Source organism: Typopeltis vanoorti, chromosome 7 (assembly GCF_054136105.1).
Source record: "Typopeltis vanoorti isolate ZY-2024b chromosome 7, IOZ_Tvanoo_1.0, whole genome shotgun sequence".
Lineage (NCBI taxonomy): Eukaryota > Metazoa > Arthropoda > Arachnida > Uropygi > Thelyphonidae > Typopeltis > Typopeltis vanoorti.
In genome coordinates this window covers 144,040,333-144,112,421 of record NC_143555.1, presented here as the reverse complement: position 1 = coordinate 144,112,421, position 72,089 = coordinate 144,040,333, and positions in this window count along the sequence as shown.

Genomic DNA, 72,089 nt, shown 5'->3' with positions numbered 1-72,089 from the left:
GGACGGTAGCTTTGCGGGAGTTGCGGATTGTTTCCTGGCTTTTTTATTGGTATGATGTCTGCTGTTTTCCATGTAGAGGGGAAGTGTTGTATCCTCAATATTGCATTGGTTATGTTAACCAGGTGCATAATAGCCTCTCTAGGAAGTAATTTAATGATTCTGTTAGTAATTCCATCTGGCCCTGGAGCTTTTTTGTTGTTTAGATGCTTTATGATGTTGGTTATTTCAACTGGAGTAGTGGGGGTGATACTGGTTGGTTTGTCTTCGGACTGATTTAAGGTACGCTTGACCTGCTGGTGGACTTTATATATGTGGGTGATGTTTATATTATCATATGACGGGCTGCATTGTTTTTCTAGGTTTTCTGCTATTGCTTCTGCTTTTTCTTTATCAATGTGCGCCGTTCCTTGAGCAGTTTGCATGGGCGGTAGGGGATTGTGTTTAGTGCGCAGAATCTTTAGAAATTTCCATATTGTGTGATCTTCTGGGTTGAGTGATGAAAGTTTATTGTCCCAATCCTGATTTCTGTGGATTTGAAGTGCTTTTCTGACTTGGTTGTTCAACTTGTTCAGAGTTTTCTTGTCCTGCGGGGCTCTTGTGTTGTGGTATCTTTTCCTGGCTTTGTTTTTTGTTCTGATGAGGTCCATTATGTTTTCTGGGAGCCAACTGGATGGGTGGTTGGTTGTGGTTTTGGTGACTGCTTCTAGTGCTTTTTTAATTTGGCTTGTTAAATTGCTTATTGCTTCATCTATGTCTTCTTTTTTGTGGATGATTGGTACAGGACCAATGTATTCTGGTAGGATTTTAGCTAGCCTATCCCACGATATGAAGATGTGCTGGTGGGCCAGTTGATCTTGTGTGCCAAGTTTGATCAGGATTGGGTTGTGATCGGATGATAGTTCATTGAGCGTCTCTAGTTTGTATTGATAACTGATGTTTCTAAGGATAGCTATGTCAAGTACATCTGATCTGCCATGAGGGCTGTAATGAGTGTGCTCAGTGGGTCCTGCTACCACAACTGAGTTAAGTGTTGAATAGTTGTGTAGTATGCGACCACTTCTGTTGTTGGTGGTGCTGAACCATGCTGTGTGTTTGGCGTTCAAGTCACCTACTAAGATGGTGGGGTCTGTGGTGCCGAGGACTGCATCCAGGTCTGTTGTCAGTAGAGGATTGCTTGGTGAGTTGTAGGCAGCAAATATCTTGAGGCTTCCAGCATTGTTTGTGTGGACTTGTATTCCTGTGGTTTCCTGTTTTGTAGTCTGTGGGTTGGATATGACATTGTGGTGGAGGTATGGTTTGATGTAGATGGCAGTGCCTCCCCCTCTGGAGCTGAGTCTATCCGTTCCGTATATTGTGTATCCTCTCACTTTTGGGTTGTTAGCAGGTCTTAGGTGGGTCTCGTTGATTAGCATTATGTCCGGGTTGTGTCTTTGTGCGAATTCCTGTAGTTCTAATGTTTTGTTGGTGAGGCCATTGGCATTCCAGGCTGCAATTAGAAGCGAGTTAGGTTTTACTTTTGTTTTGTTCATAGTTGAGTGCTGTGAGTATGGAATGGGTTCCTTGCAGGAATCTCTTTGTGGAGGATGGAGTTGGGTTTGTTCTGCTGAATTCCTGGAGCATAGTGGCTAGCGAAGCAGCCAGTATTGCTGTGATGTTGGAGCCTATTTGATTGCTTTGTATTGTGTCCTTTGGGCGGGCTGCTTCAGCATAGGTCTTGGTGGAAGGTTGAGCCCTTTCCTGACTTTTATGGCTTGGGTTTTGATGGTTTGATGACTGTGCAGCAGAGATGCTTTGATTGGTGGTCCAGATTGGGGGAGGTTGGACGGGTCTTGTAGTTCCGTGATTTCTGGGATGGTGGCTGCATCCTTTGTAGTTTGCTGGGTGGGGACCTCCACAGTTGGCACATTTGGCTGGTGTGGTTCTTGCTTTTGTGCATGTAATGGTTTGATGCTTCTCGCCACACTTCAGGCATCTGAACTCGGCTTTACAGAGTCTTTGGGCATGGCCAAACTTTTGGCAACGATGGCATTGCCCTGCTGATGCCCTTTTCCTGAGTGGCTCTGTTGATATTTTAAGTCCACAGACCGCAGTTATGTCATAAATTTGTCTTTGAGTGTTCTGTATCTCAACCAATACTAATGGCATTGGTTGTTTATCGGATCTGTACATCCGGCTGACTTTGATAGGTGTTAGGCCCTGCTGGGTAAGGTCAGCCGCGATCTCCTCGGAGGTAATGCCTTCGGTGACACCTCGCAGTACAACCTTTAGATTTCTTTCGCTGCTTAGTGCGAAGGTGTGGTACTGTAGTTTGTTGTTATCCATCATTTTTGTTATTCCTCTATAATCTGTCACTGTTGTTGGTTGAATTTTTACACCTTCGTCGGTGTTTTTGGCCCAGGAGTATCCAATTTGATGTTCTCTTAGGTTTCTTGCAACTGTGGTCCATTTTTCCTTTTCACGGAGAATTACCGGGGGGACCTTTTCCCTTTTTTCCGGGACTGTTTGTGAGGGAGTTTCGTTTTCCACATGATCATCCTCGATTCTACGTCTCTTGCCCGTCTGTTCTCCTGTGAAGACCGTCTGACTGAGGCTCTCGGGCCGGGAGATGGATGTGTCATTGATCTCTTCCACTTCGCCGTCCATATCATCGGATTCTTCCGGCTGTGTGTACAGGTTTAGGAAATCTGGCCATTCAGTATCAAATTTTTTAAGCAGTAATTTAAACAATTTTAATGCTTGTTCTTTGTTTAGATGCTCTAGCAGATCAGTAATATTATCCATGTCTGTTTTATTTGTTGTTATATCTAGTAGGTAGTGATTGGAAAATTGCTTATGATCGCAATTAGAAATCCCGCAGGTCTTGAGACCTGCCAGCAGAAATTTTGTAGAGGATATTGCAGATGAAAAGGATTGCCAGCAATATCGAGCGATTAGCTAAATGCACAAATCAATATCATATGAAATTTCAGAAAATGAAGAACGCTTATATCATTTATTTATTTATCATTTCATTCAAAACTATCGCACTGAACTAATACGCGAGCCGCCATTTGCATTCAATTCATTCGATTTCCTCACTCCTCACACTAAAATTACGAAAGTGCACGAATATATATATACATACAGGACGCAGATAGGCAATGCTGATGACCGCCCATTTACAAACCTTATTTCCGAGTGTTTATATCAAGGAAATATATATAAATTATAAAAGGGTGTATTAGATTTGTCTGATAGATTTTTAGAAAATTTTGAAAAAGAATAAATTTATTCTTTTAATGAATTTTTTATTTAATTGCTAATTTTTATTAGAAAAGAAAATAGCAACCTATCTATAACTTGGAACTATTTAAATTTTAGTAGTGTTCTCCATTATTCATTCAGTCTGACAAATTTATAAATGATGTCCGCTTTATTAATGAATATTAATTTACACTTTTGATGTCTAACATTGGCAAAATGAAAAAACGTAAAACATCATTTCATACAATTTATTCTTCCCTTTGATTTCAATTTTTGCGCTACCTACCAACCATAAAATTATTTACACATAAATAAACTTTCTTTACGTGCAATATACAGGCCAAAAGACAAAATCCTGAATGTTTAACTTTCTTTTTTTTCTTGAGTTATTAACGTTATTTTTGCACAAAGATTATTAACTTAACACAAGGTAAGGTTTCCCCTGCTTGCTCTCGACACGTGACTATTTTGACTGATTCATTCTATCTAATCCAGTTTTTTTTTTTTTTTATTATTATTTGATGGGCGAACCAAGAATGCTATAACATATTTCCCGTTATCTGTAGAGGACAACGTGAGGATAGGGGTGTTATTGAGCTATGAGCTCTGATCATGGCAAGAGGGTAACAGCAATAGCCGAGCCTCAGTTAAAACTTTCTTGGCTACAGCACTGATATTCGGGTAATGGATATCAATGCTGTAGCCAATAAAGTTTTGATTGATATCCATTACCCAGCCCAGCATTAATATCCATTAAACCGATATCAATGCTAGCCCGGATACCCGGACCACTCCTCATGAGTGGCCCAAAGATCGTCCAACTCAGCATTGCTTCCACTCAGTGACGCCCCCCCCACTACTGAGCAGTACCGCTCATATTCCAGGGAAAAGCATCCACCGACAAGGCCTCTCACCGGCTACGCCAGAGAGCACCCTACCCCTGAGAATCAAAATGCTCCCTCTCAGCGCAAACCCCCCGAAATTTAAGACCCCCCCTCAACGGGAACAAAATTCCGGAAGAAACCTAAGAGAGCGAAACTCGAAACTCAGCGTCCCATTTTAGTAGCCTCTTACAACATGCATGGGCGATAATTATGTAAAACCAACTAAAAAAAATAGTTAGGACGATCCCTACACCACTTCATAGTGGCTGAAAGACCGTCCAATTCAGCCTTGGCTCCACTCAGTGACAGGCTCCCCCACCATCGAGCAGAACCGCTCATATTCCAGGGAAAGGCATCCACCGACAAAGCCCATCAGCTGGCCGTGCCGTAGAACACCCTCCCCGGAGACTCAAACCTCCCGAAATCTGAGTCCTCCCCCCCCCTCACAGGTAGCGAAATACCTGAAGAAACCTGAGAGAACAAAACTCTCGAAACGCAGCTCCCATTTAGTTGCCAGAAATCATGCCAAAACAAGATAATATAGAGAAAACTTGTAACATCGTGCAACATAATGACAATATGAATAATAATAATAATAATAATAATAATAATATAGTGAAAATATTGTCTAACTTATTTCATTACTTCATTTCTCACTCAGCTGACATCATATAAACTCACATTCCTACCTAAGTAACATTTATGATCTCGAAAAAAAAAACAGTAATAATAATAAAATAAAATAAAAAATAAAACAATATCCCCAATAATAAAGGAGGTACAATCTGGTTTTACAGCAGAAATATCTTGCATGGATAATATACTGTATTTTCTTTACGACAAACATCCCACAAAATGGCTGCCAACAATGAAGAACTTCGTTTGATTTTTGCAGTTCTGGAGAAATTTATGATATTGTCCCAAGGAAGGCTGGAATAGATTAAGGAAAGAGATCGTGCAGAGGGTGCGGTAGGGATCTACTATAAAGATTGACAACGAACTTTCGCAGGCAGGAATTTACTACTAGCGAGGGACTCAAGTGGGGATGTTTTGTGTCGCCAACATTGGTTATGATCTTATTAATTATATGAAGAGCCAAAGGCTTCAATTCGGCGACATAAACTTATTTAAGTTAAAAGATGTAACATCCCATATTGTTTTATAGCCGAATAAGAAACTCAAAGAGTTTCATGCCGAATATAGTAACCATATAAAGTTCGGAGAGTCCAAGCGTAAGCAAATACCTGGATAGTGTTACATGTGATCTATTTGGGAGTGCAACACTGAGGCAACTCATAGTAAGGGTGGAGCAAGCTCCGATCACTATTCTTGCTATTAATCCATAATGTGAAACCCAGCTCCTAGGAGCTGTATTACTGTTCTACATTATGAGTGAGAGAAGGTCACTACCCAGACCGGTTTCAACCTTTGGTATAGGTGAAGCGGGCTCTAAAAATAAGACGATCCCGAAAGATCGCCCAACTCAGCGTTGTTCCACTCGATGACAGGCTCACCCCGTCACCGAGAACAACTTCTCAGCATTGGCTCTACGCAGTGGCAGGCTCACCCCACCACCAAGCAGAGCCATAATCTCAGCGGTGGCCCCACTCAGAGACAGGCAAAAATATCTACCTCCAAGCGGAGCCTTTCAAAGCCAGATCCTCCACGCACCGGTTTCCACCCTCATTGGGGTCTCATCAGTGAGTAGGTAGAATGGGAGTTCATGTCTTTCATCATCGGCCTTTGGAGTATAAAGAGTGCTGAGGGTCAGCAGGTAGTAATAGGGGAAGTTAAAGAAAGGTAGAGTATGATAGTAAGAGATAATAAAGAGGTCTCAGTCAACCTGTTTAGCTATGTAACCGAGAGGTTATGGCTAAACAGTCCGTACATGTCATCTCTTCTCACCTGTTCTGAAAAAAAAAAATTTAAACGTGCTTTACTTTACCCCATAGCTTAAACTAGATTAAACCTGGTGTCTGAAGATGTCATCTCCTAACACCTATTGCTCTATATATAAAATAAATAAAAAAATAAAAAACGTTACTTAAGTTAAATTAAACCAGGTCGACTTCTCTTGTTCCTACAAGAAAGAGAAACGGAAAACAATTTAAACTTAAATTATATAGGATTGAATTTTGGAACTTGACTAATTAGCTTAGTGCCGAATTATCATCATCATCAAATTCCTGCCATGTACCCTCAAGGGATGTACAGGGTATGATAGTACTACATGAAAAAATTACATCATTACTAACTTCCTATCTACAATTTTCCTCCAAATCAGTCTGTTACTTGTCAAGACTACAACATTATCAGATCTTATATTTCTATCGTCTAAGGCACTTTGTACCGTTTCAGTCCACCTATATCTTGGTCTTCCTCTGGGTCGTTTTCCTACCAACCTGGCAGAGAACACTTGTTTTGCTAATCTTTCCTCTCCCATTCTATTGAAGTGAAGTGATCATACCACCTGAGATTACCTCTGCTAATGCATTCCTGGATGCTGACAATGTCAAGTTCTTTCCTAATATCCTCGTTTTTAATATGATATTGCCATTGATGCCATCTGTTCACGCCTCTAATCTTTCTCAGGACTCACATATCTGCGGTCTCTAGTCTTTGGTCAAGTGTTTTACTTCTGACCCAGCTCTGAGATCCATAAGTTAAAACTGGTTTGAACACTGTCTTGTATACAGCTAATTTAGGGTTCAGACTAATTTCTCTCTTATTCCGTATGAATTTATTCAATTGACTTCCCACCATACCAGCTTTGCTGATTCTGTTGTCGATTTCCATATTTAATTTACCATCTTCAGTAAAAATTGTGCCTAAATAGCTGAAATGTTTTACTTGTTCCACAGGTTCTCCATTCACAACACAGTTGATATTTTCAAAGATTCTGCCTATTTTCATTGTCTTTGTCTTTTTATTGCTGACCTTCATAGCATATCTATTACAACAGCTATTCAATTTAGTCAGAGAATCTTGCAGACTTGTAGCGGATTTATTTAGAAGTATAACATCATCCGCATAAAGCAAAGAGCTGACATTAACATCTACAATTTTGTTATCAGGTTTAATACCACTTTTCTTAATAATGTGATCCATATAGATAATGAATAACAGAGGGGATAATGTACATCCTTGTCTCACACCAGATTTAACATTAAACCATCTTCCTGTACTCCTTTCAATTCTAACTGCTAACTTACAACTCAAATAAAGACTAAGTATTGCTTGATATAATGCCCCATTGACACCATATAACTGCAGCGTATTGAATAGCTTCTCTCTTGGCACCTTGTCATATGCCTTTTCCAAATCGACAAAACTTAAATACAGATCTTTGTTATATTCCCATGCTTTCTCGACTATTTGTCGTAAAGTGAAGATTTGATCCTGCCAGCCTCTATTTGGCCTGAATCCAGCTTGTTCTTCACAAAGCTTTTCTTCCACAATTCTTCTCAACCATTTCTTAAGTATACTTGCATAGATCTTGCCAGGAGCACTCAGTAGGGAAATACCTCTGTAATTCTCACATTCAGTTTTATTTCCCTTTTTATATATGGGTACTATGAGAGCTCTACTCCAATCATCGGGAATTCGTCCCTCTGTCCAGGCTTTCTGAACTATGCAGTGCAGCCACTGTAAGACTTTTATACCACCATACTTCAGCATTTCTGGTCGAATATCATCTACCCCTGCTGCCTTTCCACATTTCAAGCCTTTGATGGCTTTTTATACTTCAAGTATGGATATGTATTCCTGACTGCATGCCTCGTCAGTGTTTTTTACCACTGTGCTGCCATCACTGCTTGTTTCATTTAGCAGTTTTTCAAAGTAATTACTCCATACTTCAAGGATATCTTTTTCTCCCGTTTTCACGTCACCTTTATCATCTCTAACTCCTTTTACAGCACTCCTTCCTCCATTCCTAAGCTTCTTTAACAACCTCCAGAATATTTTGCCACCTTCTTGATATTTATTTTCTATATTCTTGCCAAAGTCCTCCCATGACTTTTGTTTAGCTAGTTTTACACAGTGTTTAGCATTCTTGCATTTGTCTCTATATTCTCTAAGAGCACAGGCTGACTTATTTGACAGGAACTTTTGATATGCTTTCTTCTTTTCCTTCACTGCCTCTTTAATTTCCTGTGTCCACCAGGGATTTCTGATTTTTTTATCCTTGCACACAACCTCACCACATGCCTCTCTGGCAGAATCAATCAATGTTTTCTTCAGAATTTGTCACTGAATCTCCAAGGTTTGATTGCTGTTCTCAAACTCTTTTATTTTATTTTCAATAATCTTTCTGTATTTTAGTCTACAGTTCACATTTGAGAGCTGCTCAACTTTTATTCGCTTTAAGACTTCCTTACATGTTATTCTTTTCAAAGTGAAATTCAATTTTATCCTGCTCAAGACTAAAAAGTGATCACTTCCAATTTCAAATCCTCTGTACACTCTGGTGTCCTGCACCAGGGAAAAAACATCACTGTCAACAATAACATAGTCAATGAGACTTTTCTTATTCCTTGCCTCTTCTCTCCATGTGAATTTGTGCACATTTTTATGTTGGAACATGGTGTTAGTAATAACCAGTCCATGTCCTGAGCGGAAATCCAACAGATATTTGCCATTATTATTAGCTTTGCTCTTTTCTCCAAATTTTCCCAAAATATTTTTGTATGTCTCACAATCATTTCCTACTGTGCTATTTAGATCCCCAACAAGGACCAACTTTTCCTTTTTTTGTGTGTCAGTTGCTTTTTCTAAATCTAAAGCGTCAAAAAATTCCTCCACTTCTACCTTACTAGAACCTTCTGTGGGACCATAGGCACAAATAAGTCTCATTGTCAAGTTCCCCATTCTCATATTTGCCCACATTACTCTACTTGAGACTGACTGCCATTCAAGAAGATGAGCCTCGTATTTTGTGTTGAATACTATGGCTACTCCTTCTTTTCCTTGATTGTCATTGCCTGAATATAACATTTTGTATTTATATTTATTGCTCAGAAAGACCTCACCAGTTTTGGTCTTTTTTGTTTCAGTCACTCCTATTATGTCGTACTTATCTGGTACTTATCTAATTCCGCAACTAGCTCCATTTCTTTGCCATTCAGGCTTCTTACGTTGATAGTACCGATCTTTAAGTCTGGTGATGTTGAGTTGGGGTTTGTTTTCAGATTTGTTCCAGGAGCTGACTTTTCGCTGTTTGCCCTGGTTCCCTGGCGAAAACAACGGGGGCCTTGTTTAACCGGGCGACCCCCCAGCCGGCATGAAATGTTGTCATGTTGTACCATCATTTTGTATTTTGGTTTAACCAATAAGAATACAATTTGGTCGGCTAAATCCCAAATTGCCAGCCCATCCTCGTTCGTTCAGTATCAAAGTAGATACCCAACAGGGTGCACCACGAGAAGGTGAGGATTGGACATTAGGTCAGAAGCCCTGGTCGGTTCTCCGCATTCCTTTAAAGGCTATGTGGAGGTCTCCTCTCAGTTATACAGCTTTGACCCTTAAGCACCCCTTAGTGCCGAATTAAAGCGATCCATTGTTTTTGAAGGGCGACTGAGGGGAGAAAATCTCCTGACGTCTGTTCGTTAAAGTTTACACTGTAACATATCTGAAATAAAACTTTAAAAAAAGGAAAAGGAAAGAAAAAAAAAGTATTAATTAATTCTGGAGTTGGTCTGAGAAAAAGAAACCTGATATGACTTTGAAAGAAATCAATGGAACTTCAAACAAAACTCCCAAAATAAAAAGGGATTGGCAGAATGGACCTGGCCCGAGTGATGGCCTACAGCAGAGCTGCACCGCCTCGATGTAAGCCTTCGCAGCTCGGGTTCTCAGGTCTACCCCTTCCTTTGTGGGGTAGACAAAAAAAAAAAAAAAAAAAAAATATATATATATATATATTTTTTTTTTTTTTTTTTTCCCCTCCGCGTGAACTAACGCAACTTTCCTAGCTGTCGTAACCTTTGGAAGTATTTACGTCCCAACCACCCAGTGTCCTCTTTGATCTCTGACTGTTAACTTTCTCAAAGTTCTGCAGAAGTACTTACTCTCGACCTCTGTCAGGTCCAGATGACCCGTTACCCGATTGGCCACAGCCGTGCCCAATCGGGTAACGGGTCATCTGGACCTGACATAGATCGAGGACATAGATATCCTTCCATTTCATACTTATAATTCCTTTCCGAAGGAGGAACGTTGGCCCATCTTCTCTGTACATTGTTAAGAACACACTGTCTGCGGATTCGATGGGTCCTCTCCATTTCTTTATTATTGAAATCCCATTGTTAAACATATTTTCACCCATAACTAGTTTGATTTCTTCTACAGAAAATTCTTCAGCCTCTTCCTGTATTGTTGTTTTGGTCTCCATTTCATCAGCTTCTGATTCTTCCGATGAGGTTGAGTTACCTGGTTTTGGTTTTTTAATGTTCCCTTCTTCAGGGCTTCGTGACCGCTTTTGTGTACCTCCTTCTTTAGTAGTTTCCATTTCTTCCTCCGTTTCGCATTCTTCCTCTGCTTCGTTTTCCTTCTCTGTATCTAAAGTGGTAGTTTCTTGTTGGTTGTTTTCCTTTATTTCTTCCATTGAGGTTTCTGGTGTGGTGGCTTGATCCTTGGCTATTTCTTGGTCCTCTGTTCTTTCTTTGCTGGTCGTTTCTACATTCTTGGTTACGGGCGCTTCCTTCTTATGGCGTTTATGATTCCCTGTTGCTATCGTGCTGTGTGCAGCCTTCAGGATTGGGAAGCATTCCCGTTCTGTGTCATTAATATTTACTGCTGGTGTTACTGTGGCTGGCGTGATAGCACTTCCCATCCTTTCTGCCTGGTTTCTGGATGGGCAGGTGTCTACTTTGTGATCCATGGTGCCACATCTAATAAGGCAAGGTGCCTCACACTGGGCTAGGGCATGTCCTGCGGCTATGCAGTTCCTGCATTTCTTCTTGGGGCAGCCTTTACCTAGATGCTCCAGAGAACCGCACTTATAACACTGTTTCTTAACTCCAGGGTAGTTAACTACTACCCTGGCAGAGCCTAGAAAGACAAAATTGGGGACTTCGTCCTTCATTTCCATACGGAAAGTTACCTCGTCAGTCTTCCAGTCGGGGAAGTCTGTATCGTTAGCGATTTTTACGTCGCGTACGACTCCCCATTTCGAAAACACTTTGTTGATTATTTCTGTTCCCCCCCCTCAAGATATTCTACAGGGAACCTCTCTATCCTTATTGTCTTGAAAACACTCCCTACTACAAAGGGAAAATAATTTTTTCCTTGACATTCTAGTCCTTTGGTTAACTTGTTCCTGGTTTCCACATTCTTTACTACTATCTGGAACCTGCCTGCGCCATAAGGGGTAAAGCCAACTGTATTTTCCGCCCCTACTGCTTCGCTAAGAGCTTTTGCCAACGTCTTCTTCGGTATGTCGGCGTCCGCTTCGATGCCAAGAGTCCTGACTCACGGTGAAAAAGAAATCATGATTTAGAGAAAAAAAAACAAAGTCCCAGAAAGGAAGGACCTGCAGAACCAGGACCGAGCGTTCCCTGTTTGCCGAAATCTCCTGCTAGACTAACTAGAGGCGGATGACTGTAAAACAGGCACAATGCAAAATTAGACAAAGTAGAAAAAATATATTGCAAACGATCTTACCACTAGGATTAGGATTCTGGAACATGGAGCTCTCCCTCAGGTCGCTGGAAATAGGAACTTCTGGCAATTAGTGAGTAGACATCAGTGAGTAGGACCTGGAATATTACATCCCATAACTTAAATAAGTTCATGTCGCCGAATTGAAGCCTTTGGCTCTTCATATAATTAATAATATATTAGGACACCTTCTTGGCTATTCTCATAGTAGGGTATGTGTAAGTTCTGTTCGTTACAAACTTGGTATTATCTAGGTCTACCAACTCACTGATGAGACCTCAATAAAGGTTGAAACCAGTCTGGGTAGTGACCTTCTCTCATAATGTAGAACAGTAATACAGCTCCTAGGAGCTGGATTTCGCATTATGGATAAATATCAAGAATAATGATTGGAGCTTGCTCCACCCTTACTATGAGTTGCCTCAGTGTTGCACTCCCAAAAGGATCAGATGTAACACTATCCAGGTATTTACTTACGCTTGGACTCGCCGGACTTTATATAGTTACTATATTCGGCATGAAACAATATGGGATGTAATATCCCTTAACTTAAATTGGTTAAGATCTACTGGGATGTCGCCTTGGAGGATGTACTCATAGGAGAAGTTGTACGGTCTTTTTTTTTTTTTTTTTTTTTTTTTTTCGCTAACGATTCTCGCACAAGACAAGAAGGATGTAGAACACCGGACGAGAAAATTGTTAGATACGTATGAAAGTTTGGGATCGAAAGTTAATCTGTTAAAAACCAAGTACCTAGTAGTTGGAGGTGATAGTGCAACAGATCTGGAGTTAGAGGTTCGAACCATAATACCAGTGGATGCCTTCACATACCTTGGCTCCATGACAGATAAGTGGACAAAGATTTTCGAACATAATAGGCACGAGCGGCTATTGGAACCACGAATGATGTTCTTTGGAGTCATAAGGGCTGAATGAAAACTAAGATGCTGCATCATCTGATTATAAAGAGTGTAATGACCAATAGATGTGAGTGATTTGCACTCACTAACAGTCAGAGAAAAGAAGCAGAAAATGTGGAAATGGATTACTTGATACGAAGTATGGGAGTTACGCGTATAGATCGTCTGAGGAATGCACATAACGATGAATATTGAACAGCCAGATACTGAGAGCATAGAGGCAAGTGCTTTGAAATGATATGAACACGACCAGAGAATGAGAAAAGAAAGATGGCCATTAAGAATTATGAACTGGGAACTTCTCTTCCCCCTCCCCTTGGAAGGAGAAAAAGAGGAAGACCAAGAGCTAAGTGGAAAGGGACCATTGTGAGAACGAGTTTACGAGGGATCTGAGAACAGACAGATGATGACAAGTGGAGAAACTTGCAATAAGAAAGAATTTATGATCATCACATTCAGTGCATCGGAAATTAAAGAAAAATACACCCTTTGTCCAAAAAGAAACCGAACTTTTCGAAAATAGAAGAAATTAGTGGCGTCACCTGTTTTATTTTTTTGTTGTCGAAAGCAGCAACCTTCTTTAGTGGTGTGTCAACTGTTTATGACATTTGTTTCATTAGAATTAGAAGTCGAGTTATAGCGCCATGAGTGACAGTGTGTTTCAACGAATGGTCGGTCGTCACGATATTCATGCCGTAAGCGACGAATTCTCGCTACCAATCGCTTTAAAACTTCGAGATCATAAAACTCACCATTGACCGTTTGGCAGGCGGAACGAATTCTTTGTGGATAATGCCCTTGGAATCATAGAAACAAATCAGCATTGTCTTTACTTTTGACTTCTCCAAGCGACTTTTTTCTGATACCCTTTTCTGGTGGTCTCCACTCAGCACTCTGGCGCTTTGTTTCGGGCTCATACTAAACACCACGTTTCGTCACCAGTAACGATCGTTTCAAAGAAGTTTGAGTCCTTACGAGCGGTTTTAATGAGGTCCTTGCAGTGTTCAATTCGATACATTTTTTGGTCGTCGGTTAGCTTGTGGTGAACAAATCGCGAATTCAATTTACGAAGGCCAAACTCTCGGTCAAAATGTTGTGCACAGTTGATTTTGGATTCCCAATTCATCTTCAATCAATCTCACAGACGGTTTCGGGTTTTCTTTGATGAAATCACGCACTTTTTGGATGTAAACTTTTCCCTCAGTCCAGTTTTTGGATGGCCCGGCTTTTCGTCGTCTTCAAGTGTCTCACGACCACTTTGAAATCGCTTAAACCACTCGTAAACTTGAGTACGGGATAAGCATTCATCACCGTATGCTTTTTGAAACATTTAATGAAACGTTTACCAAGTTTAACACAAAAGTCAATCGCAGTTCTCTGTTGAAACTCATTTTCTCACCGTTCGTCAAAACAAAGTTACTCTTGGCATTATAACTCGGCTTCTAATGAAACAAATGTCATAAACAGTTGACACAACACTAACGAAGGAAGATTGCCGCTTTCGACAACAAAAAGATACGACAGGTGGCGCCACTAGTTTCTTCTATTTTCAAAAAGTTCTGTTTCATTTTGGACATTGGGTGTATAACAACTAAACATCAACTTAAAGGCATTTGTCCAATGTCTAGAAACGAAGAGTGTGTTCTCTTCATGCTGATTGGAAAGAACTCATTTTGAATTTCATTCCATAGTATATACTGTACATTATAATAGTTCATTGCAAGAATCTGTCTAAATCGTTTCATCCAGTTAGTTCCACTTTCTTTGTCCCTTGTTCTTCTAGTCAACGATCTTTTACTGGCAGATTTTTTGTCGCAGAGTTCTTTTTTTTTTTTTTTTTTTTGCGTTTTATTTTTCTCATATTATAATTAAAAGTACTTCAGCGATTTTTTAATAAAGTAATTTTAAATGAAGTTTATGATTTCAGTTGTAACTAGACGCTTTTGCATCGAAACTATTATTTTATATAATATTATTTCTGTTATATAATATAATACAATTGATATAGTTGTCATCACTTCCTTAATGTGTTGGGCTCAACGTTCTGTGGACTCCACTGACAAGTGACCCCACCAGGAATATTCCGGATTCAATTTCTAATTAATTATCCATTACTTTTTTCTATAACAGTAATTAGATTATAAAGAAATCCTCTAATTGCTTTTATTCCCCCATGGAAGTAGGCGGACCTCCTTTGGCACTAAATAACATTTTGAAGACAGGCTGGCAGCCAGTTTCCATCCTCCAGCCTTCACTGATGGCTGAAGCTATCAATAAAACAAGGCATTCTGTAGAGAGAATACGACAGACAATTTACAATCTCGTGCCCACAGATCGCAACACATGGTTTGTTTCTTTATGGGATCACAGTGGAAAATAACACACCAATAACAGAGGAGTTTTGTTTATTTTAGTTTATTGATTTATTTTGATATTTAAATAAATACCCCTCAATTCACTTATCAACAAAGGTTTGTTCATTTTACACCAAAGTGCATAGCTAAGTGCAGATTTATGCACATTCAATTCAAGTCTCATATCATACTTTGAAAGCTGGAATTCGATCGGGTGAAGGATTTACATATATTAATCATAAATTCGCTGTTACACATTGGTGAACGTAGAGCTAATTAACGCTACCATGATAAGAAATTATAATTTTCAAAATAAAGGACTTTAACTTTTACTTAGAAAAAAAAATATTCATAAAAATATCTATCTAACTAAAAGTGCAAATAGAATTTTAAACAGTTACTTAAATTATTTAAAGATGTTTAATATTAATTAATATACAATAAAAACACCCTTTTACTTTTCATATATTTTTATCTAAGTAATTTTTAAATGATTAATAATAGAGATAATAATAGAGATTTGAAGGCAGGCTACGATCATGAATGAATTGGGATCACATATCTCTATTATTAATCATTTAAAAATTACTTAGATAAAAATATATGAAAAGTAAAAGGGTGTTTTTATTGTATATTAATTAATATTAAACATCTTTAAATAATTTAAGTAACTGTTTAAAATTCTATTTGCACTTTTAGTTAGATAGATATTTTTATGAATATTTTTTTTTTTTAAATGATTAATAATAGAGATATCCAGGGTAACAAATGGCAATGTCGTAGCCAATGAAGTTTTAACTGAGGCTCAGCAATTGCCGTTACCCAGCCATGACTAGAGCCTCTTAGCTCGAGACTAGAGCCTCTTAACACTCCATCCACACAGATTCTCTTCATTCAGATGACGGGATAAAGAGTCAAGGACTCAGTCCATCGCCCAGTTCTTTTGAGAACTTTAAGAATTTAAGAATAATAGAGATTTAAAATAGTGATTTTTTTTTCTCGTAACAATGGAATGCATTTCTAATACGTGGAAGGAGAACAATATAATAAGGAAAACAATATAATTCAATTTTATTCCATTATAATTCCATTAAGTAAGGGTGTGTGCTAAGATTGATGCAACGATTTATTTATAGACCATTAGTATTTTTGGTGTGGACATTAAATTATTAGAAAGTGTGATTACGAATCACATCCAAAGGTTGGTAAACGAGGATCCAATCAGCACAGTCTTCTTAAAAGTAGGTCTTGCTTTAGAAATTTGTTCATATTCTATAATAAAGTGAGCAGAGTTGACTAATGCAAATGGATATACGTGATGCTTTTGGATTTTGCTGTTATATAAACTCAAAGCTTGCAAAATAAATTGCTGGCATGGATTGGAAGAGTGGGTGGCGAAAGGTATGTATGGTGGTGGTGCTGAATCTACAAGGAAGGAGAGTGTCGAGGATTCTGTATTTGGACAATTGTTGTTTAACTTATATATTATTCATATTGGAGAGGTTCCCGAGTGTGATATCCTATCAGTTTCTGTTGATGCAAAGTTAGGGAAAGCGAAAATAGATGATTAGGAATCTCTGCAAGCTAATCTGAGTACATTGGACTGAAATGGTGAATATCAGTTCCGTGTTGTAGTATGAGGTTATGCATTTTAGATAGAGGGCATTACAGGTAGAGATGTCGTGAGTGCATCCAAGTGTCTAAATTGGCTCTCCCTCAATACGTTTTTTGATTCTTTGGGAACATTATTGTTAATAATAATAATAATTATTAATATTTTTGCCTTTGTAGTTCAGCTGAGATGGCATGTGCCTTTCACAGCGCTAAATCGCCCGAAGAGAGAGTCGTAAGTTCGATTCTAGTTGCCGACTAGAGGAACTTTTACTAACCCTTTTTTCTATTGGTTCCAGAGTTAGTCGATTCTGACATGACCAAGCGGGTTTTTTCTCCCGAAAACTCGGATTCTTCATCCCTTAAACTTAAGAAAATGTACCATGGAACCCACACCATTTTCAGACAGTAAACATAGTATTAGGATTAGAGACCACAAGGTGACGGCACTGGTAAGTCGTCTTTCTTCACCGACGCAGAATATAATTAGTGATAGTCTTGGGCCAGATGTCTCTGTTTGGCTACCGGTGGAGTTTGAACTGCCCACTCAGTCTCGAAAAGTTAGGAGACATGGCCTCGCTTACTTTCTATACGGGAATAAAAGTAGTTAGCTGATTTTTTTTTTTTTTTTCAAATTAATATACAGTAGTCACTCTCCCTTATCTGCGAGGGATACGTTGCAAGACACTTCGAACCCTGTATACACTATTCTTTTTCCTATACATGAATACCAGTGGCGTCGCGTGATCATTTCGGTTGGGTGTGCTGTCATGTTTCCCAGGAGGGGGCGGGAAGCTTGGAGACAAATAATTACATCAATAAATTTTTATAATTATTGATTTAATTAAATAATTACATCAATAAACGTCTTTTAGCTTTTTTATGTAATTATTTGTCGATGTAAACTATAAATACATTATTTTCATTTTGCATCGATTTTAATGATCTTTAATTCTTGGGGGGGGGGAAGGTATTCAGAATTAATAGTTTTTAGCACAATTTCATATATTAAAAAACTGACCGATATATTTTATTAAAAATCGACTAATTAATTAATCCTAAATTAAATTATTTCAGTTTAAAAACAAAGAAAATAAAAAGTTGATGGATAAAGCGAATAGCACGATCCTATAAATTCTAAACATGAATAAGTGAATTTATGATGGCATAATTAAAATTAAAAAAAAATAACTTATGAGAGAGATTGCAGAAATAAACATGGTTTGATTGAGCAGCAAATCACCTCGTAAAATTTGTTGCACATGTTAAGTATATTTCTCTGGTTTGTGTATATTTCGCTCCATTTTCCAAGAATTTTATTTTGTTTACTGAGACTCAGTATACATAATATCCGATCATTATCGGAATTTTCCACACTTTCGGGAATCCTAAATTCATTAGTTTTTTTTTTTGTTTGTTTGTTTTTGTTTTTTAGTATCAGCGGTTCTTCTGTCTTATCAATCTTACATATGCTGGTATTTTGTTGTGGATCAACAACGTCTTATAATACACAGAATATTCATTTTTATTCAGGAATAGATATTTTTTTGCTTTCTGTTGTTTCCGAAGACTAGAATAAAAATGTCTCTATACCGTTAAAAACTTTGCGACCTCAACAAATGCTACTGCACAAGCAAAAAAACAAACAATTAGCATTTTACTCCTAACATCCACTTTCAAATTTTCAGTTCCAGAAAAGATGTGTAACAACTGTTTGTAATAAAGCCATCCGATATAGCGACAAGTGACAACATTCAATTGGATTGGTTGAAACAATAACCAATCATAACCAATCACAGCCGCCTAGGTGCTGAGTGAGCTCATAATTTAAGCTCACCTAGTCACGCCTTCTCAGCTGTTTAAATACAGTATAATGCAACGCTAAAAATTTGACACGCTGCGCCCTCTTTACATCTTTTCGAATGGCTCAAAGATGTATGCATTTTGAAAGCACACCTATCAACGCCAAAGTGACGCAATGTTTATTGCGAAAAGCGCCTTCTTCATGAAGCACTAATGCTTTATTACTCTCCTGAAGAGGACAACGAAGCATTAGTACAGTATGTTGTTCAATTTTAGGAGTTGCGCGAAGTCTGCAAACAATTGGGTGAGTATTTAACAGAAATAAATGAAAAAATATAATATCGGTGATACTGACATTTCGTTGATGATCACCGCACACCCGGAATATTCGTCCCTCATGCATACCTATGATAAAATTTAATTTATAAATTAGCACAGTAAGAGATCAACAACAATAACATAATAAAACAGAATAATTGTAACAGCATACTGAAATAAAGTTATCTGAATGTGAATGGAATCTTAGCCGCCGCAGATGTGTGTAGCTTTCTTCACCTTTGCTACGAGTTGCCCTGTTGTTGGACTATTTCTGCGATCGGCCTGTCTAGTATTAAAAGAAAAAGCAATACAGCTTCATTTCGGCGATGTAAAATTACATAAGCAAAGTGGATATTAGATCCAACATTATTTCAAAGCCGGATGTTTGTAGACACTATGAAGGTTTCGTAAGGTGAACTTTCGTAAGTCAATATCTTCGGACAAGGGGAGACTGCTGTAATAATAATAATAATTTTTGTATTTTTTCAAATTATACATAGAGTGATTAAAAGTATTTACAAGCATTTCTGGATGTAATCTACATGTTTGTTATGAAGACCATATAAGAAGAGGAAGAAGAGGATCTCGAGAATGAAAGTCTCTGCCTGTTTTTTTCAGTCCATTAATTGCTATATGCTCAAACAGCACCAGATAATTGTTGATTATGTTTAGGAACAATCATTCAATTCTTAAAATGATGCTGCAGCGTAGCTTACTGAATTGAGGAACGAACTTCAAGGACATCTTGTGACCATTGCCTACTTTCGGTAGCCAGCATTGAGTAAAACACCAACTGGATGACGATCACAAATGATATTGCCATATTTTTTCAGGTATGATGCAAATCTTGTTGGAGATAACTCTTCAATAATATTCATTCCTAGTTCATCTAATTTTTGTATACATTGGTATGCTTCTTCCCATTCTTTATCATAATACTGATAATGAACAACGTGCTCCCCAGTGACACAATTCAGAAGATATTACAAAAAAAGCTATCAAGTTCAGTTAAGTGTTTGCTAAAAATCTTCTCATTTAATGCTTCTTTTTAAGTAGTTAATGAACCAATCATTATTGGAATTATTGTAAATTGTTAATTTTCCATAATAATAATTTTTTTTATTTATTTATTTTTTTATGGATCTCTTAAATATTTACATATATACAATTATCATCTTGAGTAACATTCAGTATATTATTTTAAAAGGTTCAGCACTAAGTGCTACATATAATGAAATTTGAATATCAGTGATGATAAATAGTTTTTTTACTATTTTTTAAAATAACAATCCGAGTAATAATTTACAATTATATAGTTCAGAGTTACGCAAGTTATATAATATTACATGTAGTTTACTATCTTTTTTTTTTCAAAGTTTGAGAAAAAGTGATTATACAACAGTATTTACACATGTGCAATTAAAATATTATATTTCCTATTTCTCACAAACATACAATGTAAACTCATTATTTAAATTTTTTTTAATAATAAGAATAATTTATTACATTTTTTTTCATGTTACATAGTAATATTATATTAATGATATTATCACATAATAATCAGTATCTTCCGTATCTTCTTTATTGTTATGTAATTTACTGACTGTTTTGTTATATTTCTGCATTGGATTATAAGGGTTACGCGTAGATGAGTGAGGCGAGTTAATCCCACCTACTTCAAAGCTTGGGTTAGCTTTTATGAAGAGAGTGGGATTTAGCCATCACTATTTATGTTGTTGTTACTATTTATGCATGGACTGTAGGCATTGGATGTTGGTAGTTTGTGATTCGATGTTAATGGTGTATTAACTTTGTTGGTATATTTTCCAGAGTTCGTTTTTTAATGTTATGTAGTTATCTAGGTGTCTTAAATTTCTTGGTAGGTTGTTGAGTTGCGTGGGTATCTGATGTGATCTCACAGAAGAACCATATGAATTGTTGTAGGTCGTGTTGTACGATACGTGTTTCTGCTGTTTCGATAGGTGATGTTGAAGTAATTCTTTATTAATATTATGTAGTGTTTCAGATTTTTAATGCTCAGGATTCTGTGTGTCGCCATGTGCTGGTCGGATATTAGTTGTTGCGTGTAAGGTGTCCAGATCACTGTAGACACACTTTTTCTGTGTAATGTTTCTAATTTTGTTAGATGGCTGTTTGATGTGTTTGCATAGATGTTATACCGAATCTGAGTAGGGATTCGCTGATACCATGATATAGGAGTTTTTTTTTTTTTTTATGTTGGATGGAATAATGTCTTTTACTTGGAAGAGTTTTGCTGCGATGATCCGGAATTTGGTATGTAGGTATTCTATATGTTTTGTCCATTTAAGGTGGGAGTCTATATAGAGACCAAGGTATTTTGCATGTGTTACAGGTTTGATTTCGGTACATTTGCAGATATTTTTGTTGTTAATGCAGCAGGATGTGTGACAGTGTATCGATAGTAGTGCGGGGCGTATAATTCTTGGGTAGTGTATTATCAGCATCTGTGTTTTGGTGCCGTTGATTAGAATTGCGTTTTGGTGGAAGTATGTTGTGATTTCATTAAAGTCTTGTTGTGCTTTGCAGAGAGCCGTGTTGATGTCTGTGTGGATTGCTAGTAGTGCGGTGTCATTTGCATACTGAAATATTTGACTTCTTATGGCCATGTTATGAACGTCATTAATGTATATGTTGAATAGTGTGGGTGATAATATGGCGCCTTGAGGAACACCGTGTTTTATTTGTATACTCCGACTGTGACATGTACCTATTTTTGTTACTTGTGTTCTGTTTGAGAGGTACTTCTTGAACCATGTATGCAGTGTTCCTCTTATGCCTATTGAGTATAGTTTGGTGAGTAGTATGTCATGTTCAAGTGTGTCAAATGCTTTGGTTAGGTCCACAGTATGAGGACGGCGTACTTGTTTTTGTCGAGAGCTTTGTTTATTGTGTCGGCGATGTCTTCTAATAAAGTGATGGTGCTTTTTGTTTTCTGAAAGCCGTATTGGTTTTGTGAGGATGTTGTACTTCTGTAAATAGTTATGTAGTCTGGTGTGCGTTATTTTTTCTAAATGTTTTGAGATGACTGTTACGGTAGCTATTGGTCTGTAGTTCTGAGTATCGTTTCTTTTACCGCGTTTGTATATTGGCGTAATTATTGCAGTTTTTAGTTGTTGTGGAATAATGCCTGTGTCGAATATTATGTTCGCAAGTCTCAAAAGTATTGGATTTATTTTACTTAAATATAAAGAACCAACAGACTTCAAGGTTTGGATTTATTTGTTCAAAGTGTGTGGTTGTGAGTCTTATTTTGTCTATTCCTGGAGAGGTCTTTGGTTTTAGTTGTAGGAGTGTTTCTTTCAGTTCCTGTTTTGTTACGGGTGGAAATTACATCGTTTGTTGTTGACGTTGTGTCGGTAGTTTTTTGTTGATCGTTGGTAGATTGTCATTTTTGAGTTGTGTGATATTGTTTGTGAAGGCATGGTTGAACGAGTTTGCTAGTTCCTCTTGGTTTGTGTCCTGACCGAAGCTTTTTTTGCAATAAAATCTCGTGCTGAAGTTTTCTTTTTTCGAGTAACTAATTCGTTGAGTGTAGCCCATGGTTACTTCATGTTGTCTTTGTATTCCATGAATTTTTGAGAGTAGTAGTGTCTTTTTGTCCTACAAATTTTTGTTGTTAGTTGATTTCTTGTGTTTTTGTATAAGGTTTGTAAATGTGTGTTACTGGGTGACTTTTTGAGTTTTTTTCCCCATAGATTTTCTTTTACAGTAATACTATTTAGTATGTCGTCATTTATCCATGGATTGTTGTCTGTTTGTCGCCTCGTTTGTGTAGGCTTTGTCGCTTTTTTATAGCCATGCTTCTAACTCATGAAGAAATGTGAATAGATTATTATCTCAGAGTCTGTATATTGTGTTTATTGTGTATTTGATGTTGTTGTAATAATATTATTTGTAATAATACTATTCGTAATAATAATATTTGTAATAATGATAATAATGATTTAACCAATCTTGGAAATTGACAAGGTTTTAATTTATATCACCAAGATTAATTTGAGGAAATTTTAATTTTCCCTCAAAACATAAGTGCTTATAAGTCAAATTTGAATTTACTTAACATAAAAATTGTAGCGATCTGTACGTTATTTCATTTTAAATGAATTAATTTTTTATTTATAAAATGATGTTAAAAAAAGTTCATATCACAATCAAACGTTTTGTTTCGTTGTCCATATATTTACTTTTATATAAATCAGAATATTTTCAAAATTAAACTTTAGGATAAACTAAATTGTCAAGAAGAATGTGATATTAAATAATTTGGGAGTTCAACAAATCTTCACCATCGGCCTGTAGAGAAAGATAGACTGAGAGTCAGGAGATAGTAGGAGAGGAAATAAAGATAGAGTGCATAGTGGTAGAGTAGGTAAAAGAAACCTCAGCTGACCTGTTTTAGCTGTTTGCCCCCCAGGGGCGTTTCTAAAACCGTCGTTGATTTTTCACTTTAATAAAAGGAAAAATCCTAAAAAGGAAACATGTAACAAAACAAAAAAAAAGTACAGAGAAAAGCAAAAATATCTGGAAAAGGAATGGAAAGGTAAACTTAGAGGTGGAGGAAGGATCTGGCTCGAGTGATGCAGCTCACAAGGAACTGCACCGCCTCGCTGTAAGCCTTCGCCGCTCAGGTTCTCGGGTCCTCCCCCACCTGTGGGATCTAAAAACCAGTGAAGCTGAGTACAGAAATCCACAAGGTGGTTACTTTGTCTTTCTTTTGTTGTGGGCTGTTATGATTCTTTTGGCCACCTCACTTCCCTTGGCCATGTCTAGTTTGCAGAGAGCTATGAAGAACGCCGAAACTGCCTCCTCATCTAAATCCACAGCTACCTCTACTTGCTCAGGGATGATTTTGCTGATGTCATCAACGAAGAGGTCACCCCATTTTGCACTGACGACGTCACGTCCATCCTTCCCTGTGAGGAGGAGTTCAGGTTCTCCTACTTTTTCCATCGCTTCTTTGAATTTTTCCGCCACCCCAGGGATACCTCTAATAAGATGGCTTAGAGTCTCCCCTGCTTTTGCGTGAGGGACTTCTGGGTGGGTGGTCTCAGATACTTTAGCTGTTTTTGGTTTTGTCGACTCCTCTTCTTGTGGGCTTAATGGCCGCTTGGAAGTGTTGGTATTTGCCTCCATCTTTTCTTCTTCCTTATCTGAATTGGATATATCTATATTAGTATTTGTATCTGCTGTAGTTATATCGACTGTCTCTTCTGTTTGGTTTTTACTGCTCGTTTCTGTTGGGGGAAATTTTTTTTCCTTACGGTTTTTCTTCATTGTCTTAAAGGTGGAGGGATGGATTTCTGTTATATCAGGAGCAGCATCGAAAGGAGGAGAAGCTTCCTGTGGTGTGCCATTTCCATTGCTTGGTGCAGTTGCTGGCGTGATTGCACCACCCATCCTCTCTGCTAGGGTTCTGGATGGGCATGTGTCCACTTTGTGGTCAATTACCCCACGTTTCAGGCAAAGAACCTCACATATTTCTTGGTTGTGGCCTGCTTTGAGGCAGTTTTTGCACTTCACTTCAGGACAGTCTGCCCCAAGGTGAGTGAAGGCACCACATCTGAAACACTGTTTTTTTACGCCAGGGTAGTTTATCATTACTCTGGAGGATCCGATAACAACAAAGTTGGGAACGGGTTTTCATCTCGAGGGAGATATTGACCTCACCGACTTCCATTTGGGGTTGTCTGCGTCATTCAGAACTTGTACATTACGTACAACGCCCCATTTCTCGAATACTTTGTGGATTATCATTTCATCTGTTTCGATGTACTCCAGAGGGAATCTAGGTAACTTAAGAAATTTGGTAATGCTAACTACCAAAAATGGGATTTTTTTTTTTCCCCCATTGCATTCGAATCCTATAAGTAATTTGTCTCTTGTATGTATATTTTATTTTATTAATGATATTTATTTTATTAATGAATTTTATTAATGATATTTATTTATGTATATTTTATTTTATTAATGATATTTATTTATTTTATTAATGAATTTTATTTATTTTATTAATGATATTTTATTGATGATGGATAGCCTAAACTGGTTTCTTGGAAGAAATACAATTGACAATTAACATTTATGACTTTAGGGGGGTGAAGCAAGATGCTTTTCATATTCCCCGCTATCTGTTGTGGTTACAGTGAAGGTAAAATTTCTGAGCAGATTGCTCGCCCTGAAAGGGCATGGAGATTATGCATCACTAAAGGAGGCTAATATAGCTTTTGGTCTTCTATATTCGAATATGTCCGTGAAGCAAGATCGTATGCTGCAGCTTGCTGAACCAAATCGTTGAGATGCGTGGACGTTTTAGGAAAAACTTGTAAGCTAAGGATTGCAGAAAAGAGAAAATATAGGGAATATTTGTGTCTCTATGAAGTTGATTGTTTCTAGCATACAACGGGGCGTTCAGAATCATTCTCAAGCACTTGTTCTGCACTCGCTGTATTTTGATAATGTTAGTATTAGAAGTGTGGCTCCAGGTCAGAGAGGCATAGGTGATTATTATAGGACGAATCGTCATCTGGTATAGTTGCAATTTGATTCTGTTGCTGAGCTTGCTATTTCTATTAATTAGCGGATAGATCTGAGCTATGGCTTTAGATGCCTTTGTGCAGGCAGACTTGGTGTGCTGATTGAAAGATAGCTTTCTGTAGAGAATCACACCCAGGTAATTTGTTTCTTTCTGCCAGGGAATTTTAGTATTGAATAGTAACACATCTCCTGCAGGAGACATTGGCCTTTTTGAGAAAAGAACGGCTGAGCTTTTCTGGGGGTTGACTTCCAATCTCCACTTAGAGAACCAACCCTCCAGCTTTAGAATGTTTTCTTGAAGCTTTCTGGTAATGAAATGGGGTTTGAGAGATCTGGTTAGTATTTCCGTGTCGTCCGCATACAGGGCCGAAATGGAAGTCATCGGATTGTGTGGGATGTCTGACATGTATATAGAGAACAGCAATGGAGCCAGTAGAGATCCCTGCGGCACTCCAGCAAAGATGTGGCGCTGGGAGGATGTAGAACCGTTGATTTTTACTTGCATTGATCTATTCTGAAGATATGAGTGGATTAAGTGAACCATTTTTAGTGAGGTACCGGCTAAGATAAGTTTGTGCAGGAGTCCAAAATGCCAGATTTTGTCAAATGCTTTGGATAAGTCTAGGAAAACAGCGCCTGTGCACTGGTGCCAGTTGTAGCTGGTGATGATGTATTCCACAATTCTGTGGATTTGCTGGGTAGTACTATGGTGTTGCCAAAAACCAAACTGTTCTTTAGGGAGGATGTTTAGGTCATTTACTGAGGTTTGGAGTCGTGCAATCTTACCCAGATTTGAGATAAGACTGATTGGACGATAATTTTGCGGTCTTTGCCTGACTTATGTATAGGAATTATGTCAGCCAGTTTCCAGGTGGAAGGAAAATAGTGAAATCTTAAAACTGCATTTATTATACTGGTCAGGTGCACTACTGCTTTTCGGGCAGAAGTTTAATCACCCGATTAGTAATGCCGTCTGACCCAGGAGCTTTTTTGTTCTTTAATTTTTTAATAATGTCATATAACTCAGCAGGTGATGTTGGAGCAATATGGTCAGTGCTGGAGATAGGAAGTTTGAGTGAGTGTCTGACCTTGCTGTGAATCTTATATATGTGGTCAAAGTCAAGGTTTCCCTACGAAGGCCTGCATTGCTCCTCTAAGTTGTGTGCTATAACTTCTGCTTTGTCTACATCTGTGTGAGCAAAGCCCTGGTCAGAGAATATTGGGGGAAGGGTTCTGTCATTGTTTTTGATATTTTTCAGTAGTCCCCAGATGGAGTGATCAGTAGGTGAAATGGAGGATAACTTTTTATCCCATACTTGGTCTCTATGGGCGTTGAGTGCATTTCTTACTGCCCCATTTAATCTGTTTAGATTTATTTTATCTTGTGGTGCACACGTGTTACGGTATCTTTTCCTAGCTCTGTTTTTGTCTCTGATCAAGTTCATGATGTCTTCAGGCAAACGATCTGGCTTGCGGGCAGATTTGTAGGAGGACGCTACCTTTATAGCAGATTTAATTTGTCGTGTGAGATTTGTAACTGCAGTTTCTACTTCTTCTTTTGTGCGTATGTGAGGAACAGGTCCAATATAATCCTTCAGTGCTGCTGACAGTCTTTCCCATGCAATGTAGCAGTGAGAAGGAGGAGACAGGTATTCTTGTTTTCCCAGCTGTAGTAGAATTGGGTTGTGATCGGATGATAGTTCATCCATAGATATGATGCTGAATTGAAGTTTAATATCCTGAAGGATAGCTATATCCAGGATGTCAGCAGTGCCGAACGTACTGAGATGAGTTGGTTCGGTGGGGGCCTGCCACAACAGCGTTGCTTAATCCTAAGTAATTGTAAAGGATGCAACCATTCTTGTTTGTGGTTGTACAATTCCACGCAGGATGTTTGGAATTCAGATCCCCGGCAATAATGGTGGGCTCTCTGGTGCATAAGATGGCATTTAGATCAGAGTGAAGTAGAGATTTTGGGGAGGATTGTAAGCTGAGTAGATTTTCAGTTTGCCAGCGGAGCTAGTGACTATTTCCACTCCTGTGATCTCAAGGTTCGTGGTTGAAGGAATGCTCACAGAGTGGCGCTTAATGTAGTTTTTAATGAAGATGGCAGTGCCGCCGCCTCTGTAGAGTAGTCTGTCATTTCTGTATAGGTGATAGCCCCTTATTGTAGGATTGTCTGAGGGTTTTAAATAAGTTTCACTGATTAAAATAACATCTGGTTGATACCTAGATGTGAAGTGTCGGAGTTCCAGAATTTTGTTTTTAAGGCAATTTGCGTTCCAAACAACTATCTGAAGAGATGCTGGAATGAGTTTGTTACTATTCATTTATGAGAGCTGTGAGGATGACCTGTGTTTCACGAAGAAATCTTTTAGTGGAGGTTTCAGTAGGGTTTGATATGCTGGAAGTTTGTAGCATGTTTGCTAGTGAGGCCGTAATAACAGCTGTTAGGTTTTTAGGTGCTGTTGGTTGATTTTGTTCTGGAATTGGTCTAGTTGTACGGGTCACATCAATATAGCTTCTTGTTTGCTTTCGGGTGTCTCTATTATTCGAGGTCTCCGACTGTGGCCGCTGAGTCTCCGGTTTTGATGTCTGAGCCTCTGGTGTTCTTGTACTGAAGGAGGAGGGTTGATTGATTGCCTCCATCCGTCTGTTCTTTGGGTGCAATACATCCTTAGTTCGCAGGATGAGGGCCAATGCAGTTGGCACATTTGGCCGTGGTAGTCCTCGGCTTTGTGCAGGTATTGGTTGGGTGGCTGTCTCCACATTTTAAACAACTATATTCCGCTCTGCATAGATTCTGGGCATGGCCAAATTTCTGGCACCTGTGGCACTGCTCAGAAGATGATCTTTTACGGAGTGGTTCCGGTGTGACGATGAGACCACAGACTGTTTTTAAGTTGTAAATATCCTTGTATATTTTATGAATCTCAACAAGGACTAATGGCATGGGAGTCTTGTCTGCTTTGTACATTCTGCTGACTTTGATTGGAAGCAGATCCTGAGAATTTAGGTCAGCAGCTATTTCTGCTGTGTCAATGTCTTCACAGACACCACGAAGGACTACTTATAAGTTTTTTCGGAGCTGAGCGGAAAGGTATAATACTGGATGCCTCTGTCATCCAGTTCTTTGGTCAACCTTCTATAGTCTGTCACTGTTGCTGGCTGGATCTTTATGCCTTCATCCATGTTTTTGGCCTTAATGAAGCCAATATGCAAATTGGACATTGTGGATCTTAAAGCTGCCCACTTATGCTTTTCTCTAAGGATGATCGGAGGCACCTTTTCTTTGGGAGAAATAGCGGCGTTCGAACCCTGAGGATCCTGTTCCATTTCAGTATTGTCATTGTGCGGTTCATCTGTTGTTCTTCGCTTTTTGCGTGCGTGCACTTCTACCAAGTCTGAAGAAGTAGAAGGCACTGATTCTAAATGATCTTCAGCGACAACGTCTGAGACACATTCGGGGGGAAACGTGTCATATAATTTCACTTTTCCCGGCCAATTATCACTCAGCAGCTTTCCCAGTCTGAGGAATTCTTTGTATACTTCCTCGAATTTGGTTTCATTCACAAGTTTTGCCATTTCAAGACACAGGTAGAGAAAGAGTAGAGATTTCTCGGGTGTCCCGAGCAGGTAAAGATAATCCCGTGGACTTTTGAGGGTCCACTAGCAAATCCCATAGACACTCTTAGGTGTCTACCAGCAATAAAATGTCACTATAAGAAACAAACAAAGGCGATACTAGCGTCTGTAGGCCTAGCGTATCACCCTTGTAATTACAAATGACTTACCTGGATAAAGCATTATGGAAAATAAAGTGACTGTTTATGGTAGCAAGCAATTAACTACTATTACTAATGAATAAGCATAAATATATATAAATCGCTAAAAACATATCAATCAAATTCATAATATGGAAAATAAAGTGACTGTTTATGGTAGCAAGCAATTAACTACTATTACTAATGAATAAGCATAAATATTTATGGTAGCAAGCAATTAACTACTATTACTAATGAATAAGCATAAATATATATAAATATTCATAATATGGAAAATAAAGTGACTGTTTATGGCAGCAAGCAATTAACTACTATTACTAATGAATAAGCATAAATATTTGTGGTAGCAAGCAATTAACTACTATTACTAATGAATAAGCATAAACATATATTACCAATGAATAAGCATAAATATTTGTGGTAGCAAGCAATTAACTACTATTACTAATGAATAAGCAAATATATTTATATTTATATATTTATAAATGTAAATGGCTTTATATAAATGGCTAAAACATATCAATCAAATTTACAATTCATCGTCAATAATACATACATGACACTAAACACTAACACACGAGCCGCCATTTTTTCATACCATCATACCATCATACCAATACCCTCAATACTGGCAGCAATACACTTGGGAGGTTGATATCGTATATCTGAGAGATACATTCATTACTAGTATGTGCGAAAATATACAAAAAAAAAAAAGAACAAGCACTATAAAATATAATATTTATTGTATAAATTAAGTGAATATTAAATCCAATATTATTTCATAGCCTAATATAGAAACTACTAGAGTTTCGTGTCGAAAATATATATAGAAACTAAACGTTTCGCAGAAACAAGCTTGCAAAGGTGTAACAAGCTACATTTGTTTTTCCTTAGTATTTTCTATAAATGTATTCAGTAATACATGATAATTTATTTATTTTCAGTTACAATCTAGAAATTATTGAAACAAAGAAATATAAAGAATAAAAATTTTTATTACAAAATAAGCAAGTATCTATCAGATCTGCCGCGACCTCCGCAGGTCACAAATCTTTGCATAAACACGTGTTAAACCAAACTGACAGCAACAAAAGTGCGAAATAGCACTCATAATATACTCACGCGCAGCTATTCATGACCTTCAACTTGTACAATAGAGAGGTTAAAGAATATTCATGTTAACAATTAGCATGTATTTGACAGATCAAATTCGACCTCCCGAGTGTAAAATAAGAAAGTAAACACAAGAATGTGTCAAGAAATATTTTCTGCCAATGAAAACATTTAGATTTAGATAAGGTGATGCGCAGCAGCTAGGTGCTCGTTTCTGCACCCTGCTTGTCCCCATTAGGGGACAAGCAGGGTGTCCTGCTTGTCCCCATTAGGGGACAAGCAGGGTGTCCCCATTAGGGGAAGCTAAAGCTAATAAAGCTGTTATCAAGCAAACGCAAGCGATCGAAATAAAATTATCCCAAATTCCTGCTCTAAAGGATTTCAACTTTGGCCAGGCCTTAAATTAATAAATTAATATTAAACATAATTTAATATTGGTGGCTTCTCCAGTGTCAAGAAAAATCTCATTGCAAATATTTGCAGAGATGTTTGTGCTGTTCTCTTCCTCCAAGAAACTCACAGAGGAGAAGATGCTGCGAGACCACACATCCATGGCATGAAGCTCATCAAAGAAATACAACACGATAAATATGGTAGTGCAATATTTATAACAGAAAACTTGATCCCATCGTCCATTGTCTCAATGAACTAGAGAAACATTGAGATTAATAAAAATATCTCAATCACCTCAGTTTATAAACCACCAGAAGAAGCTTTTTCCTTAGTAGTATGGTAGGCATTTCTGACCAGATCAAGATAAGATAAGGAATCGTGACGTGATTGGTTGATAAGAAGATGATGCCATTGTGGGTGTGACGTCATGCTTTCGGAATGTTTGGAATTTCCCTGGGGCATATGTGTCAATGGGTTCAGTTCTTGTGTTTTGGTTCACGTATGGAATTATGGGTGATGGTAGAGATAAAGATTTGTGTCGTGATTGGTTGGACACTTTGAACCAGATCAAGATAAAGATAAAATAAGGAATCGTGTCATGGGTATGTCTTGTTTTCAGATAAGTGACGTCATTTGTTGTTGTCAATAAGTGACGTCATTGTTTTGAATGGAAATGGAAGATATTAGGGAATAAGGATTCGTAGCGTGATTATTGGGATACTATGAACAAAATAGGGGTAGGGTGAATGTGGGGGAAGCGACATCAGTGTCTTGGATGTGTATTGTTATGAGTTGTAGATAAGTAAATGGTTTGCGTATGGCATTATGACTGATGGATAGTGATAAGATATGAGTGATGGATAGTGATAAGATAAATTTTAGAATGTTTGTAATTTTACTGGGGCCCCCCTTCTCTCAGGGACATCACATGGTGTGTTGTGTTTGTGTATAGCATTGTGATATTTAGAGATAAGCAATCGTGACGTTATGTGTTTGGAAATTTCTGGGGAACATATGTCTCTCTGTGATATCACAAGGTGTTTTGATTTTTCTATGGAATTGTGGGTGATATTTTTGAGATAAGATATCTTGAATTTTCCTAGGGTTACACACATCCATCATTGTCATTATGTTTTGTCTTTGGTTGTCTATAGATGGCTGTACTAATTTTCCAATACATTTTGGGGTATTTCCTACCTATTAAAGGGTGTCAATTCTTAGAGTAATCATGATGGCAGTGATTAGGCTTTTCTGAATAATTTAATTATATGCTGGGGTCCCAATCTCTAGTTCTGAAGTGAAATTAACGGTGTCCTCCCCTTCTTAGATCTAAAGATCATCTGACTGTCTTATATTTAAAATTTTTCGGAAAACCACCCACACTGATAGATATTTGCATGGCTCTTCTCATCACTTCCCTCCTCAGAAACTGGGCATCATCTCCACCCTTGCCCATCGAGCAAGATGTCTCACTTCCAGTGAAGAAGACCTACAAACAGAGCTTAACTTCCTGAAAAACACCTTCTTAAATAATGGATATTCATCTCGTAACATCACTAAACATCTGAGACCACACCAACAACCTCGACAAGAAGATGAATCCAACCCTATCACTTACATACAGCTACCATTTATCAGCTCTCTTACCCCAAAACTATCTAGGATTATGAAGAAATTCAACTTAAAGACCGACTATACTACTACTCTGCTAAAACTTTGTTCTTTTCTGAGTCGACCAAAACCGAAACTCAACCAACTGCATTTTCCTGATGTTTGTAATGTTATGTGCGACTGTGGTCGACCTTATTTTGGACAGACAGATAAATCTGTTTCACTTCGTCTTGAGGAACATAGACATGACATCTTCTACAGTAGAACACGAGCGAGCACCCTTTCCAGTCATGTGCTCTTCTCCACAAACTCTAACCTTAAAGAATGGCAACACCAAGTTGATTGGGGCAGCACAATCAATTTATATATATGTAATGATGAATTTGAAAGACCTATTATAGAATCAAAAGAAATAGTTCTGGACCCTTCACACTTGAACAACAATCTAAGCTACAATTTGCCTGATTCACATAGCGCAGTAATCCAATAGTGGTGCTCTAAAATTAGCTGTCACACACATTCTACTCATGCCAACAGTAGCACGCGGTCACCTATTCAAATATGACTGTTACTATTCTGTTTTTTTCTTTTTATTAAGCTAGAAAGTCCATGTTTTTTACCTTGTTATTTTTTTAAGTCTTATGGTATTTCTTACTCACCTGAAGAAGTCAGAATACCAATGAAACTAGTAGTCGTAATTTATTAAAGGTTCTTGTTATACTTTCTTGGGTTCTAGTCAGTTAAATTTTAATCTTATAAATATATTCATCTATATATATATATATAAAATCAGCTAACACCATTTTATTCCTGTATATGGGAGTAGGCGAGGCCATTTAGCCCTATCTAACTTTTGGAGAATGAGTGGGCAGATCAGTCTCCACTGGTACCAATCAGAGATAGATGGCCCAAGGCTATCACTAATTAAGCGGTACACAGTGAAGAGAGACAGCTCAAATGTGCCTCCATCTCGTGGTCCCTAACCTAACACAATATATTTTCTTTTCTTTTGTTTCTTTTGGCAAATGATCTTGTTATTCATGTTGTACTTATCAATAGAAGTAACAATGGTGGTGGAGGAACCAATGTAAAAAGAAGAACGCTGCTTAGCCTGTATGAATTTGTGAAAATAAAAGCTATTCTGGAAATTACCAACGAAGACAATGTTTGCATGGCTCAAGCACTTGTTCTGGGTGTTTCTGCACACACTGATGATGCCCAAACATACAGACAAGTGCAGTTAGATTGTAAAAAGTTAAAAAAAGAGGGCTTTAACTCTCCACAAGATTGCAGGGGTTTAGAATACCAAATCTTAATTTTTTTGGCAGATGCTGATTTTTCTGTGGTGTTTTGGGGACAAAATGCAAGTAAACAGATCCATATTTCATACCACAAGTCTCATTATGATTTTGTGCATAGTGTACCAGCTCTGTTTGGGGATAGTTATTATTGCCCCAGTTGTTTGAAAACATAAACAATCTATCAAATTGCAAATGCATAAATGTAAAAATGTGTGTACCCGGTATTGCACAAATGCCAATCATAATATGCAGAACCTTCTTTTGTGTGAGTCATGCAATAGATTTTTCTGTGGCAACAAATGTCTGAATTTGCACATACAAAATAATATTTGTCCAAAACTCCATCGTTACAGACAGTGTTTGGACAAATATTATTTTGTATGTGCAAATTCAGACATTTGTTGCCACAGACAAATCTATTGCATGACTCACACAAAAGAAGGCTCTGCATATTATGATTGGCATTTGTGCAATACCGGGTACACACATTTTTACATTTATGCATTTGCAATTTGATAAAATCAGATAAAAGAAACGTCTTTCCTCCTGAAAATTACTTTCATTACTGCAAATTAGAACACCCGAGGCAGATGTGTTTTGTGCAAAAATCGGAGGTCTCAAATAAGCAGGTTTCTATGATTTTTTTTGACACAGAAACTATTGTTAAAAATCATCGTCATGTTCCTGTTTAATGAATAGCTAATTTTGGTAGTCACGAATGCGAGTTCTGGGGTTAAAACTGTGTGGGTTATTTCCTAGAAGAGTTGTTTTCTGTCAAGAATATTATCAAAAGGGATCGAGCTGGTAGGATCCGTCGGACTGTCAAACCAAAATACAAAAATGTCCGTGTGATTGAACACAATTTTCGTGGTTTTGACGTGTATTTTATTTTGGAATATATTTTTTCAAAAACTTTCCAATCCCGTGTAGTGTTTGTCGGATCGCTGTATGAAGACAGTGCAAAAAGTGTTGCAACTGTCACACAAAACACGCATGTCATCTTTTGTATAACTTAATAGTTCCATTTTCAAACAGTATTCAGTGTCTAGCTGATTTTTGTACCAAGTCTCGAATTTTGTATGAGTTTCTTTGTTCCTAAATTCCGGCTGGAATATGATTTTTTGGGGGATGACTCCACGGTAATCCAGAGAATCGGATGTGTGAAACTTATGAGGAAAGAAACCCTTACAAACTTCTGGGAGATCGAACATGGCTGGTAGTTTTCTTAGTGGGACACTAATGTAGGAAAAACTATCAAGAAAAATGTTTAAAGGGTCATAATAGGCACCCAGATTGATCCCTTTTTCCATGACATTACAATTGCAGAAGTATGTTTGAGAGTATTTCTCCAGAACTTTTTGAAACCTAGCACTTTGGCCATACTTCCTGCTCGGGGTTACAGGGGGGGGGGGCAAACGTGCAAAGTCGAAAGGCTTTGGCTTGACTCAAATGGCAAGAACAACCGAACAACATAACCATACAACACGCACGTTCTGTGGGGGAGTTTACATCAGACCTTATTTTGTCGATGGGAAATGTGGAAGCATTTTATATGAATACTACAGTTGCTACTACCCTGGATGTCCGGAATGCTATAGAGCAAATGCTTACCAACCATATAGAAATACAAACATGGTCACCCTTTTTGAGCAAACAAAGGATCGTGAAAACTATTTTCGTAGCAAAGGATTCGATGTGATCTCAATTTGGGAATGTCAGTTTAATGCAGAAATTTCCGAAAACATAGCCTTGAAAACCTTTATTGCTGCTCTTAATATTCCAGATCCCATATTACCTTGTAGTGCTCTGCCTGGTGGCAGAGCACTACAAGGTAATATGGGAAAATAGGTGGCAGAACCGACTGCTACAAAATGTATCACAAAATTCAGTCAGGAGGGAAAGTTATTTGCTATTTGGAGTTCAATGGCCTTTATCCTTGGGTAATGAAATACTAGGTATTTCCTATGGGGCATCCCGAAGTTATTCTCGATAATTTCGACTATTCTCCTAAGGTATACTTTGGTATTTGCCATGCAAAAGTGGAAGCATCTACCGATCTCTTTTTACCAGTTTTGCCCATCACAGTGTACAAAAAATTAATCTTCCCCTGTGTGCTTCCGAAATGGCCCCATTATGCTCTCATACGGACCGATCTTTTACAAGTTTTTAGTGCACTCCAGAATTAGATTTAGCACATGCTCGTGGTTATAGAGTTATAGAATTTTATGAGGTGTGGCATTTTTCTAAAAAATTTTAAGGTGAAGAAAACTTTTTTGCTCATTACATTGATACCCTTCTGAAGCTGAAACAGGAAGCATCTGCATTGTCTGAAGGTAAAAACCGATAGTCTTATTTGGATGAGTTTTTGCTAAGGGAAGATATTATGCTAAATAGTGAACACATTAGTAAAAACCCTGGTAAACGTTCACTTGCTAAGCTTTGTTTGAATTCTCTATGTGGCATGAGAATGTTTAAAACACATACGCAGGTGATTTCGTCTTATGAAAACCTCGTAGAACTTTTTTTAGATAACGGTAAAGTTATCCAAGAAGCCAGGTTAGTTTCAGAAGAGCAAGCAATGGTTGCCTACTCTCCTACTGAAGGTACCGAGCCTGAAAATAGAAAGGGAATACTGTCATCTCCTCATTTGTAGCTGCCTATGGTAGGATAAAGTTATATGAGGTCATAGAACCTTTGCAAAGACGGCTTTTGTACACAGATACTGATTTTGTCATTTTCAGTGAAAAACCGGGCGATTACTCACCGTCCACTGGTCACTACCTAGGGGAGCTAGGCGACGAACTCTACGGTGACTTTATAGCTGAGTTTGTTACCACAGGTCCCAAATCTTATTCCTACAGAATGCGGGGGAGGGGGGTAAGATTGTGACCAAATGCAAAGGCATTACTTTAAATTCTCGCGCGGCCACTGAGATTAATCTGGAATCGATGATAGCAGCAGTAAGGGGTGAGCCACAAAACATCCAAATTCCTGTACCATTTTCTGTCCATAGAGACAAATTGAGCTGTCAACTCAAAACGACCTCCGTAACAAAAATATTTGGATACACTTTTGTGAAGCGCATAGTATCAACAGATATATGCACTTTTCCCTATGGGTATTTTAAAGGATAATTCCTTACACTCACATACCCCATAAGCAAAAGATGCCATCTATGGGACAGAAACTAAACAACATTCTACTTGGTAGGTAAAAATCCATGATTGTTTCCCAACACGATAATTTGCAGTGTCGCCCTTCTCTTGTACAGTTTTCACATCACTGTTATTGTTACTATTATTCCACAATAGCTTTTTTTTTCTTAGAATTTAAAAAGAAAAAATTCTTCTTGGTATGATTACATGGTGACTGTGATAAAAAAATCTTGATGGGGAGATTTTTTTGATATTAAAAATAAGCATCTATATGTTTCTGTATCTATTTTACATGATCTCTGATTATATAAAAATTATCACAGTCTAATTATGTTATCATTTTTGCTATGTTCATACATCCATTTACATGCATTATTTCGGGAGCTACTCAGTCAGGAAAAACAACATTCGTGTTGTCTCTCATAGAACATCGTAATCAACTAATCAAACCACCACCGGAGCGAATCGTTTACTGTTACAGTGAAAATCAGGATAAATTAAAAAAAAATTACCAACATAGAATTCGTAAATGGGTTGAAGTTACCTGAATTTGATTCAAATGTGACAAATTTGCTCATAGTCGATGACTTGGTTCACCAGGCTAAGGACAGCACGGAAATAGCTGATGTTTTCATAAAAGGTTCACATCACCGTAACCTCAATGTCATTCTACTGACACAAAATTTATTCTGTAAAGGTACACATTTTCGGACAATTTCTCTCAATAGCCTAATTTTTAAATGCTATTGCTTTTAAAAATCCCCGAGACTCTCTTTACAGTTTTCTCATTTAGCTTCCCAAGTAATTCCAGGACATACGAACGCGTTAGTTCAGATTTATAAAGATGCAACACGGGAATCCCACTCATATTTAGTTTTTGACTTTAAAATGATGCTTTAAAACATTGCACTTCCAGTTAAATCACCACACACTCTGTGAAATCTGCAAAAATGTTTTATCTGGAAATATTCCACTAAAACATAATCAGAAGTCATACCTACGAAGGAAAAAAATATTATAAGAGCACTAAGTAACAAATCGCTTCCTTTCATTACTGGAAGAAAACTGGTTTTACAGCACGTGGGAGCACTGTTCCCATTATTAGGCAGTATCATTGTTCCTTTATTGAGTTCACGTATTAGAAAATGAATATGTTTAAAAAATTTACTCTCCTCCAATCACTAGAAGAGCGTGAACTGTATGCACTCGATGATGAAATGAGTGCCATTTTAAAAATAAGAAATAAACATGCACATGAAAAAGTAAAAGCATATTTAAATGTTCTGCAAAAGTATTTAGGGTTGAAAAACCAATTGGCTCACACAGAAGGAGAGCAACAGGAATATAACGGCCACATCCAGAACCTACGCTGAACAAACCGAATGCGCAGAACCATTCCCGTCAACCATCAACGTCAGCTAGTCCCAGTGAGGAAAATGCTTCCAGTCGACTCCCTGCCCACAGGAGAGCTCGAAGAAAGAGTATCAAATTCGTTTTTTTATCTCCCCAAAAGCTGCGTGGGAATAAGAAACTGGTGAAGAAAAAATAGTAAGTGAAAAACAATTTTTTTAAAAATTATTTTTTGTTTTCAGTAAATGATCTGTAAGAGAATAATTTACTACAATATCATTTAACTACAAATCCTTAGAATAACATTTGCTAATAATGTTTTGGTTTTGCATAGAAAGACCACGACATCTCAATATTAAACAAAATATATACACAGTGCAAACCACACGCGACAGAATCATTAGCTTGTACAGGTACACTATTATAATACCATATATTGGTGTTGATATTCAGAAAGTTAACAATATCGCTTTCGGGTGGAGACGGCCTAAGCTATCGAAAATATCACCGTTTTTTTCTTTGATATAGATAGCTTGCCAATGTTGTCCTGGCAACCAAGTCGGATCTATGTTCACGAAGAGCATCGATTGTCGTTGTCTGATCGGATGTTATGGCAATTCATCACGAGCACAAACTCCTAAACCCACTTTTCTTGTGGTGGGTTCTAACTCTAGTAGGCTTACTAATTGTTCAGTGTTCATTGTCCAGTAACACAGAACGATCCTTTGTTACGGATAATGTACACTCAAATTCTGCATAAAGAACCACTGTGATGTTTTCAGGAAGAGGTTGAGCAAATTTAACTTCGAGTCGCACACTTCTCTCTTCTTAACAGACTGACATGGGGGGCAACGGCATTTTGATCTGGCGATAAGTCAAATCCATAGAGAACGTTACCCTTTACGTATTCTTCATAAGAAATGTCATTACCACAGTCTCTGTTCCATTTACCTAGTGATGTGAACAGTGACATGTAACATCTGCTGTAATGCCTTTCTTTGAAGTTCGGAGTGAAAGGTTGTGAGGGTTACTGAATAACGTCAACTGTCACCACAAGAAAATTCAGATTGAAATGATGAAATTAAATGGATTTCTGTTGAAAGTGCCATTAAATCCATCACTAGCGACCAGTCCAACAATTAATCTAGATGGTATTTCACCTAGATACAGATTGTCTCGTGTGACATCTGACATACCCTTGGGAATCGAAAAATAAAACACTTGCACTCGATTGATGGGGTATATCATGTTTGACTTGTCTAACACAGACAGGTGAGCCAGTTGAATCTTTGGGTTTATTTTGACATTGCGGACAAAAAGTGTAGCCTCTTCAATTTGCACTTTACTTTAGCATCATCATTTGCCGTCAGTGAACAAAATTCGGGAGAACTGCCAACCATACGAACACGAAAAGAAACGTTGTTGTTTAAGTACCGGTCTTGATGCATGATGTCAGCGTGTATTCGCCCAAGCATCTCGACACTTTTCGATTGGGAAATTCGAGCTTGTCGTCTACGCATCCCACATTCACTTTTGGTAAACATATCACTAACATTAGCCACATCAACTTTAACAAATAGTTCATTTGTCAGTTGACTGTTTTCAGCATCTCTGTCATAATTTAGTAGGTTTTCAATATAAGCCCTATAAGGATACGTGTCTGATGCCACATTCACTAGTTTATCTTGGAGAAAAAAGTCAATTTAACTGAACAGGAAATGGAAAAAAGTATTCACAACACCAGCTGAAGAATCTCCGATAGGTTTACCATCATAGTCAGTGATGCGCACATGAACGCGTAGGTATGATTTTCCCAAATCCAAGTATTCTTCAGATGTACCTGGTATGCAAAATTCCACAGGACCTCCACTGTCAGTATTGGATATTGGTGGTAGGTGACATAAGAACTTCTTTCCACACACATTTTGACATGAGGGTGAAAAAAAAGATCTAATTCTGACATCATATCCTCAGCAAAAGATGTCATCTAGCTTGGGCTTTTTAGTGTTCGTTTTGTTCTTCTTGCTTCCTTGACCTCTCTGAAGTAATCGGCTCTGAGCCTTTTCAGCAATGGTTTTCCCAGCTTCTGATGCTCTGTTTATAAAGCTGTATTGGGGCCCCCGTAAACATTTGAGTCGCACCTGCCTGCATTGTGTAATATCTGAGATAATCAGTCATCCTTCACTTGTCTGAAGTGTAATTTAGCTATTGTCTTGCTGCCACGAAAGTGGAACAACTCGTCGCTGTCAGAAAGAAATTCAATGCTAATTGACTGAAATGTTTGTTTTTGTAACGGATAATAATCAGTGTGAGCAAAAACGAAGGAACACTTGGTGCAGCACTGAACAACTCGTAACAATGGTGCACATATTTCACCAACTATCTGTTCTTGGATTAAATCAGAATAAACAAAATATGCGGCTACACCCCCTCTTTATATCAACTGGATATTTCCCTGTGATTGTACCTTTCAGATTAACACCAATCTGATTAAAACCCAGTAGAAGGCCCAAACCCGAGCCTCCTTGGAAACAACAGGTTGTAATCTTTTGGGACTGTTAGAAAAATGGTGTCGTTTGGGTTCTTTTTTCTAGTAATCAAAGAACTCACATAAAACACTGCTTGAAGAAGCTCAGTGGGTGAATTGTAACTCCCATGGGGAATCTTGTACACTTTGTAAAATCCATCTTTAGACTTTTCGAAATGTTTATTTCCTGTGATGTTGTTGTTGTTGTCGATAGTATTGATTCCTCCTCCTCCTCCAATTGCACGTATCATATGAAACTCATCGTAACCGTAATCGATGTTATTAAATTCTCCCGGAAGATGAATTTCGGCAAGAGTAACTTCCCATTTACCTTTAAGTCTCATCTCGTGTGGTAATTCCACTTGAAATTTCGTTTGCGTGTTTGTAGGAAAATTCAAATTTTAGGATTGGTAGTCTCCTCTTGGGTTCCGTACAAATATCTCCAAACACGATCCTCGCTGTGAATTTTCATACTGGATGTTACTGGGAAGGGTTAAGTAACACATCTTTGCTACGAACCCAAGAATTATACGATGAGGGATAACCGAGCCACTTAACAAAATACTGAAGCTTTCCTTTCTGTTTGCGGTGTTTAAGCACTTGTTCGATTAGATACACGTCTTCCGGAAGTTCATTGGGTATATATCAACCTTTCGCAGTTGAGGTTCACAGAAAGTTCCCTCCACTATCTACTCCGTCCTGACTGCGAACTCTATATACTAACGGGTTCTATTAATAACCTGAGCAATAGTGAACAATTCTCGTGTCCAGTTACCCCAATACCCTTTTCTTATTTTGTAGGTATCATCACTTCAAATTTTAGGTTTGATAGTCTCCTCTTGGGTTCCGTACAAATATTTCCAAACACGATTCTCGTTGTGAAGGTTAACTTCCGAAGTAGCCATACCGATAGGGCGGTGTGGTGTGAGGTTATAAGTATGTACAAGGATCGGCAAAACGTTCGTATAACATTTACGTTTAGTATACGTCATGCATTTGTAGATCTTTGTTTTCAATGTTCTGATAAATCTTTCTGCAATGGGTGCTTTCATTTCGCTCCTGGACGTGTAGAAATAAATATTATGGTTCTTAAACAATGCACGAACTTTCTTGTTGCAAAACTCTTTTCCTTGATCAGTGTTCATGTAACATGGCACTTCTTCTTTAAAAATAGACTCGAAAGCATTAACAACAGCGTCTGCTGATTTCTTCTCCAGTGTTCGAACCCACGCAAATCGGGAAAAACAATCAATGCATGCAAGAAGGAAACACCCACCCCCCATTCTCTTTTGCATGGGATGACATATCTGCCAAATCACATTGAAAAGTGTGTAAAAGTGTCGGGACTTTGATTTGATTGCGTTTAAACATTCTTCTAATGGGTTTATGTCTCACATAAGTAGGCTGTGTTGCTAACCAACTTTTCACGGTTTCATGTGGCAAATTTGTATGTTTCTGTAAAGCTTTGATACTACCAAAACTAACTACTGTATTAGGATTATAGTAATCTGCTAACTTTTCCATCACTAACAATAAGTTTTTTTTCTTTGCAGGTGAAAATCAAGAATCATCGCAAAAGTGGCAGCGACTTGCTTTCATAGCAGCGCTTCTAATATTAGTGTATGTGGAAATTGGCATAGTCATCTGGGAAGCGGTATCAAAATCAGCCAATCGCACATATCTCATCAAAGAAATGTTACGACAAGAAAAACACCACATGCATTGGTGATATCTGTAAATTCCTATTTCAGCATATTACAATGTAAATAATATCTGTGAAATAAAATGTGTAAACTTAAATAAACAAACGGTTTCGTTGATGTGTTATGCATATTTAAGTAAGATCACTTTGAAATCACAGTGAATTCACACACAATTTATTTATTTATTTATTGAACTTTAAGATCTTAAATTTAGACAAATCAAAATATTCGGATGAATTATGAATAATATATGAATTAGAATTAGAATATGAATATAGAATAAAATATGTCTGAGCTATGGAAAAACAAGTGTCTGTTTGAAAGACACCAGCATATAATTAAATTATTCAGAAAAGTCTAAACGCTGGCACCATTAGACTACTCTATTCTAAGAATTCTAAGAATTCTTAGAATTCTACTCTAAGAATTCTATTCTATTCTATTCTAAGAATTCCCATAGTCTTTAGAATATGAATATAGAATAAAATATGTATGAGCTATGGAAAAAAAGTGTGTTTGTGGGAGACCATCATATAATTAAATTATTCAGAAAAGCCTAATCACGAATCTACTCTAAGAATTTTCACCTTTAACAGGAAAGAAATGCCCCAAAATGCGTTGGAAAATTAGTACAGCCATCTATAGACAACCAAAGACTAAACATGACGATAATAACAGATGTGTGTCACCCTAGGAAAATTCCAAAATATCTTATCTCAAAGACATCGCCCACAATTCCATAGGCAAACCAAAACACCATGTGATATCACAGAGAGACATATGTTCCCCAGAAATTTCCAAACACAAAACGTCACGATTCCTTATCTCTAAACAACACACACAATGCTCTAAGTGAACCCAACACACCAGGTGATGAGATGAGATCAGTTACTTGGAAGTTACATGTAATATATGCATTGTATGCAATGGAGCATGCAGGATATAACTATGATGATGTCCCTGACAGAAGGGGGCCCCAGCGAAATTTCAAACATTCCAAATTTATCTTATACTATCCATCACCATAATGCCATACGCAAACCATTTACTTATCTACAACTTATAACAATACACATCCAACACACTGACGTCGCTTCCCCCACATTCTCCCTACCCCTATTTTGTTCATGGTATCCCACCAATCACGACACGAATGCTTATCTACTAATATATATCCTTTTTCCATTCAAAACAAAAACGTCACTTATTGACAACTAACAAATTTCGTCACTTATATTCATCTGATAACAACACATCCACGTCACGATTTCTTATCTTATCTTGATCTTCATCTGGTCAGAAGTGTCCCACCAATCACGACACGATTCCTTATCCACTAATATATCTCCCTTTTCCATTTAAAACAAAAACGTCACCTATTGACAACTAACAAATGACGCCACTTATCTACATCTGAAGTCAACACACAACCACGTCACGATTCCTTATCTTATCTTGAACTGGTCAGAAGTGACCCACTAATCACAACATGAATCCTTATCTCTTCCATCACCCATAATTCCATACGCGAACCAAAACCCATGAACTGAAACCATTGACAGATATGCCCCCCAGGGAAATTCCAAACATTCCAAACTCATGACGTTACGCACAATGATGTCATCATCTGAATCACCTCACGATTCCTTATCTTATCTTGATCTTGATCTCGTCAGAAGTGCCATCTTTACTACTTTCCTTCCCTAATATCCTCCTCAAAAATAATGCATACATGACTAATATTGTCTTAGGTGACTTTAACAGGCACAGTGTGATCTGGTTTACAAAAGTCCAAAGAATTTGGAGAAATTGTTGAAAAATGGGCTGAAAAATCTTTCTCTAAACCTGATACATAATCCAAAACTCCCTGCATCTATTAACAGAGGCAGATGGAAGCGAGGCTATAACCATGACCTCATATTTTTTAGCTTAGAAATATCCAAGATTTGTACTAAAAAGGTTTTATATCCCATTCCACACACTCAGCATCGACCTTTAATGCTTCAATTCAACTCCGCCGTTATGCCTAACACAGTCCTTTACAGAGGACGATTAAATTTCCAAAAAACTAATTGGAAGGGTTTCATGAAAGATCTCAACCGATCCATAGAACAAGTCCCTCCAATCCTTCAAGAATATCCTCAATTCATAAAAACACTGAGTAAAAATCTCCACCAAACACATCCCCTGAGTATGCCGCACAAACTACATTCCAGGCCTTTCCAGTGACATACTTACAACTTTTCAACACCGTCCCCTTCTGAGGAGAGACTATCCAAGCAGGAGAAAAATTATGCTCCAAGATGGCAGAGGAAAGTGACTCCTTATGGAAAAAAGAAATAGTAGCCCTTGAACCCATAGTAGCAGAAAAGCATGGAACTTTATCAACAGAATCAGGAAGGATTTCACTAAGCCATATGAGCATCTGCAGGTAACAATTAATCAAATTGTTCACCAGCTACTGTTAAATGGAAAATTCCCTAAGAAGCATAGAAAAAATAAGCTACTTAGAACCCTAAGTGAGGAACATAATGTGATTAATTCAGATTTCGCCAACACTGAACTCAACGCTGCCATAAATCTATTAATTTAATGCAGGCCTTAATGATGTCTGTAATGAACAGATTAAACATTTTGAAACCAGGACTAAAGAGTGGTTATTAAACCTGTACAACACTTAACTCAGAACCCTAAGGATTCCAACTATCCGGAGGAATGCGAAAGTGGTGTTCTTTCTGAAACCAGAGAAAACTCCAACAGAAGCAAATAATTATAGACCTATATCACTACTCGGCAACCTCCTTAAACTATGAAGGATTAATTTTCAATGGGCTACAACCCCGAACCCAATTGCCCTGGTCTAAAACGAGCAGGCTCGTTTTATACCAGGCAAATCCTGAACATCACAAATTCTAAATCTCACTCAGTATATAGAAAATGGTTATGAGCAAAAACTAGCCACGAGGAGCAGTCTTTGTAGACTGCTCAGACATAGCATATGACTGCAGCATATGACACCATACACCAACTCACACTCAGAAATAAATTATACAGAATAACTAGAGAGTAGCGTTTTGTCCTCTTGATCCAATGACTCTTGGAAAAAAGACGCTTTTACGTGGACCTGGGGATTAGGAAGAGCCACTGGCACCTACAAAAAAAATGGCCTCCACCAGGGAAGTGTGTTATCACCATTACTTTTCAACATCTACGTCAATAATCTCCCCATCTTTCCAGGAACTAGAAATTTTATCTCTGCCGATGACCTTGCCATAGCTACTCAATCAAAAAATTCCAAGTACATTGAAACAACTCCATCACTTGCCTTAAATATTCTAACCACATATTATAGCAGCAATCACCTAAAACCAAACTCCTTGAAAACCCAGACAGGCCTTTTCCACCTTAACAATAAGGAGAGCCAACACGAAGCTACAGATTTCTTGGGAAGGCTCTAATATAGAATACCTGGTACCAATCTACCTCGGTGTGACTCTCGATCGCACCCTCTCATATAAAACACACACACATAGAAAAAAAACAAAGGCAAAAGTGAATGCAATAAACAATATGCAGGTAACCCTGGTATAACGCGGATGTTAGGTTCCACAGAAATGCCGCGTTATATAAATCGTGTTATGCGAGACTCAGATTACATGGAAAAGGTAGGGTTATGTTCCGAAATCGTTATTTTTAATTATATAAACAACAATGATATATCCAACAAAAAATATTTTTATTTAATTCAGGTAATTGATGTAAGTTAAGAAAACATAAACTATGAAATAAAATACATAGTATAAACTTGTAAAAATACAAATTGTTCGTAAACTTCATTACCCATAATGCAAAAATGATTTGGCAAAATAAAATAAAGTGCATAATTTAATCGTCATCACTGTCTTCAAAACTAACATTTCGTAGATGTTCTTTCTTTAGAAGAGGCAGGGCGTCCTCATCACTTGAAATCTCTTGGACATCATTAATATAATTCTCATTCCATACTTCGGCTGGTTTAGTTATCAAGAAGTCAGTAATAAGACCTTGCTTACTAACTATGCTGCAACTTTTTTTATTAAGTTCATAATATGGAGCTAAACAAATATTCAATTGTCTCGTGAATTTTCCGGAGAGCTCCATTGAGGCATCATTATCCGTAAAATAACGTTCAAACTTTCTTGCTAAATTCAATCCTTCTGCTAATTTCGTTAACCTGAATTTTTTAACGGATTCATCACAATCAGAATCTTCGGCAGAACTTTCCCAGCCATTTGGTTCAAGGTCATTTAAATCTATTTCTCCATCAATTTAATTCCCTAATCCCATTTTCAACCATATCGCAAAAGCACTCTAAGTGGCCATTATTTTCAAAATAAGATTTTGACATAAAAAAAAAAACATTACATATTGTATGTAACTCATCAGAAAATAGTGCTCAGATTGAGATTAACACACTTATGATTTTTAATGTGCTTTCATGGCAGAAAACGACGACAAATTTCAACAATAAGCATTTTATACACATGACGTACATGCGTGCTAAAGGGTATTTCCCCTAATATAAATTCGCTACTTATAACTACATGCGCGATAGGGCAGACGCAAATTTAAGGAAGATAAAATTTGATTTTTAAGTCGTGCGGAGAAAAATATATGAAAAGATAAAGGGTTACTACAATTTGTAGACCGCGTTATATCGAATCGCGTTTATAAGTACCGCGTTATTTGAGGGTTACCTGTACTTTCAGATCCTGGCACACTGAGATCTTCTGCCTTGGCCCTTTGATATTCTTCGGCTGAATATGAGTGCCCAGTAGGGTCCAGATCCTGCCATGCTGAAAAACTTGACCCAGCATTGAATGAAAGCTGCCGCTTAATTACACGATGCTGAAAACAACACCACTAAAATGACCTGTATATGGCTGGTATTGCACCCTCTTCAATTCGAAGATTTATATTCTCAGCTGACGAAAGAACGGGACAAATGAATGATGAACGCCCCCCACTATTCGGCCAGACCGCAGTGCCCCAAAGACTGAGTTCCCGCCATAGCTTCCCAGCAACTGTTGAACCACCTAAAATCCTCCGAGAGACAAGACTTAAACAATGGATCTTCCACGTGGTGGCCACTTGGACTGCAATATTTGGAAAAGCCTCAACAGACTTCGAACGACAGGAAGCTGCAAACAAAACCCCATCAAATGGGGATATCTCACTGGCACAGATAATGGTGAGTGTAGGACAACCCAGTCCATGGAACCCCTTCTTTCTTGTCCCTTTCTCCCATCACCTTACACAAAAGAGAAGAGGACCTTCGTGCACTGAAAGAGCAGTTGATTGTTCAAGATACTGGAGGAACATCTCACCATATTTATTGTATATAGTTGTATATTGTATATGTATATTGTATATGTATATAGTTTTCTTTTTTTATATTTAATTATTATTCCCTGTATAATTCACCAACCAAATGTATCGTAATTTGTTGCAAATTATGTTGTACCACTTACTTATTACTGTACCACTTGTGTTTGGATACGAAATAAATATCATTAAATAATATAATCCTATTATACGACAGCAGGTATACTGCAGTTGCCATAATATGCAAATTAACAGGCCACTTTGTCACTACACTACACTGTGGATGAATAGAGCCTTTATATAATGTATAAAAATAATGAAATCCTATAGTAAAACTATGAAAGAATTAAAATCCTACGAATATTTTAAAAATCTTATAAATATTTTCTAAATATATATAAAAACCATATATAATCCTCGCACACCTTTATATTATTAAGGCAAATAAGTTTGATTAGATTGTAAATCGGTGAAGTGTGAATGTTTTACATAAAATATCTCACATTCAATCTTGAATTTCTGGGTTTTAGTGGAATTCCACTAATCACAAGAATGTTATAAGCAAAAGTTATGGCTTTAGTTTTTCTTAGTTCCGTTGTATTCGACTGTATAGTTCTAATCTTTTATTTTCTTAGTTCCGTTGTATTCGACTGTATAGTTCTAATCTTTTATTTTATTAGTACAGAAGCTTTATGTCCGCGGGGAATACGAGATTAGCGAGCATGACTAATAATAAAATAGAATAATTATAACAACCTATCCTAATTCACGCTGAGTTACACTTTTAACCGTGTAGGCATTCGGAACCGAAATCCTACGGAGTAGGTTGGTTACTCATTCCTGGAGATATCCTATGTATTGAGCACTCGGGAGGTCGAGTTCGTAATTTTGCAACGTAGGACGAGGTATATCGGAGAGATTCATTCATTACTAGTATGTGCTAAAATGCAAAAAAAATAAAGAACAAACACTGCAAATATAATACTTGTGGTAAAAATTAAGTGAATATTGAATCCAACATTATTTCACAACTGAATATAGACACTACAAGAACTTCGTGTCGAAAATATATATAGAAACTAAAAGTTTCGACTGAAACAAGAATAAGTACTGCAACTCGTTGTAAAGGTGGAACAAGCTACAGATGTCTTTCCTTAGTATTTTCCATAAATGTAAAGCACATCTCCTAGAGGACATGTATGATAAATATTGAATCCAACATTATTTCAAGAGTTTCGTGCAGAAAATATAGAAACTGAAAGTTCGGCGGACCCAAGCATAAGCAGTGCTATACTTGGGAACTCGTTGCAAAGGTGGAACAAGCTACATATATTTTGCTTAGCATTTCTATAAATGTAAAGCATATCTACTAGAGCAGCGCTTCCCAAACTGTGGGCCACGGCCCTCTTGGGAGTCGTAGGTTTTGTTGAGGGGGGCCGTGAAATGATGAAAAGAAATTGAAAATGTTTTAAGACTAAATATGTTTCTTACAAGAAACGTATTTAATTTTTATTATTTATTATATCTTTTTATATTTTAATGGGAAAAAATCACACATTGGTGCTGGTTCACAAATTTTGCTTCCTGTGTATTTCGGCGCTTAATGAATATTAGTAAATACAGTAGGCCACCCGTATCCGCGGGGTTTGGTTACATCATCTTCCGCGGATACCTGAAACCGAAGGATAGTAGCGAACCCTATATATATATATATATATATATATATATATATATATATATATATATATATGTATATATATATATATATATATATATATATATATATATATATATGTATATATATATATATATACTAAGTTTTTTCCTATATATAAATACGTATGACAAAGTTTAATTTATAAATTACTCACAGTAAGAGATTAACAACAATAACTAATAATAAAACAGAACCATTATAACAACATACCGTAATAAAGTTATCTGAATGTGAATGGAATCTTGAGACGAAGGAATCAATCGACCGTGAGATGCGGTGATTGATTCATTCAATCCAATACCCTTGGAGGGTAATGGATGGCAATGCTGTAGCCAATGAAGTTTTAACTGAGGCTCGGCTATTGCTGTTATCCTCCTGCCATGATCGGAGCTATTAAAAGCTCATTAACACCTTATCCCTACACTGTCCTCTACAGATAACGGGGAAGATGAAAAGCATTCTTGCTTCGCCCCTTTAAGCCAGTCCTTATGAATGGAATCTTAGCAACCTAAGATTTGTGTATCTTTCTCCACCTTTGCAACGAGTTGCCCTTGTGTTGGACAATCTCTAGAATCAGCCAAACTGTCTATTACTAAAAGAAAGAGCCATACGGCTTCATTTCGGCGATGTAAAATTACATAATAAGCAAAGTGGATATTAGATCCAATATTATTTCAAAGCCGAATGTTTGTAGAGACTATGAAAGTTTCGTAAGTTGACCTTTCGTATGTTAATATCTTCGGACCGGGGTTGACCGCGGATGAATGAAACCGCGGATGCGGGGATCCTATTGTATATACTTATTCATATAAGTTTCATTTCAAAACAGAAATCTAAGAATTGAAATATCAAATATTTCACCTGATATGGTGTAGCAGTATTGAAACACATCTATTACATTAAATTGTTATTAAACTTCTTTTTATGTTTTTAATTCTTTCTTTATTTTTTTATGTTTCGTGTGTTTGTACTGCAAATGTACAATGACAATATATCAATCTATATAAAAATATGAGATAATGTGCCATTTCAAATGTGTATGTAAGATGGTAAAAATGTAATATTTGCATTTGATTTTTGCAATATTCGCTGTGTATGTTTTGTATTGAATATAAATACAATAAATATTATAATAATATATGGAAATGAAAAGCAGCTATTAAGATTTTTCTTTGAGGGGGGGGCCGTGAAATATTTTAAATTTTCCAAAGGGGGCCCCGACATCCAGAAGTTTGGGAAGCACTGTCCTAGAGGATATGGATGATAAAAATAAGCCTTTGGCTTTCTATTTCAGTAATACCTGATGGTTTATTCATTTTCAGTTACAATCTAGAAATTATTGAAACAAAGAAATATAAAGAATAAAAATTTTTGTTACAAAATAAGCAAGTATCTGGCAGATCTGGCGCGACCTCCGCAGGTAAAATATCACAAATCTTTGCCTAACACGTGTTAAACCAAATTGACAGCAACAAAAGTGCGAAATAGCACTCATAATATTCTCATGGGCAGCTACCCACGACCTTCAACCTATACAATAGATAGGTTAAAGAATATTCATGTTAACAATTAGCATGCATCTGTCAGATCAAATGCGACCTGACGAGTTAACACTCGGGAGGTCGAATCAGATCTGGCATATAAATGCTGATTGTTAACATGAATATTCTTTAACCTATCTATTGTATAGGTTGAAGGTCACGAGTAGCTGTGCATTCATATGTTACGAGTGATATTCCGCACTTTTTATTGCTGTCAGTTTTGGTTTAACACATGTTATGTAAAGGTTTATGCTATTTGAAAGTAAATTTTATCTCAGAGATACACCGCGACCTCCGATGTCAGCATAGTATATTTTAGTTTTTTTGTTTTTTTTTAAATTCTTTTTTCGAGAATTTCTAGATTGTAACTGAAAATGAATAAACCATCATGTGTTACTGAAATAGAGGGCCAAAGGCTGATTTCTATTATATATATCATCTACGAGTGTGCTTTACATTTATGGAAAATACTAAGGAAAGTTTTCTCAAGTTTTCTCCACCTTCGCTACGACTTGCCCAACGTTGCACTACTTATGCTTGTTCAGCCGAAACGTTTAGTTACTATATATATTTTCGACACGAAATTCTTGTAGTTTCTATATTCGCCTATGAAATAATGTTGGATTCAATATTCGTTTAATACTCGGGAGGTCGAATCTGATCTGACAGATAAATGCTAATTGTTAACATGAATATTCTTTCACCCATCTATTGTATAGGTTGAAGGTTATCAGTAGCCGTGCATTCATATTTTACGAGTGATATTCCGCACTGTTTTTTTTGCTGTCAGTTTGGTTTATCACTCGGGAAGTCGCGGTTGTAATTTTGAAGCGTAGAGCTCAGTATATCTGAGAGATAACATTTATTACTAGTATGTGAAATGCGAAAAAATAAAGAACAAACACTACTATACTGACATCGGAGTTCTCAGTATATATCATTCATGATGGTACAAATTAAGTGAATATTGCATCCAACATTATTTCATAGCGGAATATAGAAACTACAAGAGTTTCGTGCCGATATATAGAAACTAAACGTTTCCGAAGAAACAAGCATAAGTAGTGCAACTTTGCGTGACTCGTAGTAAAGGCAGAGCAAGCTCCTGACCACTTTCCTTAGTATTTTCTATAGGACTTCCACCTTGTGTATAACGCCGAATTTCCCGAATATTTCGTGGATGATCTTTACATCCGTTTCAATATATTCTAAAGGGAATTCAAAAAATTGGAACTTCGATTCCAAGGGTCCGCGTACGCGGACCCTTGGAATCGAAGTGAAAGCTGATGTACGACCTCGATGTTTGGCCAAATGCCTCATCGAAAGCGTCGGTGCTGAGCAGATTTTTGGGTTTACTCCCTTTGGTGGTGGCCGCTTCCAAGTAGTAGTAAGGAGTGAGCAAACAAGAGACAAACTACTTGCAGGATTCGAATGTAATGGAAAAACAATAATTCCATTTTTGGTAGGGAGTATTACCAAATTACTTAGAATCCCCAGATTCCCTTTAGAATATATTGAAACGGATGTAAAGATCATCCACGAAATATTCGGGAAATTCGGCGTTATACACAAGGTGGAAGTCCTAAATGACGCAGAAAACCCCAAATGGAAGTCGGGTGAAGTCCACATCTCCCTCGAGATGAAAACGCCCGTTCCCAACTTCATTTTTATTGGATCCGCCAGAGTAATGATAAATTACCCTGGTGTTAAAAAACAATGTTTTAGATGTGGTGCTTTCACTCACCTTGGGGCAGACTGTCCTAGAGTGAAATGTAAAAACTGCCTCAAAGCAGGCCACAACCAAGACAACTGTGAGTCAGCTTGCCTGAAATGTGGGGTAATTGACCACAAAGTGGACACATGCCCATCCAGAACCCTTGCTGAGAGGATGGGTGGTGCAATCACGCCAGCAACTCCACCAAGCAATGGAAATGACACACCACAGGAAGCTTCTCCTCCTTTCGAGGCTGCTCCTGATATAACAGAAATCCATACCTCCACTTCTAAGAAAAACCGAAAGGGGAAAAAAACTTCCACAAGCAGTAAAATCCAACAAGAAGAAACAGTGGCTATTGAAACCATCAATACCAATATAGATACTAATACAGATGAAATAGATACAGAAGAAGGAAAGATGGAGGTGAACATCAACACCTCCAAACGGCCATTAAGCCCACAGGAAGAAGAGTTGGTAACGCCCAAAACAGCAAAAGTATCTGAGACCGCTCACCCAGAAGTCCCTCACGCGAAAGCAGGGGAGACTCTCAGCCATCTCATCAGAGGTATCCCAGGGATGGCGGAAAAATTCAAAGAAGCGATAAAAAAAATAGGAGAACCTGAACTCCTCCTCACAGGAGAACATGGATCTGACATCGTCAGTGCAAAATGGGGTGATATTTTCGTTGATGACATCAGCAAAATCACCCCTGAGCAAGTAGAGGTAGCCCAGGATTTAGACGAGGAGGCAGCTTCGGCGTTCTTCATAGCTCTCTGCAAACTAGACATGGCCAAGGGAAGTGAGGTGGCCAAAAGAATCATAACAGCCCACAACAAAAGGAAGACACAGTAACCACCTTGTGGGGTTTCTGTACACAGCTTCACCGGTTTCAGCTATCACAGGTGGGGGAGGACCTGAGAACCCTAGCAGCGAAGGCTTACAGCGAGGCGGTGCAGTTCCTTGTGAGCTGCATCACTCCGGCCAGATCCTTCCTCCACCTCTAAGTTTAACTTTCAATTTTTGCTTTTCTGTGTACTTTTTTGTTTTTTGTTTTGTTACATGTTTCCTTTTTAGGATTTTTCCTTTTTTTTGTAAAGTGAAAAATCAACGACCGTTTTAGAAACGCCCCTGGGGGGCAAACAGCTCAAACAGGTCAACTGAGGCCTCTTTCACCTACTCTACCACTGTGCACTCTATCTTTATTTCCTCTCCTACTATCTGCTGACTCTCAGCCTATCTTACTCTACAGGCCGATGATGAAGATTTGTTGAACTCACAAATTATTATTCTATAAATGTAAAGCACATCTCCTAGACCAGTGTTTCTCAAAGTGTGGTACGCGAACCCCCGGGGGTCCGCGAAAGGTCTTCAGGGGGTCTGTGGCAATTTTCAGTTATGCATCATTAACGCATGGAATAAAATTTAAGTTTGAGATCGTAAAACGTTCCTATTGTATCACTGAATAAGGTACAGAGACATCTGCAGGCTGTGTAATATGTTTCTCAACAAACAGTGCAATTAGAGACAACTGGGATAAAAACGGAACTAATGAATCGCATGACTCCTCCCACATAAAATGCTGTATAGTAGACAATCAAAACCATATGATGCAACGGCAACATATGGTTTGGTTTGAGTGAACGTATTAAATCTAAGAAATATATAGTGAATGTGTTTCTGATATATAAGGAATTCGGTTGAAGAGAATTAGCATTTCAGCTGAACTGTCGGCTTGCCTTTCTCAATTAGTAGCGCGATCTTTTGTTAATACCGCACCAATCATATGGACGTCTTCATAGCTGCTTTATCTCTACTGGCCTACCATTGCTGTCTGTTTCGAGTTCTGCTTTCACTAGCCATTTGTTGAAGGACTGTTCGTTAAATACGGTAATTTTTTTTTAGCTTTCAAATTCTTACGTATGGATCACTGGTTAAAGACTGAATTTTTAAAATGCTCAAAAGAGAGGAACATAGTAGATACAAGTAGCTGTCAGCAACAAGAAAATGTTGATTTTGTATCTGGATCAAGTGAAATTGATAAGTGTGTGTCGTCTTGACATCTCTAAAGAACTAACTTGGAAGAAGATGAGAAAACTTCGTAAGTACGATATAAATTACTTGAAATATGGATTTTCATGGACGGGAAATGAAGAGGAACCTATTCCATTATGTGTAATTTATGGTGAAACTTTAAAAAATGAAGCATGAAACCATATAATTTAAATCGCCATTTTGAATCGAAACATAATTAATGCAAGGACAAACCTGTCGATTTTTTTCAAAATAAACTAAAAAATTTAAAAGAATAATAATAATTTGTGAGTTCAACGTATCTCATCATTGGCCTGTGGAGTAAGATAGGCTGAGATTCAGCAGATAGTGGGAGAGGAAATAAAGATAGAGTGCATAGTAGTAGAGTAGATGAAAGAGGCCTCAGCTGACCTGTTTTAGTTGTTGACCCCCCAGGGGTGCTTCTAAAACGGTCATTGATTTTTCACTTTTAAAAAGGAAAAATCCTGAAAAGGAAAAAAAAGGAGAGACTAGGCAAACTTAACAAGTGTAAATAAATCGAAAGACTATGTGGAAGACAATTCTATAGAGGAATGAGTTTGCCGAGCAAACCCAGAACAGTATAACCAGGAAAAGAAGGGAGATGACCTGGCCCGGAAGACCCCGCCCTGAAAAGGGCTTGGGACCACCTCGATGTTGGCCTTCGCAGTCCGGGTTTGTTCAGGTCAACCCCAACCTGGGAACAGAAAACCTTTTAACTGTGAAAGGACTAGACATACCTGTGGGTTAAACGCTAATCAGGAAAGAAGATCGAGATAGCGTCAACACCTACAACTTGAAGGTGTTATAGGTGCAGACACAGCCGGATTCCTCCCTGTATGATCTGGCAGATGGTTGGTGGATCACACCATCTCCTCAGGAACCGCTCTTCTCCCCGTAAGTACCTTTCCTGCTCCAGGAAGCGGCGGAGGTAGGCTGAGAGGCAGTTCTTAACACGGAGATAGATGCGATCCCCCTCGTTGAGAAGGTGTTTTTTCCTGGTTTTCCAAATGTGGTGCTTAATCTCATTTATTAGGAAAATCAGGTGTTTCTTGTTTTTGGTTACTGGGGGAGGAAACTGTAGAAAGACTACTTCGGCGAATGTGAGCGCTGGGATCGCAAGCACCTCAGCCAGTCTGTGCCAAACACGCTGTGCTGGCGGGCAGTGAAAGAAGAGGTGCTCTACGATTTCTATCGCACCGCAGACGTCGCAGAAGGGGTTGCATGGTCGCGGGTTGTAAGCTGATTTTACGAGTTTCACCGGGAGTCTGCCGTAGGCGATTCTCCAGGCTAAGTCCCGGTGAAATGGTTGCCCCCAGCTGTTTTTTATGTTGGTGAACAGCACCTCTTCGTTTGTGCCCAGATCGGGTTTTTCCCAGTCAAAGCTGTCAAAAATTTTCCAGTACAGCTTGTTTGGGCTGAGCTGAAGCACTCGAACTCCATCCGTTGCCAATTTTTTAAAAAGTTTACATATTGTGTAGTACCACTCAGGCACCGTCTCTGCACATGGTCCGGCGTGGCCAGTAATCCCGAAGTAGGGTAGGAAAAATCCTAAGAAGTATTTCATCAGATTGCCGGAAGGGTGATTTGATGCCAGTGCTTTCCGTATGGTCTGAGCAGCGTTGGTTAGGTGGCAGTATTTGAGGATTGGCAGGGCGAATCCCCCTTGTGTGGGGGGAAGATGGAGAAATGCCCTGCGCACCTCGTGTTTCCTGTTGTTCCAGAAAAAATTAGTGATATGTTTGTGAATGGCGTTGTCTTGTGTGTCTGTTATGTTTGTGAGGTTAATGGTGTGCAGTAACATTGGTTTTAGGACTGTTTTGATAACTGTTGCTCTACCTTCGAATGATAGGTAGTTGGGACTGAAGGGTTTTAGTTTTTCGCAACACATGTCTATTAAGTGTTGTGTTTGCAACACTGGGGTCTCTAGGAAGGGAATTCCTAGTATTGTTAATGGGCCGGTTGTGGGTTTCAGACCATACGGAAGACTGGCAGGGTCGAATTTCCCATAAATTTTGATTCTTGTTTTTTCTGGGTTGGTGTGAAGACCACTGAGCACGCTGAACTCTCGCAGTATGCCGAAGAAGATGTAAATCGATTCGGAATCCCTAAGGGTTCCGACAATGTCATCGGCATATGCGACAGTTTTGCTCTGTTTGGAGCCTAAGGGTAGCGGTATTCCTCTTACTGCGCGCGTCTCATCAATTTTTTTTAGAAGAGGCTCTAGTACTAAAGAGAAAAGAAGGGGGCTAAGGGGGCAGCCTTGCCGAACCCCTCTGCGTATGGGAATGGGTTCTGAAAGAAACCCATTAATCGCAATGTGCGTTGTTGTTTTACTGTACATGCTTTTGATTGCTTCCCTTACGCAGGCCGCCACTCCGACTTTCTCTAGGATATAGTGCAGGAAGTTGTGCTTTGCACTATCGAACGCTTTATCTAAGTCTACTGATACGAGTGCAAGTGGGAGTTCCTTATTCGTCACAAAGCGAAGAAGGTCTCTTATCAGGAAGAGGTTGAGCGCCATCGATCTTCCCGGAACTCCGTATACTTGAGTGCTGGTTAGCACATTCCCAATGCCCAACTTCAGACGGTTACAAATCACTCTTGCGAATAATTTGTAGTCTGTGTTAGTCAAGGAAATGGGCCTCCAGCTACCCATGCTATTTAGGTCTCTCCCTTTCTTGGGGATGAAAATTGTGTACCCGCTAACGAAGTCAGCAGGCACGTCACCAGTGAATAGGAAGCTGTTGAATAGTGAGACCAGGATAGGCAAGATGAAGTTCCAGGCTGAGCGATAGAGCTCAACGCCTAGCCCATCCAGGCCAGGGGTTTTCCGTAGCTTAAGCTGTTTATAGGCTCGAGTAACCTCTTCCGAAGTGATTGGTCTCTTTTGAAGAGTTCTGAGGTGTTCAGGCATGTTGTCAATGTTCCACACTCAGAAGTCGCCTGTCTCCTCAGCTTCGTCGGAATAGGTTCTCGTGTAATGCTGGGAAAATTGCCGCAGGATTTTTTTCAAAATAAACTAAAATATTTAAAAGAATCTCAAAAAGTGATGTCGATCGTGTCAGGAGGTGAAAACATGAAGGCTTTAGAAGCTTCATATCGTGTGTCGCTATTAATAGCAAAAAGTGGTGCAGCGAAAACAATTGGTGAAACTTTGGTCAAACCTGCAGCAAAAATAACAGCGGAAATTATGATCGGAGATAATGCAAAAAGATCTTATGATAGGATTTGTCTTTCAAATAGTATCGTTCATGAAAGAATCACTGAAATGGCTGAAAATATAAAACAAACATTGTTATCCGATATACGTAAGAGTCGATATTATGCGTTGCAGGTAGATGAATCCACCGACATTACAAATTTTGGAAATCTTCTGGTGTTCGTTAGGCACGAAAAAAAATCAAAAAATTCATGACGACCTTTTATATTGCCAACCCTTGCCAGAACATACAACAGGAGAAGAAATATTCAACAGTATAAATATCTTTATGCATGAAAACAACTTTGATTGGAAAAGTTGTGTTGGAATAAGCACGGACGGATCGAAATCCATGGTCGGATCTAAAAAAGGGCTTGTTTCAAGGATTCAAGCTGTTGCACCAAATGCAAAGTCGACACACTGCTGCATACACAGGGAGGCTTTGGCTACACACATGATGTCTACAGACCTAAGAAAAGTTCTTGATGAAGCTGTAAAAATCATAAATTATATTAAAAGCTGTCCTCTAAACGCCAGACTTTTCTCTCATCTTTGCAAAGAAATGGAAAGCAACTATACACAACTTCTTTTCCATACCGATGTTCGTTGGCTTTCTCGTGGAAAAGTCCTTACTCGTTTATTTGAACTTCGGAATGAACTACAAGTTTTTCTTGATGAAAAGTTTGAATTGAAAAAGCACTTATATAATTGGAAATGGCTCAGTCAATTAGCATACCTGGCAGATATATTTAATGTATTAAATAGTCTTAATTTATCTTTACAAGGCAAGGAAGTTTCTATATTTCATGTCCAAGATAAAGTGAACGCCACGTTGGCAAACATGAAGTTATGGCAAAAGCGGGTTGGTGATGGAGAATTTGACGCGTTTCCATCGCTTCATGAATTGCTCGCAAGTTCAAATGAACAAATTGATGATGATGATGTGAAAATTACTATCATGCAGCATTTAAAAAGCTTACAAATGAATCTAGAAAAGTATTTCCCTGAATTGGACATTAATATTGAGTGGATAAGATACCCTTTCAATAAAAACAAACTTATGCCAAAGGGTCTATCGTCAATAGAACAAGAACAACTTTTAGAACTAGCTTCTGATGGTTTCCTAAAATATAAATACAGCGAGAATACTTTATCATTATTTTGGCTACAAATACAAAATGAATTTCCTGAATTAACAGATAAAGCTCTAAGGTTCATTTTTCTATTTCCAAGTTCATATCTGTGCGAAGTTGGGTTTTCGGCCCTTGTAGATATTAAGACGAAGAAGAGGAATCGCATTATAGATGTCGAACAGCATCTGAGATTGAAATTAATAACTATAGAGCCAAATTTTGCTCTATAGTTATTAATTTCTATAAATATAAAAATTATATAAAAACTTACTTGAAATTTTATCTCACCATAAGCAATTTCACTCCTCTCATTGATGATAAATTATTTCAAGTAAGTAAAACTTTATAGTATCTTTATAAAGTTTGTTCTATTAAAAATAAATCAATTTTTTGTTTACATGAACATAAAAATTCAAATAAAATAGATATTTAATGTTTTAATATTTTAAATTAATTTATTAAATTTAATTAATGTATTCGTTTTAAATTAATTAAATAATTAATTAATTTTAATTAATTAATTTATTTTTTTAAGATTAATTCATTAGGGGTACTTGGTAATAATGAAAATTTAAGAAGGGGTCTGCGGATATCTAAAGTTTGAGAAACACTGTCCTAGAAGATATGTATGATAAAATCTCTATTTTAGTAATACATGATGGGTTATTTATTTTCAGCTACAATCTAGAAATTATTGAAACAAAGAAATACAAAGAATAAAAATTTTTGTTACAAAATAACGCAATCATTGATAATGAAAGAAAATAAAACTAAACAAATGCATTTAAAATTAATTAATCAGGATATTCAATAGTTGGATTTACAAAACTGTCATCGCAAACAATATTGCTATGCTGAAGGCATAAATACTTTTTACATTGCTTTCAAATAATATTTTGATAAGCGACTCGTTTTGGATGCATAGCACATAAAACATCTTTTTCTTTTTCTGTTTGTCGAGGGAGGCCGTATCTATGGTGTCATTGGAATTTTCTTCAAATTATGTCTGAAATTGAAGTTTCAGGTGTAAAGGCCTATTCACACCTGTAGAGATTTCTGAACGCCTTTTATTTGTTCTGACACTCACTAACTGTATTACGAGATTTCTAATAAATATTCTGCTCAGTATTTTCACATTGTTGTTCAGCGTATGAATAGTCTGAGCATTTATTCCTGCAATATTCAAAATGGTGTAGAATATGACGATAGGCCATCTTCTGGTGTTCCTGGCTACATTATATGCACCAATCATTTTGTCTACAATGTCAACTCCTGTCTCAGTTTGATTGTATTATTCTATTATATCAGGCTTTAATGAATCTAAATTCAAGTGTTATTAAAGTGCATACTTGAAACTAAAATTACGTTTTTTCCCTTAATTAAATTTAAAACCGAATAAGAAACTCAAAGATTGGAATGAGAGAGTTTCATGCCGAATATAGTATAAAAAACTATAAAAGTATCAGCGAATACTAGCGTGAGCTAAATGCAAGTGGTCCTAGAACGTAGTATAGTACAATACCGGGCAACTCGTTGCAAAGGTGGGTAAAGTTCTGATCATTATTCTTGGTATTTTCCATAATGTAAAAACACATTTCCTAGAAAATGTATGCTGTTATTATATTATGGTGGGAGGTCACTACCCAGACCGGTTTCAGCCTTTATTGAGGCTTCTTCAGTGAGTAGCAAATGTGAGCAAATGTTCATCAGAGAGAAGAAAATGTCTCTCACAGCCACTAATTTGTCTACTTTCAGACGTTCTAAGCGGGTAAGTTTGTCATCAAACCTGATACAATTGTGAATAAATCTAAATCTCCGTACATATACCGTAAATCAAAAAAGTCCAATCCCACTATCATCTGTAGCCCATAAATCCTGCAAATTTAGCCGATTGTTTCGATGTAAACCAGCTAGATATGAGAGGCCTAAAAATGCTTTGAATTCTGTTTTGTCTATTCGTTTAGCATCGCTTTCTCTTGAATACCGGTTCGAAATAGAATCGACGTATTTATTTGTATATAATAAGATTAGATCTAAAATATCACCAGTGATAAAGCAATTCCACGTTTCAAGTTCTGTCTTCGCATTTTCTGCGTTTGGCCAAGCTAACTGTAGCTGACGCAAAATATTCTGTGGCTGTCTTCTAATTTGTTTTCTTATTGGATTTTCTCTCCATTTTGATGCTTTATGCTTTCCAAGAAAATAATTTTCATTCGTGTTTAATTCATTTTCGCTTTCTTCACTAGAAATATCTTGCTCGGTATCCGAATCTTCGGAAAGAACTTTCACATAATCATTATCTTCTAAATCACTTTCACTTCCTCATTCGAATCTATCATTCTCATCATCGAACTCCAGTAACATTCTCCGAATCTCTTCAACATCTGATGGATTATCCAATTGATATACACGTATTTTTCTTGCCATTTTCAGCGGTAAATAAAACTATTATAATTACGGCTATTTTGCCTACTTCAGTTTAGGATTGCCCCTGTTTAAATGTCATTGGCTATTTACTCATGGATTCTTAGGGCATTGTGAGTGTAAATGTACCAAAAAGTATATGTAATAAAGTAATAGAAATATACACATACCTTTTTCTGGGTGTTGCGGCTTTTCCTCTTTCTGCGATGTCGAAAAACTACTGAGTGCGTGTGTGTGTGTGGGGGGGGTAGGCAATGGGAGTTTTCCCAGAAATAATATACGTAAATAAAACAACTAAACCAATGCTATACTGACATCGGAGCTCGGGGTATCTCTCAGATACAATTTACTATAAAATATCACAAACCTTTACAAAAAACGTGTTCAACCAAACTGATAGCAAAAAAAAAAAAAAAACGGTGCAGAATATCACTCGTAACATACTCACGCGCAGCAGTATGACCTTCAACCTATACAATAAATTATCTGTCAATTAGCAACTGTCTGTCAAACTGCCGCGACCTCCACAGGTCAAATATCACAAATCTTTGCATAACACGTGTTAAACCAAACCGACAGCAACAAAAGTGCGAAATAGCACTCATAATATATTCACGCGCAGTTACTCATGACCTTCAACCTATACAATAGATAGGTTAAAGAATATTCACGTTAACAATTAGCGTATATCTGTCAAATCAGATTCGACCTTCCGAGTGTCAAAAAAAAAAAAAGAATGAAAATCAAATATCGAAATTATTTTAGGTTGTATAATTCAAGGATTCGCGCTATTAAAATAATGAACAATAAACTATTCAATTTAGAATGCATAAAAGCAGTTTCGTGGAACACCCGTGAATTTTATTACATAAAATAACCATCCTTCAATGCAGGGTTTCTCAAACTTTTTCTACGACGGAGCACTTCACAAATCCTGAAATGTTCACGGAACACCTTGGTTAATTTGTAATGTATTAATTAATAATTAATTGGTAATTTAGCTTATTTTATTGTTAATTAATAATTGATAATTAATTAATAATTAATTAAACATCAATTAAACCATCATTAAATTAAATTGTGCTGATTTTCATTGCCATATCCCATTCTGATCACCAAAAATTTATAATATTATTATAAGTACTTACGAGTGAATGCAGACTTTTTCTCCTGTGTGCTGGTTTTGTGGGTTAGGTAAATATAAATAAAATAAATGAGTAAATCTAAGCGTTAAGAAAAAAACCATCATTTATTGTCAAATGTTAATTAGTAAAAATAAAACACATAAAAATAGTAAAACGTATATTGCAAATTAAGTTCTTAATGACTCCGATGTTTTTGGGTCTTTGAATTACAAATTCTTTTCATATCAGGCACAATATTAGAAAGTTGAATTCTCATATTTGGTGTAGCGTCGAATCTGTTCCTGGACTTTGATTTGGTTGCAGCATAATATGAAAATCCAACTACGCATAAATATGTCGTTGTAAAAGGAAGTGAAACAAAAATAGCTAGTTTTGACACGCTTGTCCAGAAATCATTTATTGGCAGTTCCTTTTATTTTTGTTTTAAATCAGAGTCACTAATTAAGTCAATTAGATTTTCATAATCACCTGCTCTGAAACCTGCTGGCTTAGCTGTCACTGTAAATGGATTCAGAACCCAGGAATTATCCTCACTGGATTTTGGAAAATATTGCAAAAGGGTTGATTGCATGTCAAGCAAGTGTTCTAAAATTATGTTAGATACTTCTTCATTTACTTTAGAATTTATTTCAATCAAAAATTCATGCAAGGTGGGAAAACAATCAAAATTATTCTGTTCAACTGTAGAAATCCAGAATTGCAACTTCCTATCAAAAGATGCAATTTTATCTCTTCTATTAAAAATTGTAATATTCTTTCCTTGCAATGATAAGTTAATTTCATTGCACTTTGTAAAAATATCTGCCAGATACGCAAGACTCATCAACCATGAAGAATTTCTTAATAATTCAATAAAAGTTTGTCCTAAATTATGTGACATCAAGAAGCCCATTAACTCACTACAAAGTTCAAAAAGCCTCAATACTGCTTTTCCTCTGGATAGCCAGCTCACTTCAGTATGTAATAAAAGTGCGTTATGTGCACTACCCATTTCGTCGCACAAAATGTTAAATAATCTGGATTGAAGTGGTCGAGATTTTACATAGTTGATCATTTTTTCGGCTTCATCCAAAATAGTTCTTAAATGTGTAGGAATTCTTCTTGTTACTTGTGCTTGTCTATGCAAAACACAATGACGTTTGGTGGCTCTTGTAGCTACTTGCAGGATACGTGTTGCAACTCCCTTCATCTTTCCTACCATTGCTTGAGTACCATCTGTACAAATATCAATACACTTCTCCCAAACGATTTCCTGTTTTGTAATGTAATTATCAATACAGTTGAATATATCTTCTGCGGTAGTTTCTTCTTGTAGATATTCGCACATGAGTAAATCTTCTTCAATACTATTATCAAATATGTAACGAACAAACGGTAGTAATTCAGCGAGTCTTGCGACATCTGTAGATTCATCCATATGCAATGAATATTCACTGCAAAGTCTAAGTCGATGAATTAGCTCTTTTTCTATGTCAGCAGAAAGATCTTTGATGCGGCGTGAAACAGTATCATTTGATAATTGTACTGCAGCTATTTTTTTAGCAAGCTGCTCGTTTAACATGCATGATGCAATGTCTTTCACACAAGGCTTAATGAGCGTCTCACCAATTGTATGAGCTTCACTATAAAGTGCAATGCGGTAACTCACGCGAAAAGACGCCTCTGTTGCATTTTCAGTTGTAGCAATTGTAGCCATTTGAAGTTTAGATTTTTCTAGCGAGTCACGTCGTCTCTTAAAAAAATGTATATCTTTTCCTTTGTAATCAGTGTGTTTCGTTTCTAAGTGCTTACGAAATTTAGCTGGAGCCAAAGAACTGTTTACTAGTATTTTATTACACAAAACATCAGGAGCATGTGTATTGCCAATACACGTAAATCCATAATTTAAATAACTTTCATGGTACTTCCGTTTTGGTCTGTTCTTAGACGACTCTTGTTCTTTAATATTAGTTTTGAAGAAACCACAGTTTGCAATTCCATGTCTTCTCCAATCATACGAGTAGATGTGTCAGCAGAAGTACTTGCTCCTCCTTGTGTTAAAGTTCCTGTCTTTAAACAAGGATCCATAGGTATTTTTTCAATAATATTCAAATTCGAATATTTGTCAGAGCTATAATAAAAACAAATAGAATTTTGTTGTAAAGGTAACTTTAGTATGAAAAACAAAAGATTACAAATAAGAAATGTCGAATAATATAAAAGTAAATGAATAATGCAAAATAGTAAAAAAAGACTGCAACACACAAAAGTAAATATGCATTGTAACAATACTTGTAAGAAAAGTACTAAACCGTATCAAATAATGTAAAAGCAAGTGTAATAAGAATGATTTGATAAAATGTTGAGTAACAAAAATTAAGCAGTTCGAAATAAATCAGATATTAATTATAAAATTAGTTAAAAGAGTAAGAAGAATTCTTTTTTTTTAAAGCCGCCTCGCCTACTCCCTATATACGGGAATAAAAAGGCGTTAGCTGATTTCTTTTTTTCCGAGGGCCTGTCCACCAAATTTACTCGTAAATACTTTACAAAATTTTTTAAAGTTCATACATTAACATAAGTATTAATAATTAATTATGGCATAATCATAGACAGTATTAGTACACTTATGTATAAGGTGTGTCATGTTGACAAATATAAATTACATTTAAATTAGTTATCAATCACTGGACTAATGAAATCTTGTGGCATGTCGTAGTTTATTCAGGCAAACATCATTAAATTAATTAGTGCTGATTTTCATTTACATATCTCATTCTGATCACCAAATATATTTATAATATTATTATAAGTACTTAGTAGTGAATGCAGACTTGTTCTCCTGTGTGCTGGTAGCTTTCCCCTCCTTTTGTACATCCTGGAGATCTTTGTAGGCTTGAGGTGGATGACTCACTATCTGTTCCGTCACAAACACCTTCAATAAGAGATTTCTTAATACCAAAATTAAACAAAGTGCCTTGTGTCTTATTCGTATTAGATTGTAACTCTGTATTCCTATTACTTTTAAAAAAATCACGGCGCTCCGGTGAACAAGCACTTACACACTGCAATACGAACTTGCGAAGAAAGTATTCAGTAGTAATAGATTTGAGAACCCGATACAGACTACTTTGATCTTCAATTTCAGTGGAAAAATTTTCTTTATACTTCCTTGCTGATTGGTCACTGACATTTGCAACGCAGATGTTATTTCGTTCAGTTTTGAGAGCATGCCACCCATTGTTATAATCGGCTTGCAGGCAATTTTTATGATCGGTCATAAACGGAGGTATTCTCTTTTCTGATTGTTGAAAGATGTGAAAATTAACAATAATTCATGAATATTTCCATGTTTAAAAATATGCTGCTTGGTCGCTGACATTTGCAACACAGATGTCATTTCCTTCAGTTTTGAGAACAGAAGATATGACACCAATTGTTGTAATGGGCTTGCAGGCAATTTTTATGACGGTCATAAACAGCGGTATTTCAACTCATAAACAACTTTCCCAAATGTTGAAAGGTTTCGATGTGTGAAAATTAACGATACACAGATGGTATTAGGTGTTCTGGGTCTGTGCTTTTCGACATATTCACGAATATTATTCTCCTCAGAATATTTTTACTATAAAATATTTATTCATGAAAAATGCTTAGAAAACTAAAATGACAAATTCCAGAACTTCTCGCGGAATACCTATTCACCTTCCGCGGAACACAGTTTGAGAAACCCTGCTTTAATGCATATAGTAGGAATGGAAGCGTGCTTTGCATTATGGGATAATAAGGTAATTGATGTGAAGTCACCAGCCTGTACATTCAAGTAGCCTTGTCGTGAAGATAATCCACTAAAAACTTTTATTACACTTGGATAAAAGAGTAAACAACAATATAACTTCTTGGTAAGTATAATTTACTTTGTAACCAAATTCTAGAAATGTTCGTTATTGTTTACGAAAGGTCACACGCACAGTTCACTTTAAAGGGAAGACGATTGTGCAATGCGATAGAATGGAAATAAAAGTGGTACTAAAGAGAAGTTTGGTTGGAATAAAAGATAGAATGATTTTATAAAATTTTTATAAAAAAGAATAAGAAAGGCAGTAATATTATTATTAAAGAGATCTCCAGGGAGCCAGAGACTCATCGAGGAAGCCACATACTATAGACTCACCAGCTATCATACTTGTTCTTGAATTCATTCACACTGCTTGCACTCACAACATCCAATGGCAATCCATTCCAATCACGCGCTATCCTCTGAGAGAAAAATCTAGCTTTCACCCATCCCTTAGCGGCATTCATTCTCAACTTTCAAGAATGGCATCTTGTCCTTTCCCCACCCTCCATAAATTGAAAAATTCCATCAATTGAAATCCCGTGTGACCCTTTCAGAAGTTTGTAAGTCTCAATCATATCACCCCTCTTTCTCCTGTTTGCTAGTGTCTGCAGTCTACAAATTCTCAATCTGTCTTCATAATCAGTATTCCACAATCCTGATATCATTTTTAACACTCTCCTTTGCACTCTCTCCAATATATCAGAATTACTTCGGAAACCAGACCTGTGCGCAATAGTCCAAGTGAGGTCTTATCAAGGCCTTGTAAAGAGGCAAAATGACATCCTTATCTTTACATGTGAACGTTTGTTTCAGCATTACAATTATCTTTTGAATTGTATTTGCAATCTCTGGTACATGGCCCCTGAACTTCAACTGCCTATCTGCTAACAATCCAAGATCCCTAGCCTCCTCAGTTTCTTTTATCATAACCTCATCAATATAATACAACATTGGATATCTAATCCCACCAAAGTGAATGAATTTACATTTATTGACATCCATTTTCCCATGCCCAGAATTCCAGATTATTCAAATCATTCTGCATATCAGCAGCATTCCCCAACTATCTTTGCAACATCAGCAAATAGCTATATGTCGCTTGTCAAATCTTCTTCAATACCTTTAATGTACAGATTAAATAACAGTAGACCAAGCACTGATCCTTGTGGTACACCACTCGTGACCTTAAATCTTGCAGACTCAGATCCCCCATATACCACTTTTTGATCTGTCAGTAAGCCATCCCTTATCCATGTTAATATCCTATACCCTAGACCATTTTCTCCAGTTTATGCAACAGTCTACTATGGTGTATTCTATCAAAAGCCTTAGGGAAATCCCAAAGTATCATGGTGTATCCATTCCCCTTGTCTAGTTCAATGGAAACTTTGTTATAGAATGTGAACAAGTTGCTAAAAGATGACCTTCCCTTAGTAAACCCATGTTGTTCATTGCAAAGTAGAGATTCACTGTCAACCCACTGCACCATCTTTGTACAATGGAATTACCATACATTCCATTCTTTCGTAGCTCAGTCAATATAGACCAAGCCCTTTGGACGGAAAGACCTATGTTCGATTCCTGTCAATGATGTGAGACACCTTTATCTGGTCTCTTTCGACGAATGGTGAGTTAGCCGGTCTCATACAGAGGTAGGGTTTTTTTTTTTACCGGGAAACTCGGGTTTTTCGTTCCCCAGAACAGGCAAATCGGCCCCGTGAACACAAGCATCTACAGACATAGGACAACCGGAAGGTATAGGGCCAACCACCTTATCCTCGAGTTACGGTTACGGTTAATAGTTGGGAAAAAACCTCGGATTGAGGATGATTAAGTAAAGTCTTTTCTATTCCTGCGGATTCTTCCCTGTTCTGAGACTCATATTATACAGATTGGCAGTTCAGAACATTCTTTTAGCACTAGTGCTGATATTCCATCAATTCCTATTGCAGAATTCTTATTCAATTTTTGGAACATTTTAATTTCTATGCAGGTATATGAGAACGAAGTATTAGAACATTTCTAATACCTCGTTCTCATACACCTGCGTGTCCTCATCCAGTGAAGAAGTAGCAGTGAGCTCAATGTTGCGTACACCAGATTGATGACTTTAATAAAATGGGGACTCATTGGTTGAACAACCTCTTCTGCATCTGTAACCCACACGCCATCTGCATTCAGAAGAGTTTTTCTTTCATATTCATTCTTTCTTTTACTTGCAGCATATCGATAGAATTCTTGTGGGTTGTCTTTAGCAAGCAGAGCGAGTATCTTTTCATGCTCAGACTTAACTTTATGTACAACAGTTGTGACTCTTCTGGTCTGCTGCTTATAATTTTCATGGCGGACATCATCCTTCTATGCACGCGGTATTCCTTCCACATCATCCTTTTCTTACGAAACTCTTGCTTAATAAGATTTCACATCCATTTTAATCCTACCCTATTTATTCATCGAACTTTCGGAACACATTCTGATATTACAAATTTAAGTATTTTTTTAAATGCTTCCCATGCACTGTCGATATTCTTCCCATCCAGCAACCGATCCCATTCCACTAAATTCGGAATACTCCTCAGTTCATAATTTCCTGCTTTGTAGTTCAGCATGTAGCCTTTTCTGAATGGAACATTCATAAATTTAGTAATACCAATTCAAATATGCAATACAAGAAAAAAAATCGGAATATCAAAATGTCATTAGTCATTAAAATTGTATTGTATTATAAAAATGAAATAAAATAAAATAAAGAATTATTCAAAATATAATAAAAATGGCAAGTAAAAAAGGAGGTTATTTGAAAAATAAGTTATTTGCACCAATGAAAAGAAATAAATACAAATTAAGGCAGTTTCATAACTCCAGAAGAATTGAAAATTTAGTAATATATTACTAAAAATGAGAATATCACAAAATTTTCTCTACCACGTACGCTATTCACAAAGTAAAGACTCCCGTATATACTATAATAAAATTGCAACAATATTTATTTATTTGTATTTTATGAAATTTAGCATGTCAGATAATGAGAAGCAAAAACGATAGGTGGTGCGAGTGTATGTTCGGAACTTCTGTAAGATATGTCAGTTTCACTATTGTTTTCTATTTCAGTAAGGTTTGTTACTTTTGCGTTATTTTTCAGAACGCATGTCAACAAGAGCTGAGCCCACATTTTGTAGTAATTTTGAATGAAAAAGCAAGCACGAAAACATTAGAAAATTTGTGAAACTGCATATTGTGCAAGACAACAAAAAAAAAAAAAAAAAAAAGCTTTCCCTCCACACACACAATAAATATACAGCATTTTTGAAATCACAGTAGAATACTCAGGAGCGTAGAAATTTAATCGTATCAAATCTCTATCGACGAGTTTCGATTTGGCAGGCATACGATGAACTCTGACGCACCCAACGAACGTTGAGTCCTAGTTTCTGGTAAAATCATAGCTTTATAAAAACATTTTGATATATAAATAATCCGTTACCTTTTAAATCAGGGATTGGAAACCTTTATTTTTACACTTAGAAAATAAAGCCATAACACGGTTTATCAAATTAAAAATCGGAACCGTTAAGTACAATGAAAGAATAACATTTTAGAAAAACAACCTCTATTTATAGATCATTACAATTGCACTAGAGAATTCCGAAGTCTCGTCTATCAACTACTTTCATTTTTTGTTCTTTCTTAAAAATCCATTCATCCTGTGTATTCAGCCCTCTCTGCAACAATTCTGTGACGTTACAATTTGAAATCAGAATGCACACATCGGATAAAGGCGAGACTACATTTCAGGGATGATGTCTCGAACAAGTTTACGAACAGATTCTTATGCAATCCAGGTTTTTCTACCTCTATTCTTAAATTTTAAACACAAACGCATAGGTTCATGCGTTTGGATTGCCTCGAGATAGTTAAACAAGAAATACAGTTCTTCAATAACGCATGCTTTATAGTCCTTATAAGGACTGGCTTAAAGGGGCGAAGCAAAAATGCTTTTCATCTTCCCCGTTATCTGTAGAGGACAGTGTAGGGATAAGGTATTATTGAGCAATTAAAGCTCTGATCATGGCAGGAGGGTAACAGCAATAGCCGAGCCTCAGTAAGAACTTCATTGGCTACAGCATTGCCATCCATTACCCTCCAAGAGTATTGGATTGAATGAATCAATCACCGCATCTCACGGTCGATTGATTCCTTCACGCATGCTTTTTAGTTTAAAGTACATGGATAAGTAAAGTTTTTATTAGATATATAAAGGTGTATTGTTAAAAATATGTTTGTTTGAATAATATCAAAAATAATAAAAAGTTTCTAAATTATTTTTATTTAGAATTTTATTTTATTTAATATTTTATAAAATATATTAAATATGTTTTGTTTTAAAGTACAAATAATAAATAAGATTATTAACATAGGCAAATACGATCGCCTACTCATTTGTAGTGTTAATCAAAAATTAACCACAAGTCATATTAACTTTAAAAACATCGATGCACATTCACTGAAATTTATGGATCTCCTACTGGCTCCTATTTGAACCAATCAAAAACAAAAAAAAAAAGGTGGATTCTTGAGCGAGTACATTTTCGCATGGCGAATAGGATTTTGTACAATTTGTCGAGCCATGGTCAGACACCCCATGTATAATTTTATAACTAAAGCAACAAAAATTTCTTTATTGTGGTGTTATAAAATATGAGCTTTATATTTATTATTTTAAAATCAGAAATATTTCTTTATTTGTGAAATGGAATACGATAGTTGGCTCTTTTTCGATAGATATGAAGTACATAAAACAGTGATTTATGATTAGGTTACCTTCAAGATACTTTAGGACCTAAGTATCTTGAAGGTAACCTAATCAAAAACGCAAGAAATATCCGCAAACGCACAGTGCTTTTCAGTTGCACTTGACGAAAATTTCGATATTCACGACGAGATTCAAGTTGTTTTGCTTCTTCGGGCATGCGACGACAATATGAATATTACCGAAGAGCTCTTGGAAATGATTCCCGTCCATGGAACCACTACAGGGGAAGACATTTATGACGCCTTGTGGAGCACTTTGGAAAAACACCAACTTTCTCTGAACATGCTGCTAGCTGTGACAACCGATGATGCTCAGGCAATGACAGGCAGAACTAAAGGTTTTGTACCAAGATTTGCAGCAATGTTAAAGGAAATGTATCCAGACATTCCAAAACTGCAATCTTTCCACTGCATTATTCATCAGCAGGTCCTGTGCTCCAAAGTATTGAAAATGAGCAGCGTACTCAAGGCTGTGACAAATACAGTGAACTTCTTTCGATCCAGAAGCCTTAATCACCGCCAGTTTGCACAATTTATTAAATACTTCGAGAGTGAATTTGAAGGGCTACCTTATTACACAGAGATCCGCTGGTTATCTTTTAATAAGGTTCTAAAAAGCTTTTTGTTCTACTTTTAGAGGATCAAATTGTTCCAAGAAATAAAAAATCATGATGTTGCGTTTCTTAATGATCAGACATGGGTGCAAGATCTCGCATTCTTAGTTGATATTACAGGACATTTGAATGATTTAAATGTCAAACCTCAGGGGAAAGATCAGTTAATAACACACGTGTATGATGCACTGGCAAGTTTTAGATGTAAATCAGTTTTGATTCAAAATCATTTAAAAGAGAAT